Source organism: Lissotriton vulgaris, unplaced genomic scaffold, assembly GCF_964263255.1.
Source record: "Lissotriton vulgaris unplaced genomic scaffold, aLisVul1.2 SCAFFOLD_2278, whole genome shotgun sequence".
In the NCBI taxonomy this organism is placed as follows: Eukaryota; Metazoa; Chordata; class Amphibia; order Caudata; family Salamandridae; genus Lissotriton; species Lissotriton vulgaris.
Window position 1 is genome coordinate 16,637 of NW_028241342.1, and position 72,089 is coordinate 88,725.

The 72,089-nt window shown below is 44.4% G+C and overlaps 1 pseudogene; it reads right to left on the reverse strand.

Annotated features, from left to right (window-relative positions):
* Positions 1 to 13,929: 13,929 nt before the first annotated feature.
* Positions 13,930 to 55,935, reverse strand: LOC147671315 (protocadherin gamma-B1 pseudogene; annotated as a pseudogene).
* Positions 55,936 to 72,089: the final 16,154 nt, after the last annotated feature.

Below are 72,089 nucleotides of genomic sequence, written 5' to 3' on the forward strand. Positions count from 1 at the left end.
GTTGCAAAAGGGATTTCTAACTTCGGTGGTTAGCCCTCTATGGGGTAGAGGGAGGACTAAGCTGACCAGGCAAGTGGCCACCTGCCTTGTCTAAATCTGCCCATTAGAATTGGACCATAATGTCAATTTTAGGGCGATTCTTAACTTTTTAGGCATATGAGTCTCTTTTAGGACTTAGGAGTTAATAACAATATTACATAACATGTTATTTTGATCAGAGGCAATAACAAAGTGAATTTTGTGGAGACTCGATTCTGTTCTGGTTGTTGCATGTATGCTCATTCCAAAGCTCTTGTAAATCTTCAATTTTATTTCAATGAAAATGTATACCACCAGTTCTTAAAACAATAGCTTTCACTGCGGACCAGGTGGAATTTGTTATTTTTATGAACTTCCAAAATGAAGGAAGCAAGCCTGAAGAAAGCAGGCTGACAAAAGACCGTAGAACTTCCAAAATGCAAAATACCTTTCCCACAAAAATATATTTCTGTGAAAAATATAAGAAGAAAAATGTAATAGGTAGAGAGCAGGAAGTGGAGTAGCGGTACGGGTGAGATTGTTAGGATGGATTAAGTAGAAAGATAAAGATGGTTAAAGCAGGAAGGCGAGCACTGCTAGGAGTAATTAAAAGCGGGATGGTGAATCGAGTGGATTAAGGACTGACATCCTCCCTTGAAAAAACAAGAAAGAACAGGGAATTTAAGGGACACTTACAAAAAAAAAAAAAACCTCAAAACTCAGACTAACATAAAGAAACAAATATTTTTCAGGACAGGCATACACCAGGTTAATTTTGGCACTTTGGGGAAAATGATGCATAAAAAATAAATTGTTAAGAATGGTGCAACAGAAATAATTTGTCAGAACCATTTTCTTCATGTTCACTTTTCATCAAAAACACATTCAACCGGATCACAGACAAGGCATATCCAGCAACAAAAACGTCCATGATGAGAACATGGCCTTGTGCCAACTTAATTCCTGTGAGAAATTGAGACCTTCCAGGACTTCCACCTTCTATAGTGTGTCTTTTGCACCATCTACGAAACAACTAGATGACTTTTAAGTGTTGCAGCCGTGCAGTGTTACTAATTACATCACCAATCATCCATCTAATGATCTTTCCCACTGCTAGTTTCCTAAAGGGCTGTTTGATCTGGGGGCCTGAACAAAAATGAGATAAGACAGGAAGAGTCCTTGAGGTTTGCCGTCTACAGCATGTGCTAAGCAACATCTGGAGAATAACTACATGACTTTGAAGGGCTGCAATCTGCATTGTCACCAACTAGAACACTGATCAGCCATCTCGTTATCGGTCCACTACTGTTTCATCATGGACGTTTCTTGGCTACAGGAGTATAAAATGTGTGAGATAAGGCAAAAGTATTGGAGGATCACAATACACTGAACCCTACTAAAACAAAAGATCTTAGAGACTCACTAAACTGAATTCTACAGAGCTTCAGTGTTTGTTGGGTCCTTTCTTGTAATAAAACAAAAAAAACCTTGTCAGTGGTAGAATCCCTTGGATATGCTACCCACAATACTCCATAGGCTTTAATCACTCATGACAATAATACTGGTATCAGTATAATACATTGCCTAGTTAATATCGTTTGCCAAAATAGTGAGTGACATGTCATATGAGTTTGCATGGCTTTATTCTTCCATCTCGAAGATATATTTTTCATTTGCATAAGTTATAGAGTTATAAATCGAGTCTGTAACTAAAAGGTAAACAATGTAGGTTAGAGGCAATTACCATACTTCTTGGTGTATGATTTGAAAAGCTTTTCACTTAAGCGCAGTTCTGTTTAAACTTTTTAATTTTCAAATGAGTGAAGTTGGCAAAGTTGAGAACAACTACAATACGTCTCTGATCACAAGTGGGAAAATGTACCTACCGCCACGCTGGTCCCTGACCTCTACCGCTTAGCAGACAGGTACCTTTCATTGCAGAAAAGGACATACTGCAGGTAGAGGCTGAAAGTGTTCAGAGGGTATTCAGACAAAATATCGAGTCGGTAATATCGACTGACACAATTATCGAGATGGAATTATCATGACACAGAAATATTGTGAGCAAGAATATCATGGACAAGAATATCGATCTTAAGGTAAGTAATATTGATTTTTTTTAAAGAAGTCATTATTATCATTTGCAAAATTATAGCTGTTGAAAATATCGATTTTTTAATTAGTGTTATGTATTTTAGTATTTTTTAAATGTATGTGATGTAATATTTTTCTACAAGGATTGTTTATGTTTTTTAGAGTATGTGTGAACTTTTTAGTAGTTATTACATTTAATTTAATTACATTTTGCATTTTTTAGTTCCATAGTGGGTTGTGGGTTTATAGAGGAATAGGCTGGGAACTAATTTAAATATATTACATTTTTGATTGTGTTTTCGTTTAATTATATTTATTTAAATAATATTTAATAGTGTTAATTGTGCTTGTAATTTTTTGGGGGTCAATTTTATGTGTGGGTAGTGGGGTTTATAGGTGCAAATGGTTGGAAGTATTTTTCTAATTAATTAATAATTTGTTGTTAATTCATATTAATAATTTAATTGATAATGAATAATAGTAATTGTGTGATTTTTTTAGGTGTGGGTTGTGGGGCTTATAGAGGTAAGGGATGGGAAGTAATTCATTTTTGATGCATTATTAATTACTTGCTAATTAATATTAAATAATTATTTGATAATTATTTATGACAATTGTGTAATTATTTTTAGGAGCTGGTTGTGGATTTTATAGAGGTAAATGGTGGGAAGTAGTTTATTTTTAATTAAGTAATAATTAGTTGTTAATATTATTTGATTCATTCATAATTAACTATGGTAATTGTGTATTTTATTTAGCGGCAGGTTGTGGGATTAATGGGGTTAAAGTGTGGGAAGTAATTTATTTTGAATTAATATTAATTAGTTGATAACTAATATTAATTAGTTGACAATTAATTATGTTAATTGCTTAATTGCAGTTTTTTAGGTGTGGGTGTTGGGTTTATAAGTGTACAGGGGTACAGGGTGGGGAGTATTATATTTTTACTTAATTTATAGTTAGTTGATAAATACTATTAGTAATTTAATTGTAAATTAATTTTAATTGTGTAATTCGTTTTTTTTAAAGTTTTATTTTAGGTGCAGGTTGTGGGGATTATAGGGGTAAAGGGTGTGAAATAGTAATAAATATTTATTTAATGAAAAAAATAATGTTTATTAATATTATTAATACTAAATAGTTTTTTAGATGCAGGTTTGGAGTTTTGTGTTGTTATAGGATGGGAAGTACCTAACCTAAATATATGTAATGTTTAGTGTTTTCATTAATAAATACATTTAAAAAAAAAATATTTATGTGTTTGAAAATTATTTTAGTATTTTATTTATAATAATATTTGTAGGTATTTGTGAAATGTATTTAACATTATAGTATGTTTTTTCAATATTAGCTATATTTTTATTTTATTTTTTATCATGTTTATAAATATTTGTAACTTTAATTTAAAAATATTTTTATTCTGTTGAAGATATTCTGTTTGTTTTAATGTTGAAATGACTGGAGTGGGAATAGTAAATTGTACCCGTCTACTATCCAACACTTTCTCTACTGTTGCATTTATTGGAGTGGGAATAGTCAATTTTACCCCTCCACATTCCTACACTTCCCCTACTATTGTAATGACTGTAGTGGGAACAGTACATTTTACCTCTCCGCTATTTAACACTTTCCCAACTTTTGCACTTTTTGGAGGTGAGAGTACATTTTACCCCTCCACTATCCAACACATTCCCTACTGTTGCAGTTATTGGAGTGTGAATAGTAAATGTTACCCCTCTGCAATCCAACACTTTCACTACTGTTGTATTTGCCTGTAGTGGGAATAGTACATTTTATCCCCAAGCTATCCAACACTTTTCCTACATTTACACTCACTGGAGTGGGAATAGTAAGTTTTACCCCTCCGGAATCCAACACTTTCCCAACTGTTGTAGAGATGGGAGTGGGAATAGTAAATTGTATCCCTCCACTATCCAACACTTTCCCTACTATTACATCCACTGGTTTCGGTAGAGTAATGTTTACCCCTCTGCAATCTAGCACTTTCCTGACTGTTGTACTGACTGGAGTTGAAATAGTAAATGTTATGCCTCCGCTATCCAACACTTTCCCTACTGTTATACTCAGTGGATGGGAATAGTAAATTTAACCCCTCCACTATCAAAGACTTTCCCTACTGTAGTACTGTCTGAAGTGGGAATAGTTAGGGGCCGATTCCGATCTAGGTCAGACAGCACTCCGACCGAGCTGTATCCGGGGTGTTTTCTGACCGATCCGGACTCCTGCAGTCCGACCGAGCGAGTACAATGCGGCCGTATACTGTCGGGCTCGGTTCGGTCGGAATCCCATAGAAGTCAATGGAAGTCGGTCGTACGACGCATACATGGGCTCCACTTGACTGAATGTGTACGTCGTGGACAAGTGCACCCCCTAAAGTGGGTACGCCTCAGTGCCATCCGCACCGTACATGCCTGTGTTGGGGAGATGTTACAGTTGAAAGAAATATATGTGGTCCAGAGGTATAGTTCAGGATCACAGCTTTATTCTTCAGATCAGATCCATATTACAGGCCCCACCAGGAGCTGCCACATCGCTGCTCAGCCCTTCACACCAACTGATTCCTTCTTACAATCAAACCCTCTCAACATTCCGATCACATCATGTAGGCCAAGCAGTAGAGCAGGGGGCAATCATAGGGAGGGTGCATAAACACTTGCTAGATTACAACACATCCCCCCTTCATCAAAATTGTAAAAATAAAAGCATGTGAGATATAGTACATACATGCAATATGACCATCAATAAATAGATGTGCAGAGATGGACATATGCACAAAGAGAAAGGCAGCGAGCTTCAAAAATAAAATTAAGCTACAAGAATAACATCAATCTTCAATCTTCAAGAACAACGTCAAGCACCACATTCCAAATCCATCTATAAAAGATCTTACAACATTTAAATACAGGGGTCCTACGGTACATCCAGAGAAGTATAAGGAACTGCCCTTATTCCCGACAATGAGAGAACATTTACTCTCAAAACAACCACAAGGGTAAAGGCAGACACAGCCCTTCACACCAACTGATTCCTTCTTACAATCAAACCCTCTCAATATTTCGATGACATCATGTAGGCCAAGCAGTAGAGCAGGGGGCATCCATAGGGAGGGTGCATAAACACTTGCTAGATTACAACAGGAGACCCATGGGTCTCCCCTTGTGTCCAAGTCTTAGGGCTGCAGGTGACAGGGTGTCCGACGCGGACCCCCAAAGTCCAACTTCGGGAGCTATTATGAGCTGGACGGTCCGACTCGATCCGACTGTCCGAATCGAGCTTCGTACTAGCTCAGTCGTGAAACGTCTCCATTGCACGCCATGGTTTGCTTGTGACCGAGTCATACGGAACGGTTCGGACCAGGAAACAATTTGGATGGAGATTTTGCGCTTGTTCACATCATACTTCGACATCCGGACCCGTGTACGATTCGGACTGAAATTCAGCCTCCGAATTGGATCCGCTACTGCCAAACCCGATTCAGTGCCCTTCCGACGGAAAATCGGAATCGGCCCCTAAATGTTATCACTCCGCAATCCAACACTTTCCCTACTGTTCCGCTCAGTGGAGTAGGAATAGTAATTTGTATCCCTTCGCAATCCCACACTTTCTCTACTTTTGCAGTTATTGGGGTGTGACTATTAAATTGTATTTCTCTGCAATCTAAACTTTTTACTAGTGTTATATTATTTGTAGGGGAATAGTAAATTGTAGAACTTTTTAATATAGTATTTTATCTAATTTTGAATGTATTGTATTGAGAGTACTAAATTTTACTTTTATGTGGTGTAACAATTTTAATACTGTTGTGCTGTGTGAGTTGGGAGTAGTAAATGTTTTATATTATCAACATAAGAATTTGTCTATTTTTGTTTTAGTGGCAAATGTATATGTATTCATTATACATTGTAATAACTTATTTTATATTGTTTTAATTTAAATAATTATGTTTTTGTTTAGAAGAAAAATATTTATAATGTTTTATGTTTTTTTGTTTGTAAATTATTTTTATTAAATTGTTATGTTATGTTATGTTATGTTATGTTATGGTAACAAGAATTTCTATAGCGCACATACACCGAAAGGTTTCATGGCGCTTGCTTTGGGCAGTGTCAAGCCAGAGACGGATTACGCATCAGCCTGCTCAAACAACCATGTCTTGAGCGTTTTTCTGAGCCCCAGGAGGTTGTTGCAGGCCTGGATCACTAGTGGTACGGAGTTCCATAATTTAGGGGCCAGATAGGAGAACCTACACCCTTCCTGGCATTTGAGCTTGAAGGCAGGGGTAGTTAGCAGCTGTAGGTGGGCTGAACGCAGGTTGCGGGGGGCATGCCTTAATATCATGCAGCTGATGAATTTAGGGCTCCAACAATGAAGGGCCTTAAAGATTAGGCACCCCGTCTTGAAGGCTGCATGTTGGGCGATTGGGAGCCAGTGAAGTTTTGATAATAAAGGTCTGTTGTTTGTGGATTAGTCTCACAGCTTGGTTTTGCACCAGCTGGAGACCTTTAAGTAAAAACAATGGCAGGCTGAGGGAGATAGAATTAGAGAAGTCAAGATGAGAGAGTACCAGGGCAATCACTACCTGTATGAGAGCTGTGTGAGTGAGCAGGTGGGCAATCTTCCTGATTTTGCGCAACTGGAAGAAGCAGGTAGAGACCACTGTCCCTACTTTGCCTCTGGGTGAGAGATCAGCATTTATGGTGACCCCTAATCTTTTTAAGGAGGGCGACGGGGTTGGGGGAGGTCCAAGTTCAGTCGGCCAGTAGTGTGGGCCCCAGAAGATCAGGCCTATCCCGGGCAGGACTAGTTTGGTCTTGCCCGGATTAGGTTTACGATGGTTGAGGCCCATCCAATGCTGGATTTAGAGCATGGTGGCTTGGAATTCCTGGATTGAGTCAGGGGAGTTATCAATAGTAAATTGTAAATAATGTATGATATTTACTTTTTAATTGTATTTAAAGTGGTAGTTTTTTTAATATGTTATGTTTATACATATATATATATGTATATAAATATAAATATATATATTATATTATTTAAACAATTTTACATTATAATATAATTTACAAATGGAAGTTTAGTTATATTTTTAAATAGATACACATTAATATATATGCATGTGGTTTAAGTTTTTGAAATTAAGTTAATTTGTTAAGATATACATTAACAATATTTTATTTTTATTAAATTAATGTTAGCATTTACTATATTTTATTTTTAATATTTGAATCTGTTTATATTTAAAAATCGGTATTTAATACAACTATATATTAATAAATAATATATTTTTTCAATATTTTTGCACTTACTTTTTTAAGTATAGGTAGTCAATATTTTTGTTGTCAATATTTTTGCCATGATATTCTCGTAGGTCGATATTTTCCTATCTGATATTTTGTCAGTGAACCTGTTCAGAGGTATTAAAGCTTAAGAATAGTAGTAGAGAAAACTCATCTCTCTGGTGAGTCAATTCTCTGCAGCCTGGCATCACAACATTTTAAGGAGGAAAATCCAAAACCAGAGATTAAGCGGTTTATTACGAGGGCGGGAGGGTCGGCACCGCCAGCCCGGCGGTGGCGATCCACCAGCCATCGTAAACTGATTTACCCACTGCCAGGTTACAATGGCGGTGGGTAATGCAGCGGGCGGCAAGTCCGTCCGCCGCTTTTCCGCAGGTCGGCAATTGCAACGATTGCCTGCTGGGGGGAACTAGGGCACATATATGGTGGCGGTGCCTAACAGGCAGTGCCATCCATATTATGAGTTGGTTTTTAAAAGTCTTTCCATGGCGGCGATGCGGTCATGGAAAGGCTGACAAGGATTTGCTTTGGGGGCCGGTTGAGAGCCCCCGGAGGTGTGCGGGGCTGCACTAGTGTGGCACCCATGGTGCCCGCCTATCCAACATTTTTCCTACCTTTACACTCACTGGAGTGGGCATAGTAAGTTTTACCCCTCCGCAATCCAACACTTATCTAACTGTTGTACTGACGGGAGTGGGAATAGTAAATGTTATCCCTCCGCTATCCAACACTTTCCCTACTGTTCCATCCCCCCTACATTGCCCCCCTACATTGCTATGCACAAGGTGGCAGGCATTGCGCGGTGCCTGCCACGTTGTGCATGGCAATGCACAACATGGCATTTTTCCAATGCGTTGGGTGCTGCAGCCAGTAGCACCCGCTGCAATGTTAAAATGCCTGATGCAACCACAGCGGTGGCGGTCCCATCATAATTTGGATGGCGGCACTGCCGCATGGTAGGCGGGCGGTCCCGTTACAGCTAGGGTGAGTCCTCCCACCATCCTAATCACCCCCTAAGAGTCACAAAATGTAGACTTAACATGTGTGATTCTGGTAAACTTTGCAATCCATTGACAATGGTGAAGCTTCCTGGTTTTGCCTGACTGAACTGCTACACACAGAACATGCATGCTCTCCTCGACTTCATGCCCCCACTGCTTCTTCCAGGTGGAATTATTCATGTTTGAAAAGGGATGCAGCTTGTATAGTCCAAAATGGGATGGCAAAGGTCAGATCTATCAAGACATACATTGCTAAGCAAACACACATACATAGAATGAAAAACCTGGGCACACATTGAATTTCTAAACCCACAGCAACAAACGAGATTAAGGGGGTTGTTAGATGTTCTCCATAAAATGAAAGCAACATTATCAGAAAAACAACTGAAATCGGTTTTTACAAACATGATTCAATGTATTTTTTTAATTTTATATAAGTGATGTCTTGTATTTTGAAGTTATAGAAATGGCAGAGGTTCAAATATATATGTTTATTGCGCACATAGATAACTGCAGTTGGTGATCCCCCTCCAGCCAGCATACAACTGACTGCAGAGAGAGTGTAACTCTGTGACAGTACAGCAGCACCCTAGAATATGAGTGATGCAACATTCTGTGTTAAAGATACACATACACTATACACTTAGCCATCAACACATGGTGCAATATGTATTAGCGTAATACATAAATACAACACATCTTCCTCCTTTTACAAAAAAACGTAAAGATATAGAACATAAAGACCCATAAACATTGGCATAAAGCTGCCTTTTTAAAATAAACACAAAATGTACAGAGAACAAAAACAAAACATTGCAAAATCACCCTTCATCACCCTTATCCACACATCACAATCATATTCCTCCAGATTCATTGGTGGAACTCTGTGTCTCAGCATTCTACTGCCATTCATATCCTGCACATCCATCACACCATCCGTACTCTCACATTTACACCCTGAACATTCATTCCTAATATATCATTATCATCCTTCATCATGAAACTACTACACACGTTCCCTCTAAGCATGGGCGGAAAATCCGTTTCGCTCGCGGATTTTGCGGATTTTCGGTAAATTCGCAATCCGCGAGATTCGCGAATCTCCCGCAAAATCCGCAAATCCGCGAGCAGCGGATTTTGCTCGCACTGTTCGCGTGACTTCGCGGCTTCCCAGTACAACTTCGCGCCCCGCGAATAAGTGCTAAATTGCAGAAATACGATTTTAGCAAAACTGAAACTACTTACCAGGTTCAAAAGTTCAGGCTCATCATTAGTAGCCATTTCCTGTAGTGCTTCCTGAGGGGACCCTCCAGAGTTCAGTTGCCAGTTGCAACTATTATGTGACCCTGCTCTGAACCTCAGAATAGTTACACATATGCCACAAAGGTCCTGAATTACAGCTAAGGGAGACAAGCAGGAGCCAGGCTGGAAGTTCAAATCCATTAATCAGCCCCTAATTCATTATTGTCAGTTGGGGCAGGGCAGGTGTTGTAACTAATTTTGCAACAATGAAAGCACTTAGCAAGTGCAAAAGATCACTAATCAGGAAGCACTAAGGAAGCAGGTGCCAGCTAAAAAAATATTCTGTGACACATTAATCAGCCCCAAATTAATTCAGGTCACTTGAGGCAGGGAAGGTGTGCTTGCGTTGCCACAATAATGTACACTGACTGGACAACCAGAGGGTGCTGTGATGAAACAGAGGGTGGCATGGGTGGGCCAGAGGGTGGCATGAGTAGTCAGAGAGTGGCAGTGGTGACAGAGAGTGGCAGTGATGAAGAAGAGTGTCCCAAACAGGGTGGACACGTAGAAACAACAAGTTCGCGAAACTTGCGACCCGACAGGTAAGTTCGCGTTTTGCGACATTGTACAAAACCCTCGCGAACTGGCAGAAACCCACGCGAACACAAAAAAAAAAATCCGCAAATTCGCGAGAATTCGCGGATTTTGCGGATTGTGAGTTCGCAAATCCGCAAAATTCGCGAACGCGAGATTTGCAAAATTCGCCCATGCTTAGTTCCCTCTATCCTTGTAGTTACTCTCCACTGCTTCTGCACCACCACTTGAACTCCTCTCATGCAAAACTACTCTTCTCAAATTCCATCGCTCTCTATTTCACAAGATTACAAATAACCAATGCACACTTCTCACACTAAATGGACCCCGGAACTTCGTATGACCGCCTTCAATCCACCTAGGTTTGATCTTCACCAAGTCACCGGCTACTATCCTTTTGCCATTCTTCTCATTCTTCTCATTCACGCTTCCTTTGCTATTCTCTTCCTCCTTTTGACCAGCATAAGCTTTCATCCATGCAGGCAACATTTTGGTGTTTGCTCTTTGCCCACTCATCATGCTGAATTGAAATGTTCTTTATCACACCATTTTCTGTGGTACGATACACCCACACCACATCACTCACCATACCTTTGACATCACCTCTACTCTCTACTGTCATCTTAATCACCCCATTTACCATGCGGGTATCCTCTCAACAATACCGTTTGCTTGAGGGTTGTAAAATGATTTACAAAAGTTTAGAATACTGCAAAAAGACAAACAGTTTGTCATTTCACCTGAGCTTAAAGGTGTCCCATTATCAGTGATTAATTTCACTGGATAGCCGCCTTCTCTGAAAACATCCTCTAACACCCTGAAAGTGTTTCTTTTTATGATCACATGCAGAAACTTCACTACTAACAATTCTGAGCGACATCTACCTTTACAAGACCACATTTCAACTCTGTATCAACTCCCCCAAATGGTCCAATAAAATCCAAGCAAACTGTATGCCACTGTAAGCCTGGATCCATCCCCTCTACCATACATGATTGTACCCCCACTGTTAATCTTTTTTTCACCATCTCTACAATCCACACAGCTCACAACCCATTCCATAGCCTATTCATCCATTCCAAACCACTAAAAATGTTCACATAGTCGTTTCTTCATGTCTGGCCCAAATTACCCTCATGTGCCAATTTGAACAGCTCAAATTTAGACCCCTGTGCTGGAACAAACTTATCTTCTCTGGCAACAAGTTTCCCCCATACCGACAACTCATCCAAAATCTTCACATAGAATCTTACAGCCACTGGCACCGTGCTCTCATGATTACCTCCCTTCACAATCATATCCATCAGCTCCATCACTAGCCTTCATACCACTGTTCCTACCCAGTGGCTCCTTTACTCATCCCCGCCAAAAAGTCCACACTTACAAAAGCACCCCCTTTGTCAAATGCCTCAACCTTTATTTGTTCCACTTCTTGCAAAGATAAGGGCAATCTAGAGAACCCATCCACCTGTGCATTCTTCCTTCCTGAAATGTATTCAACTTTGTACTTATATTCCTGTAAGCGGGCTGCTAGCCAGGTCCTTCCTGCCCCACCTGGAGAAAGAATCTTCGACAATGGTCCGTACGTAACATGAAAGGAAACCCCCCCCCCCCACACAGATACATTCTGAAATACTCGGTTGCTCATGCAGCAGTGAATGCCTCCCTCTCTACAACTGAATATTTCCTCTCTGGCTCAGTTAAAGAGCGGGAGACAAAAGCCACCATCTTTTTGGCCTCCTTATGCACCTGCACCGGGACTGCCCTCACTCCCACTGCAGTGGCATCCACAGTCATAATGGATGTCAGCCTTGTTTCAAACCATTTGCAACACAAATTTCATTTTTTATATTTTCAAATGACTCCAGTTGATCCTTCACCCAAATATATTTACACCCTTTCCTCAACAATTTCTTGATTTGTTCTGTCATTTCTGCACCCCTCATACAAAAGCCAGAAGACAACTGACTGCAGAGAAAATCCAACTCTGTCACAGTACAGCAGCACCCTATAACATGAGTGACATAACATTCTGTGTTAAAAATACACATCATTTATACACTTAACCATCACCATATAGTGCAAGATGTATTAGTCTGATACATGAATACAACATGATGTTTGTACTAATGAAATATTAAACACATTTCCCAAATAATATGATGCATTCAGACCCAAACTTCTTTGTTGAATGCCACACATTTTACTACACATGTAAGTGCAATACAAATGTTGTGTTTTTATATTATTTAAATAATGAAGCTTGAACAATATTTGTGAGTAAATTTAAGTATATTTGTAACTGTGCTTTGGCATAAATTGGTTAATTAATTTTTGTGACTGCTCCATTACAAAAGAGTGATGAGCAGGCTTCGAAGGTTTAATTATATGTATATCAGGACTACTAATTTGTGGATGGTTTGTGGATCAAATTCCTTGAATTTTTGGAGGATTATATATTTAAAAATAAAGCACATCTCTTTGGACGATGGTCTACTGCAGATGAAGAATGTTCTCCCTTCCTTCATTTGAAAGGATGTGTGCAGTGGGCTTGCCTTATGAGAGAAATGGAATAGGTCTAGCAGTCTGCCTTCACTGTGCATGGCAAAAGGCCACCTGCAGCAGAAGATGGCCATGGAGAAGAGATTAGGCACAGGCACTGACTTAAGGGCAGGCCGTCATGACAAAAGATGGTTGTTTCTCTGCAAATGAGGTAGATGTAGTATATTATTTGAAAAACACGGGGAAATAAACATGTTCCTGCCTATTGTACACTAAAGCATGCTCAATAAAACTCAGAATTGTGCTTTAAATGCTCTTTAAATCAAAACAGAGTTACAAAAAAATGAAAGCCCTGAATTTACTCAGTTATGGAAAGGGCTACTGGAACTATGTGGCATGGGAGCATCAAATTATGCAGCAGAGTTAAGTAAATCGTGTGGCAAGAAAAGTCAATGTATGTGGCATTATGCGGCACATTTTGTGATAGTATTACTATATTATTTTGTCCTTTTTACACTTGTTAACACGGTCTGGGCATTGGTTGCACCTCATTAGTACCAGTTTAACTCAAAAACATAGCAATAAGTTACATAAAGCTGACCAGTCAACCTTTTCAAAGGACCTTACATTGCGTGGCAGCACAATCTGCTACATTTTTACTAACTTTTGAAAAGCTTGAGCTAGAATTCTTTTATGGGGGAGGGGTCTAAAATCTGCAGATTATGCAGCAGATACATTATATGGCAAATGCTGCAAATATACAATGATGTGAAAATTGCTATGGCCGCACAATCGCAAAATTCCAGTGGCTCCGGTTATGGTTCACTAATTTCATCATCAATGACACCACTGCTGACATATTGAATGACACTATTGATTAATTTCTTAATGAGATCACACGCGACCATCTAAGATTGTTAGTAAGGCAACATGTATATATTATTTTATTGTCAAAAGCTATACAATGGGTTGACAAAATGTTAATCATTCGTAAGTTCTTTGCAGTACATTTGTTTTCAGTCAGTAAATATTATAGTTTTTATGAACTACTTTCAAGAGAAAACATACATTTGCCCCAAAAGTTAAAGTTATAAATCAAACAAAAATTTCAAATTAAGTTTAGTATTTACTAGTTGAATAGAACTGGAATTACAGCTTACCGTCTCCATTTGGTTGCTACTAAGGGGCCCAGCAGGAGTATCTTGTCCTATTCCAGAGTCATCAGCAGAAACAAGGAGATCAGTTGGGACTTCTTGGCATGGCTTAAGATGAGCATACTCCTTATTCTGAGAATTCAAAGCAACTTCATAAGAGTAAGGCAATTGCAAGGTCCCGTTTTGGTAGTTGGAAATAAACCTTTGGTCTAGGTAAGTGTGGTTGGCAGTGTACAGAGACTCAACAACTTTTTCATTTTGGGCATTTCGACATTTAATAATGATCAGAAATACCACTGTAAAAAGAAATAGGAAAGAAATCAAAGATAGCGCTATCACAAGATACACTTCCAATTCCGTTTGACTGTTTGAGTCAAGAGATTTGTTAACTAATGCTGGAAGTGCCTCCTGAAGGTTTTCTGTAAAGACTACATTCACTGTAACTGTGGCTGACAAAGGTGGCTGCCCACTGTCCTTCACTGCGATGATTAATTTCTGCTTCACTTGGTCTTTTTCCTGGAATACTCTCGATGTCCTGATTTCTCCAGTGTGGAGGCCTATTTTAAAAAGGGAGGAATCCGTTGCCTGGAGGTGGTAGGAGAGCCATGCATTATGTCCAGAATCTGCATCTACAGCCACCACCTTTGTGATCAGGGAACCCGGTTCAGATGAAGGCAGAACCATTTCAAACAAGGTGGAATCATCAGACTCTGGGGCTGGGTAGAGGATTTCCGGTTGGTTATCATTCTGATCCACAATAAAAACCCTCAGGGTGACATTACTACTGAGAGGAGGAGACCCTGAGTCCTGAGCTCTTACCTGGAACTGAAACTCCCTCAGTTGTTCATAGTCATAGGAGCGCTGGGCGTAGATCACACCAGTCTGCGAGTTAATTGAGACATAGGATAACACTGGTACGCCGTTAAATATGCTGTTTATTAAAGAATATGCAATTCGAGAGTTCAGGTTCAAATCGGGGTCAGTTGCCTTTGCTTTATACAAGAAGGCTCCTGATGGGTTATTCTCTGGAACATGCACAAGGTACGATGATCCTTGGAAAACAGGGGGGTTGTCATTGATATCCGATATTGTTAAATGAATAGTTTGTCTCGTGGACAATGGCGAGGTTCCTGCATCTGTAGCTACAACAGTGATATTGTAGTTTGAGACCACCTCCCTGTCCAGGGGTGCTGCTGTTAGGAGTTTGTAATAGTTACCAGAAGACGAGATCAACTGGAAATTAAGAGCATCCTCAACATAGCACGTGACCTCGCCATTTTTTCCAGAATCTCGATCATTGACATTTATTAGAGCTATCACCGTTCCAAGCGGAGAGTCTTCTGGAACAGAACTTGAAGCGGATGTTAGGGTTATCTCGGGGGCGTTGTCGTTTTCGTCAATAATTTGAACATTCACTGTGCAGTGAGCAAAGAGTCCGCCGCCATCTTTGGCTTCAACGACCATAGTATAACTCGGAGTCTCCTCAAAATCAACAAGCCCCTTAATTGTTATTTCTCCACTGGTTGGATCTATATTAAAAATACCACGAGCATTATTTGGGATGCTGCTGAAAGAGTATGTAATCCGTGCGTTTGAGCCTTCGTCGTCATCACTTGCTTCCAGACGAACCACGGTGGAGTTGTAAGGTGCCCCTTCTCTGAGGCTGACTTTGTAGCTCTTCTGGCTAAACTGAGGTACATTGTCATTGGCATCAGACACGCGGATATTAATGCGAGCCGTACTCGATCTGGTCGGAACACCCCCGTCATAGGCTGTCAGAATTAGATGATGGCTGCTCTCCTTTTCGCGATCCAGGGGTTTCTCCAAAACCAGTTCGGCGTGTTTATTTCCGTCGGTGTTTTCGTTTTCTTCCAGGATAAAATATACATTGCTGCTCAGTTCGTAGTTCTTCAGCGCGTTCGGTCCAAGATCGGGGTCCAGTGCATTTCCCAGCGCAAACCGTGCCCCCGGCAACGTGAACTCTGAAATTTCAAGAATGATGTTATTTGTAAGGAAACTCGGAGGGTTGTCATTAATGTCCTCGACATCGACTTTCACGTGGTACACATGCAGTGGGTTTTCCACAACTATCTCGAAGCTGATGACGCAGCGTGGAGCTCCTCCGCACATCGCCTCTCGGTCAATCCTGTCATTCACTCGCAAGTTCCCGTTTGCTAAATCCACAGAAAAGTACGGATTTTTGGAACCAAAAACTTCACGGAGCTTCCGAGCGGGCAGATCTTTCACAAGCAGCCCCATATCCTGAGCAATATTCCCAACAACCGCGCCAATCTTCATTTCCTCAGCGACAGAGTAGCTGATCTGTCCCTTGGCTGCGCCATAAAGGCAGCTCAACAACAACAACAGTACCTGCCGCCTGATGCCGTCTGCCGATGCTCTTGTGCCCGGCTCTCTTGCAGCAGTCATTTCTAGACGTGAACGGCGTTCAGTGTCTGGTCCTTTGTATGCAGCCTCGTCGTAAAGGTAGTCGAACTAAAAATAATGCCACGGAAAAGAACTCAAAACAATGCAGATGGATAATCCGCAGAAAAGTCACTCTTCTCCAGCTCTATACACTGAAAACCTCGCCCTGTGATGTCTTCTTGATTGTGAGGAAGACTGCCGTCAGATTGCAGAAGTATGTGATAGCTGCACAGCATTATTGCAGGGCAACACTGCCCTCTTGTGTCCTAATTTAAGACCAGGAACAAACTATAATTTCCCTGTCGAGTTTCTTTATGACCAACTTTAAATTCTTCCCATCCCTGGCTTTGATTAAACATTTCCTTTTGTAAACACCCAATAATGAATGATATAAGAGTATATATAATACATCGATTGTATATGCTGTGTTGTACACTTGTTTGAATTCTATAGGCAATTTAAAATAAACAAATAGATATAGAAACTGGCAAACGAAATGAATCGTTACAGGTGCAATATCACGCCATTAAAAATTAGAGGTGTCTTCGCCCCTTCTGAACGGGGCAAAAACATAGGCAAGAAACAATCTGCAACCAGACTATATAACCTGATGCACGGATCAAACACGTAAATGTAAAACAAAACGTGCTGATGGATGAACAGTTTGTGGTGACCACTCACAATACGTTGAGGTCTGAGCACCCCACAAATAAATGGCGTGGTTAGCAGTATGTTTGATGTCTAATCGTGGAATGTGCATCACCCCATGATGATCGAGACCAACAAGCATGTTCCCCATACGAAAAGCGTTACCTCTGATACGTAAAGCAACTCGATTTGCCCATTTATATTCCCGAGTAGGCAAGTGCCTGAGTTTGTGGGTGAAGGGAGGAACCCGTATAAATTGCACTGAAGATGAATTTGCCCCTTTAATGCTTAGGGTAAGGAAATGATTTCGGATATCTAGTTTTCAGGGAAATGCTTTTTTTTTCTGCATCCCAAGCCATCGTTGCAGTGCTGTAAAGGAGATGCTCTGAAATGCTGGATTAAATAGACCATTAGGATTATATTCAGCATATACTGGTTAACACGTGTATTTTAAAAATCTTACATAACAGTTGGTAGGGGTAGTAAACTACATTTAAGTGCCTTAGAATATAGTCTTTCATTCAGTCACATATATCATTTTGTAGGGTCGAGCATGGGAGAGCATGTGCTAGCGCATGCATCTCGCTTGCAAGACACTATTGTACAGGGTCAGATTGGAACAAAATTAGGCCTGGGCACCGAAGGAAAAAGTGGCCCACATTTGTGAATAATGATGTTTCATGAACCGTTACTTAGTATCGGGAGTAATCGGTGATAAATTAAGCATTCTAAATTTGTGGAGTAAGTAGCACTGGCCAAGACTAGACGAACAACTAGATACACCATTATTGCACTGCAACTCACCTACAGGTCTCCTCACCTGATCTTCAGGCCTATACATTTATGTGCTTTGGGTGCCTAAATGTGTTAGTCACCCATTGGTCCCCTAGTTTGTATTCCCCAGCCCCCAAATATACCTGAATATCCTGTATTATGTCAGGCCATGAGTCAGAGAACAATGTGCATCCTATGTGTCTGGAGGCTTCTGTTCACCCTCAAGAACCAGAGGTCTTCCTCCTTTGGTTGTCACTCAGGAGTCCCTATCCAAACATCTCTTTGTGGACTACATACAACTTGTACTTGATATCTTTTGTATGTTAAGTAGAAAATTGATACGAATCTGGAAAAGCTGCAAGAATTCACTCAAAATGCCTTTCAATCTCTCTGTCTCTATATCCCTTTCTCACTTTCTGTGCTGTGCTCTCTCGTCCTCCATATCATTTTCTGCCCCTCCTAGTCCTTTCATTTTCTCTCATACTCTACTTCTTTTCCTCTCTTGGTGTCTCTCATTCTACCTATGTTCTTCGGTCTCTCACATTTCACTGGTATCTTTTCCTATATTTCTCTCTGTCCACAAATCCCCCTCTCTCTCCCACTCTTTTTCATCTGTGGGCTGTTTCTTCAGTTATTTGTATATCTCTTGTGCCTTACTTCCCTTAGTCATTTTGTATCTCTTCTTTACATACATATACATTTCATGTATATGTATTGCAAAAATTCCCTTTTTCTCCTGTCTTCTCTCTTGTCAGTCTCTTTCACAACCATCTGTCCCTTGAATTTATGTGTATAATACCTAAAGTTATATTATTATATGCCCCCTTTATTGCCTTGTTGCGTACTACTAGAACGTCCTCTTGGGCCTGAAGGCAGGGTTTAAACCAAAGGAGAACCCACAGGTGGAATTTCCTTTACCATTCCATCCATTGGATTAAGGAAATGTCTATGGTGGATTTTAATCTACATTGAGCAATAACTCCTGGAATGATAGCAACCTCTAAACTAAGCCCTAGACTGAGGGAGAGACTTAGGGTAGTGCATGTGAGGTAGTAAGCATCTTTCTTTTTTCATAGACCACAAAATGTTTCACACCCTCTACTGCATTCTGCTCCTCTCCTTCATTTCCTTTGTCATTCACTTTTATTTTTGGAGTTGTATAAAAAGCAAGCTCTACCCAATGGTATTAGAGCACTTTACATGGACACTAGAATCAGAGGATGTTGAGTCAACCCTGAGACTCAAACCTAGTTCCCAACTGATCAGCTCTGGCTGTTATGCCACATCCTGTAATAATTTCCTGTCTCCCTCTTCTCCACTTTCTCTTTCCAGCTTTCTCTCTATCTTTAACAACGTCACTCCAATGTATTCCATCATTTCTCCCTAATCTCTTCCCCATCCTCCCTTCATGTGTCTGCCTCTCTAGCGCACTTATATTACCTCCTCTACTTTTCCTTTCTTCCTCACTTGATTTCTTTTTCCTCTTCACATATTTTTGTCATTCTTCTCCTCTCAGCTGTCTCACTGCTCCTTTTGTCTATCTCCACAATGCTCTCCCCGCTCAATCCATGTTGTTACCGACCTCTCATGCCTATTTTCCCTTCTCTTTGTCATTGTCGCCCAAAATTAACGCCCCCTCATAGTTATGTAATCTGTCTCCCTGTACAGCCCCTCTCACCCCACCCCCAGGTAATATTATGGCTAGCTGTGATGCTGAAATAGAGCACAGCCACACCCAGTGGCCTCTCTGTCATGCTGAGAGACTGGGACAGAAGGAGACCCACCACACACAGGCTCTGCTCAGTTAGGCTCATTGTCCTACTGCTTAAGACAATGAGCAGGACATTATCTGCACTTAGTTGAAATGGGCTCCGATTTTCTCTCTAAGGCTGCAGCAGCCCGCAGGAAGGCACATGTGATGGTATCTCCATGTGATAAACCGGCCTACCAGCTGGCCTTGATCTCAGACCCCTCGGGCAATGCCCGATTGCCCGCTCTGCCAATCCGATGCTGCTATTGTATACAAAAAGTGCCTGGAGCTAACCATTTGTTGGCATCCCTGTCATTCTTTACAGTTTCCATAATTGTCCAATGCAGGCCAAACGTCACTTGCGATCATTTCTGTGGAGCATGGACCAAGCACTGTTTAATTCATCTTAATCGGTGCCCCTTCACTGCTCCCACCTTTATCAAGGTACTATTTAACCTCCCTCTTTCCCATGTTGCTCTGACTTCAAGACATATCGTACTGTACAGCTGCGTGTGCTGCTATTCAACATGTTTAAATAACATTGATAATGCTTCAATGAAATGACCTGGCAACCCTATGGACACCCACCCAAGAGACGAGCACAGTTGGTTGACTTCGGTCAGTCTCTTGCGCTTCCACCAGCAAAGCGGGTTTGCGATTTTTCACGGAGATATTTTCTTTCCCCAAGTGAATTACTTTGCCAATCATTTACTTTTACAAGTTGGAGTCGAGAGACCCCAGCGCGCCGATAAACTTATTGGGAACATTTTGACGCTCCTGGTTGTTGTTGCCAAGTCACTTCTGTTTTTGGGAGAATCAGTTTGTTTTCAGAATTGTATGCTTTCTCTCTTGCAGCTAAAATATTTCCAAGCTAGCAAAATCTTAGTTATGTGAAGCATTTTTGCCGATATTTAAACCTTGTTTGGAGCACTCACTGCTGTACAATTTCAACGCGCTTTATCACTAAGTATATTTTCTCTTTATTAGTTGCTCATAACTCACTTTAAATGTTTAACGTGAATCAGATACAGCCTCCTAATATTGACGGTCAAAAGGGCACTGAATAGAAGGCTGCCTCTTCATCAGTGTTGCAGTTCAGACACCTTTGAAAGAAGGTCGTGAAAACAGTGTCCAGGGTACGGTGGGCATACTGACGGGTATAGAGGAGCCAATTCACAATAAGGAAGACCGGTATCCCCTCACAATTTACACATCAGTCTCCTTGCTAGCCGTTGTGGAGAATAAAACAACTTTGCCAGCCTCTCCTACAAAACTGGAGTTTTTAGGGTAGCAAATGCTATTTTGGGGTAAGGTGCAAATTCGACTCCTAAATAAATGGCCTCAGAATGTCGGGCTCACATGTGGGTACTAAGAATCATAAGTGTGCTGTCTCTTCCTGAAATCATTATTTCCTTTGCAGTTTCCTAATGTTCCGCCTGTTCAATCAATCAATCAATCAAAATCAATTAGGAGAGTTCAAGCGTGCTACTCACGCGAGATGGTCTCAAAGCGCTGGGGGGGTGGGGAGGGGGAGGTGGAAGCAGCTACAGGTCAGCCGAAGAGCCAGGTCTTGAGGCTGAAGGTTCTTCTACTAATATTTCATTGCGTAACTCAAGAGTTTCATGCAAAACATCACATGAACTATTGGTGGAGGAGTGCCATGACAAACAAACTAGCAAAATAAACAGTGTATATTATGTCCATTACTTTTCGTTGTATGGAATAAAATGCACTCTGCTTTTTCACTCGAAGAAAAGTATGGAGTTTTCCTTTGCTGCCTGATGCTGTGAGTGCTCTAATGGTCATTGGAAAGAGGTCCTTACCTGGTTTTGTCCTCGCAGTGGAGTGGCGAGCAGGAACATTATTGAATGTGTATATATATATATATATATATATATATATATATATATATATATATATATATATATATATATATATATATATATATATATACAAATACATAAATATTGTTGTCGCGAAACACACTACTGCATAATTAATGGTTTGAAGGATTTTTTAAGGGGGGTCAGGCAGCAGGTGGAGCATGAAACAGTTTGACATCATGAAGTGAGAACTATTTTGTCCCCCCAAAAAAATGCTCTACATTTAAAAAAAGAAAAAGCACATATTGTTATGAAAGCTCCAATTATAATTCAAGTTTTACTATAATGTTTCAAATTAGCATATATACACAATGTGAAGAAATGCATGTTTTAACTGTCAGTCAGAGGCTAGGAGGTTATTTTTTTGTTTAAAGATTTTAAATCCAGTGAATCTTGTTTTTTTATCTACTCTGCAGCATGCTTGGATGTTGATGCACTTAAATATATGAAATTTATCTTGTTAAGCATATTGTGCTGGTGGATCTTGTGGAGAGAGCTTCAGCACGTAGACAGTAAACTGTAAGAAAAAATCTCAACGATACAAGGGGAGCCGCATCGCTGTTTGCTTTTGGGGGAGGACGCTGGTACCGGACTTCAAGTCCCAGGTGTCGCAAGAAGAGAACTCGCACCTGACCCTGATTGACGCGCCTACATAGCGCCTCGCCGATCCCGAGACGCGTGCGGGTGGGCGCCGTTTGAGTTCGTTCGAGAACGGCTGAGGACGAGACAAGGGCCCCCCTATTATTTACACCTTAAGGTTAGTGTACGATCCATATCCTGCCATTTGCTGTAGATCACCTAATCACTAGCCATTATTAAGCATTTAAAGGAGTAGTTGTTTTTAAGCTTCTTCGGAAATGACCACTCCTATGGCTGGGAAGGGCAGGAAATCCATTAACGGTGGGTCAATAGTGGGCACTTTGGACCAGTTTCTTACGAGAGCATCTTCTGTTCTGGCCCACGAAATAGAGCTGACAGAAGGAAGATTATCACTTGACCCTGTCTTTAACAAACGGTCATCTATGGGAAGATTGGCTCAGGCACCTTCGCCAACCCCCCAACAAAATATTGATCTCACAAGGTCAGATGGCAATGGCGAGCGTGAGGGGAACCAACCATTGCAAATTGCTGGAGGTTTGCCTTGTAACCCAGTAAGTGGAGATGCTATGCATGGTACCAGAAATGCCCCAACCTTCACAATGTACATTCTGGATTGCCGACATTAAGTAAATGTCAAATGTAAATGTCAAGGTATTTGTAGAGCGCACTGCCACCAAGCGGTTTTCTGGCGCTATTACTCATACCGCTGTGGAACCCTTCCTGGCTTTCCCTGAGAAGTTTCCACTCCTGGGCACCCCCAGTGTGAAGCCAGGCATCCTGGCGCTGTTGGGGCCGGTGTGGAGGTTAAGCAAGCTATTGCCCAGAGTTGCAGCATGGGGCCCATGATGATTAGAATGGGCACAGAGGCGAGAATTGTTAGGTCCGAGGAAATTGAGCCCAAGACCCGCCAAGGAGGGAATTGAACCCTGGTCCCGGGCCAGAACACTGCATCAGGGTCTGCCGCTCTAACCATTGAGCCACACTCCTCCTCAAAACAAGATCTGCGTGTAGTTTCAATCTGGGGACATCTGACCCGGCGGTAGGTTTAATTTCTAAAAGGAAGCATGGGGGGCCCCCCTGAAAGGAAGAAAAGCTAAAATCCAGAAACCGGATAAAGTAGGGGAAAGCACAATGCCAACAACTCCGCATAGTCCTGCTACATGCCGGCCCATCACGGAGGAGTCTACATCGATATTGAGCCCTGGTGCTGTGCTCCCTGCTGAGTTGGGATTGGACTTTTGGACCAAACTGGAACACATTTTTAAAAAGACATGTCTCCCCATTTATGACAGACTTAACTTGATAGAAAATAGACTTGCATGTCTTGAACTATTGTTTGCTTCGGCTCAGGCACTGGGTGGAAACCGGGATAAAGGGGCATTAGAAAAGCAAAAGAGATTGCCTAAGCAAACTAATGAATCTGACTTTCCCTCTGCCCCATTGCCTACAAATAATACAGTTGATATCAGTGCTCCAGTTGTAATAACACTTAATCTTTCTTCATCTCATCCTAGTGATATTGCAGCAACTAATCACATTGTGTTGAGTGGCAGGGCGGAGATAGGGGAAAGGAGCAGGACTGTAACTCAACAACTTCAAGTGAACAATAACATTCTTCATGTACCCTCAACAAAAGGGTTACTGTGTATAGATCTTCCCCCGGAATCCGTGCCGCATGTGGTGGTTCTTGCGGGGGTTCCACCTTTGAGCCAGGGTAAGAGGGAGGAGTATATGGAGCTTAAGAACAAATGTATCCGTTGGCTCAATTACAACGGGCCTTTTCCCATCATGGTATCTGCTGAAATTTTGTTCGCTAGGCGCCTGGATTGGATTGGGCCACATAAAAAGTCTATCGAGGGGACTGTGTAATAATTAATTTTAGGGACAGAAGGGTTGCTGAGCACATCTGCGAATGGGTCCCGGGATGCTCAGCTACACTGATTCAAACCCTATCTCTGACACATTTCGATCCCCCTACACTTATTGTCCCCAGAAATATGACACTAGACGGAGGGAGACAGAATTGGAGTAACTTAGGGGGAATTAGGTTGACCAATAGATACGATGTTTTGTCCGGTTTGGAAGATTGTGATTGACGACTACCTAAACACAGCCTGAGGACAAACGGAGTAGTGCCAAGGTATGGCAAGGTAGCAAGGAGGATGAATCGATTTGTTGGTAAGGCTAATATCGAGAATGCGGCATCAGATTCCCAGGTTAACAGAATCCAAGTTAATGTAGAGTGATCAGATCCGGATTCATGGGGTTGTGAGTTACAACAGATTCAATTGCTGGGAGAAATAAACCCAATCTTCGCCCTAGAGCCAAGTAATGAAAATAGACGGCCTTACTCATCTTGTTGGACTGATAATGTAGATGGCTTGCCCCATAATAATTGTTTTACATCAATGTTATCCTGGAATATAGCGGGTTTGGGATCCAAACTAGTTTCGCCCGACTGGTCTGATTTTATTGAAAAATACGACATTTGTCTCTTCCAGGAGACTTGGTTGGTGGATCCTGCTTTTCGGCTGGGCTATCTCAATGTCCAGGTCCCAGCTGTTAAAAAGTATAAAGGTCGCCCGATTGGAGGACTAGTAATTTGGGTTAGGCAGGCTCTGAGCTGCAAAGTTAAAAAACTCCTTGTATCCAACAACGATATCCTAGCAGTGAGACTTAGTTTACCATCAGGCCAATACATAGACATTTATAACATTTATGCAAGAGGACAACCAGGGGGGCACAAATAGGAGGTAATCTCAGCCTTAGACGACGACATGCCTAATAATACATTGCCACTTGTAGCGGGGGACTTCAACACAACTTTTGACCCATTAGAGCAAGAAGATCAGTGCCCCACAGAGGAGGAAGATACGAGGTGGGGTATTCCCCATCTTGAGATGCCACCTATAAAAAAATTGACAGAGGTGGCAATTCAATTGAAGGGGTTATGTATGGGGAAGCGACTGAGGGCTGCTAACAGCGGAACGCCATCTGACAGGCAGGGTGCCAGAACATATGATAATGGCCTTAGGTCTAGTCGTTTAGATTATCTGCTAGTTCATATAGAATTGTGACACTGTCTCAAGGATATGGCTGCAATGGGACGTGTAGAAAGTGATCACAAACCCCTTACTATTTAATTTGTACATGGGTAAGGTGGTACTAGCAAAACATGGTGCAATAGCACCAGACCCTATCTTAACCAATGATATGCGCCACGTCATATGGAGCAAAGTTATTGAACACCCTGAAACCCTGGTTAGCATAAACAAAGATGTAAATAATGTATTAGCAGAGTTGGCGCCCTGTACTACTAATTCAGACTTCCATTCTCTTATGATTGACACTCATATTAAACTTTTTGCTCGATTAAAAAAACATTTTTGTATGTCGGACTCAGGCAAGAGCAAAAAGAATAAGAAACTCGAAGGCTGGTATAACAAGGCATGTCGGCAAGCACAGGCTAAGCTGGCCTTAGCACTAAGAGAGAGGGACTTAAGTAACGTAAGAGAGGCACGGGACTGTTATAGGAAAACACAGAGGAGGCAAAAAAGCTAATGGATGAGTGTAAATGGCAGGAATTAAAACAAGCATGCAAGGCAAAGAACCCAAAACTGTTCTGGGATACATTTAAATGGGATAGGGGAGGATGTCCAGATCGTCCCCAGAATAATGTAGCTCAACATCTGTGGATTGACTACTTTAAGTCACAGTACGCGAGATGTGGTAGTGAAGGGAATAATGGAATATATCCACTTACATTTTATGAAGGGGTGGTCTTTACACTTGAAGAGGTTGATTAGGAGCTAGACGCAGTAATAGAGGAAAGAGCTCCGGGTATGGACTGCATTCCAGCCAATGTTTTTCAAAATGATAAGCAAACCTGGCGTTTGTATATTGCTCATCTGGCTAATGCAATCGCACACGGAGCTGCTGTCCCCTCCTCATGGAAGGGGGCAGAAATTATTCCTACGGGTCCACTCAGTCTTTCATCCATCTGAGGTCGATAAAATGAGTACCATTGAGTTGGGTAACAATAAACATCTGTTATTCAGCGCCAAGAGACCAATCCGTGAACGTGCGCTTTACAAATGTACTTGTTATGTTATGTTATGTGTATAAACAGGGAGACAAGTCGGTCGCAGGTAAGCATGGGCGAATTTTGCGGATCTCGCGTTCGCGAATTTTGCGGATTTGCGGATTCGCAATCCGCAAAATCCGCGAATTCCCGCGAATTTGCGGATTTTTTTTTTTTTGTGTTCGCCCGTGTTTCTGCCAGTTCGCGAGGGTTTTTACAATTTCGCAATTTGCGAACTTACCTGTCGGGTCGCAAGTTTTGCGAACTTGTTGTTTCTACATGTCCAGCCTATTTGGGACACTCTTCTTCATCACTGCCACTCTCTGTCACCACTGCCACTCTCTGACTACTCATGCCACCCTCTGGCCCACCCATGCCACCCTCTGTTTCATCACCACACCCTCTGGTTGTCCAGTGTACATTATTTTCGGCAAAGCAAAGCACACCTTCCCTGCCTCAAGTGACCTGAATTAATTTGGGGCTGATTAATGTGTCACAGAATATTTTTTTAGCTGGCACCTGCTTCCTTAGTGCGCCCTGATTAGTGATCTTTTGCACTTGCTAAGTGCTTTCATTGTTGCAAAATTAGTTACAACACCTGCCCTGCCCCAACTGACAATAATGAATTAGGGGCTAATTAATGTGTCACTGAAAGAATTTAAAGTTCCAGCCTGGCACCTGCTTGTCTGCTCCTTTAGCTGTAAATCAGGACCTTTGTGGCATACAGTTAAGGTCAGAGCAGGGTCACACAATAGTTGCAAGCAGGCAACCGAATTCTGGAGGGCCCCCTCAGGAAGCACTACAAAGAATCGTTACAAATCATGAGGTTGACCTTTTGCACCTGCTCATTGCTTTTGCTTTTGCTGAAATCGTTTTTCGTTTTTTTTCGCGCTATTCGCGGGGCGCGGCGTCGTGCGAAACCGACCGCGGAAGCCGCCAATTCGTGCGAATGAGCATTTTATTTTTTTGCGGCTTGTTGTTTCGCGAGTTTTTTTGCAGTATTCGCGAGCCGCTTGCAGCGCAACACGCAAATTTACCCCAAGGTCGAGTACGGGCGCGGCCATTTTGTTTGCGTGACGTATTTCCGTTTCCGCCCGCTATGTATAATCTCGCGCAGTAAGCGCATTGCGAGTAGAGGGTCGCACGAGATCGCGCGGGAAATCTAGAGGTTCGCACGAGATCACGAGGAAAATCTCGCGCGAACTTACTTTTGCGCTCGTGAACGGGCGCCGGCCATCTTGTTTTTCATTCATTTCCTGTGTCTGGGCATGGTGTTTAATCCTCTTGGTATCTTTGCCATCCTTTGCTTGTTTTCAGTTTTTTTTTTACGATTTTGCTTCTTATCTATCCCTCTCTTTTCCTAGCTGTATATTTTTGTCTTTTCTGCTATTTTTCTTTACTTTTAAACTACTTTTTTAAACTCTTTTCTTTTCTTCTTCCCTATCCTATTCTTTCTTAATTTTCTACTTCTTCCTACCTTACCTGCCCAGACCATGGTCAAGCCAGGCGCCGTGAAGCTGCCCAGGCACTTGAGGGCCGCAGCGGCGGCGGGGAGTAGTGCTGGACCCAGTGGCAGGACAGCATGCGGGAGATTGAGGGGGGAGCAGGTGACGCGACGGGAGATCTTCAGCCCGGAGGAAGTGGGCGCGCTGGTCTACTTCGTCCAGCGCCGCCTGCCCAGGACCATCGCGGGAGGCGGCAGGATCGCGGCCGGCGGGTACAACATGCGGGAGCGCCGGAAGCGGTGGGAGAAGGTGTGCTGGGCCATATCCCACCTCTACGGGGTCCAGCGCACCTACAGCCAGGTCACCCATCGCTGGACGGACCTCCTGGACCGCGAGCGCGACCTGCTGGACCAGCTCGGCTTGGAGATCCCCGGGCTTGGTGAGTAGTAGTAGCCATTTAATCACTCACTACTATGATGTTTTCTCCTGCTCTGTGTTGTTGTATTGCAAATATTTGTTTTTTACATGGAGCAAGCCAATAATGCCGCTGATGACGATTACATTGTAGTTAAATTATATTTCAAAATCTTCTGTGCATTTCAGGTGCACTGCTCTCCTTCTCAGTGGCGTTGCTACTATGCTTATTTGTTTTCTATTTCGTGGTCTCATTGGCCTGAGTAACTATTATGTATGAGTGTACTTTACAGAACTGCGTAATGCTAGACACTAGGGGGCAGATTACATTTACAAGCCCCTTGCGCCACGTTTACGTTGCCTTGCGTGACGCAACAGCGGCGTAAACGTGCCGCATCCCTGCGAGTCATTTACAGCATGACGCATCTAGGGAGATGCGTCATGTTATAAAGCCATGGGCCTGCACCACAATGGGTGCGTTCCTAGTACGCAGGGTGGGCGCCGCGGTCCAGCGGCTGTGCGCCTCGCAAAATTGCCTGCGTGAAATGTACAAGATTTAACGCAGGCACTTCTGCGACGCTGCTACGTCAATTCAATTCCTTATGTCTGCTCGAAGCAGGCGAAAGGACTGACACAGCATGTTAAGTATTGGGTGGCCCTGAGCATTACTGGAGTTGCATTGCGTTGGCGACGTGACTCCAGCGATGCGCCGCTCTTACGTGACGAGATGCCTCACGCAAGTGCCTACCCTTGCGCCAGGGCGCGCCGCATTGTAAATGAGGCACATCTGCCGTGTCGCAAGGGTAGTTTTGCGTGACGCATTTGATCTGGCGCATCTCTGGAGATGCGCCAGAACGCGTAAGTAAGTATGCCCCTAAGGGGCAGAATTGCAATTACCGTCGCATCCCTGCAAAGTAGCAGGGATGCGCCATTAATTGTGCGGCCCGCTACCACCACCAAACATGGTGCGCCGTATTTGCAATGCGGCGCACCATGGGCCCAAAACGTCACCGAAGCTTTACTGCTGGAGTTGCGTCGCAACGATGGCGCAGCTCCATCAATGCTCTGGGGTACCCTATCTCCCCAATGCTGGGTCAAGCCATACGTCTGCTTCAAGCAGGTGCAGGGTTTGTGTGACGCATCATTGTCCTAAAGGTGACTGATTGATATTTTGTAGATTTCCCTCAGCCACTATTAGGATGTGTTCCAGCGCAGGAATGCCCTCCCTTGCGCCGGAACGCCCCCTGATGGCGCAGGGCTTTATAACGGGATGCATCTCCCAAATGCGTCACGTTGTTATAATATTATACGCCGCACCATGGCGCCCTTTTTTGTTTAGCTGCTGCGTCACAAAAGTCACGCAAGAACGGCGCAAAAGAGCCGCAAGGGCTTAAATCTGCCCCTTCCTTTGTAACCCTGACAATAAGAAAAATAGTGGCGGTGGATTGATAGTTTGACTATTTAAATGACTGGTAATGTAGCAGGCAACTGTTAGTGTTGTCACTGATCTGACTGAAATCACAATGGAGTTTGTCTGTCACTTTGCGTCTTGCCTGCGGACTGCTGCCTGCCAGTCCTAGGTGAACGTTTCAGTACTTTGTTTAGTGAGTTACGTGACTTTCGAAGTCACAGGTCCGCAAATAAATGAAAAGTAACCATAATCAATATAATTTCGCAGAAATATTTTGTTATTGTTCTTTTGAAATGTTTGATTTGGTTGACATTGACAAGCAACAATCATCCATGTTTTCTGTTCTTTCTTTCATGTTGTACGTCAGCTCCCCCCAGGGGCGAGAGGAGGACACAGGAGCAGCAGGCGGCGGATGCTGTTCAACAGGGCCAGGATCGGGCAGGCGAGGGCTCCTCTGCTGGCCCCAGTAAGTTTTCATTTTAGACTAGTACCTATTTTTCCTAGCGTTCCTCATTTGACTTTTTTCAAAATTGTCTTTGCTCTTCTTGTAGACTGTATCTAAATTCTTATCCTGCCTCTACTATGACTCCCTGTGGTATTACTAGATTATTCTTATTAGTCTGTCTGTGTAGCTAACTAAGATTGCACGGTTGGCGAAACTCCCATGATTCTAGTCAGCAATAGCTCTATCAACTTAGTGCAGTCCTCTGGGATTGTCCATAATGTCTTTGGAAGTGTTCTATCTGGACTCATGCTTGCAAAAATTGCAAAACCTTTCACTCAGTCACTCTAGTCTGGACCAAAAAACACAGATTGTATTTAAGTTTAAAAGCTTTATTAAAAGTAAACACATTTATTAAAATGAAGTCATAATAAAACTAAACGTTTAACTGATAATGGAAAAGTGGTTAGTGCTGACGATTAATTGAAGACATTTCTTGTGGTCGAGCCGAGCTCTCACCTGGTTTCAACTTGATCTTGTTGTTAGAAGTCCATCTTCTGTCTGTGTGGAGAAAAATGGTGCGTGTTAAAAAAACAGCCTTCATCACTTGTGCCAAAAAGTGCAGCTAGACAACCTTCCCTGGAAAAAGGGACATTTTTTTTAACTTTAACGTAGACAGTCACAAATTACATTGTTTTCACATGTCTTCATTCCTAGACCAAATACTAGTGACTAGTGAGTGCTTTATTCTAACATTCTTAAATGTACTTTGTAGGTGGAACATCTGGTGGCGGGGCCAGTGTGGAGGTGGTGGTGCTCGACACGGAGGCGGAGGGCGATTCTTCAGGGGAGGAGGCGGCGGCGGCAGCTGTGAGAGTTGAGACGGTGGTGATGGCGGCCAGAGGTAAGCTCTTATATATTCCTTACTTATTGAGATTGAAGACTAGCTGGGAAGGCAAGAATATGAGATGCATGGCTGGGTGAATGATGAAGCAATGATGGGTGGAAGGACAACAGCCTGGGTGGGTGACACAGAAACTGTATGTGTCCATATACCTGGATCATGCTACTATCTGACTCTTAGATAGCATATGTGTATCTAGAGCAGGGGTACTCCTAGTACGGCCCGCGGGCGGCCCGGCAAGCCTTCGTTGGCGGTGCGCAGACCTTGCAGACAATCACTGCTCCCCCGGCCCCCACAGAGCAGAGGCTTTTTTGTATTTCACCTGTTAGCGCCCCTGCATCTCCACTCTGACAATCACTGCTCCCCCGGCCCCCACAGAGCAGAGTGGAGATGCAAGGCCACAAAGAGGTGAAATAGAACAAAGCCTCTGCTCTGTGGGGCTGGGCAAGCAGTGATTGTCAGGGTGGAGAAGCAGGGGCGCTAAAACAAACAAAGCCTCAATAATATGTTAATGGTCTTTTAAAGACCTGTTAAGTACTTTGGTGTTGTTGTCTGTGTGTGCGCGTTGAGGAAGCGGTCTCAACCCGGGCTGAAGGCTGACACAGATAGACACACACACAGTGAGATGACAGAGGGGGAGGGAGAGGGAGGGCAGGAGGGAGAGAGAGATGGAGGGAGGGCAGGAGGGAGAGCAGGAGGGAGAGAGATGTATGTAAATGCTGGGTCTGGTGGCTCAGTGGATGAGGGCATCTGCTGCAGGGACCTGTGTGCAACCTCATGGTCACAAGTTATCGTTTTGCTTTAGCCCCGCCCCCTCTGACTCCGCCCCCACCAGTGCGGCCCTCGGCCCCAAACTACACTGTAAATGTAGCCCCTGAGAGAAAGTTTGTGAGTACCCATGATCTAGAGAGAGTAGACGGTCAGTGGATGAACTAAGTGAAACTTTGAAGAGCATGTAACACTGCACCCGCACGTCCGTTCCAGTGTAGGAAAGGCAAGGAAAAGAACTTTTAATTTTGTCCAAATACTACCATAAATAGTAGCAGTAGTTTGTATTGCAAGCACTGCATAGATCCGGTTATTATGGTGGCCACTCCCTACCTCTCTTAATAAGTTTAGTAGTACTCAGTCATTCATGTGTGGATGTATCACTGGTCACTCAATAAAAAGCAAAGCACCTAAAGTCATCCCATATATAAGCAAAAACATCCCATGTGAAGTGATAGATAATCAGATTATTTATCTTCTTCAATTTTCCATTTCTAGTACTCATTTCCACTGTAGGGTGAAAGTTAAATTAATTAAGCAGTAGCCCTTGAGTTGTAACAGACTATTCTCAGTGCCACCCGTAATAGAAAAGTAAGAGATTCACCACCTGCATGTACTGGACGGGTACAGTAACGCAACGGCAACGCAAGTCTAGGTCACTCCTCATGGCGTGCGTCTCTTTTTCTCGGGTGCAAGTTTACCGCGCTGGCATTATGCCGGCTTGCAGAAAATAACGTACCAATTTTCCAAAACAAGAGATAAGAAGAAGAATAAGACTGGTGTACTTTCATAGTCGACTCCAATGGAAGTCCACAGTGCTCGTAGAATTTGTTCCTTAAACTCCCACTAATGTTAGAGCAAGGATGAAGAAGTGTGAGGTTAGATAGATACTGGCCTCAATAGTTATGTAATGCGCTTGCAAGTTGCTAGTTGTACTGCAACACAAATTTCTGCTGAATGATTGAGTTAATCTAAAAGAGCATTGGTTACAGACTATGTCTTTCTTTCTTCATATAGGTTCTCCTTCCAAACGGACAAGGAGGAAGGAGCTGGCTAGAGCGGCCCGGCAACGGAGGATCGAGGCCACTGTTGCGGAATATCGGCGGCTGGTGGCCCTGGAGGACGTGGAAAGTGTGCAGTCGACAACTACAACAACGTCGTCTGCATCGGCCTCCGTGGCCCCACGGGCTGCCACCCAGCACAGTGGTCCACCCAGACTGAGCCGGGCTGCCAAAGGCAAACGCCACCACCGAGCAGCAAGGCCAACAGCTGCCTCTCACAGGCATTGCACCTGCAAGGCAGTGAAGGCACGCCTGCGCCGCACCACCCTGATGGTGTCCCGCCTTCAGCAGGAGCTCGCCTTGCTCCGCGAGGAGCATGATGCCCTGGCCCAAAAAGTTAACAGCATCCACCCATAGTGTCCCTTGCCCCTTTTTTAGAGACTTTTGGGGGGTGGGAATTGGGAGTTGGGTTTTTGGGGACTTTTGAAGGACAATCGTTGGGGTTAGGGAGGGTCTTGCGGGAGATTATTTTGTTAGGGATATAAATATACTTTTTCAAACTTTATCTGAGCATACCTGTTTTTTACTGCTTGCCTGGTGGGTGGGGGTTTAACGTTGACTGTTTTCCTGAAAGTTTAGTTCCATTTTCTTCCTTTAAGTGTAAATGCCCAAATGTTTTCAACACTAAGTGCCTCTCACAGACTCAGTGAAGTGAATCCAAGAGTCCTAGGACTTTAGTAGTAGTACCTTCAGTCTCTCGTCTCTCGTACTAATACTCCATTATACCCCCAAACCACCAAACGCTTATCTTACCTGTAATTTGTGTTTGAAAGTAGGGCTAGACCCAGGGCTGGCTCCACGGGAAACACCGAATAACGTTGGCAATCTTGGTCGGATAAAATTTCCTCATAGCGGTGGTACTATTGTTGTGACACAGTGGCAGTTGCATGCCTATGAAAAAAAAGAAAATGAAATCTGGTTTGTCCTCCTGAGCAATTCAACGGTACAACTGAGAATATAGCATGTGACAGAAGTACAGTAGAGCAGTGCCACATTGTAGCCTAACAAATGGTAAAGTATAACTACTAATTCGGTTGAAGTTCTTTCACATTAGCAATGGTTCTTTGTCAAGCAGAGTAAGAATATATCATCGACAACTGTGGAAAGAAAGAATGCGACAGTACAGGGCCTGTGTGGAATTATTGATAACGATATTCAACATAAGGTCTCTGTAGCCAGATACCCGAGAACCTTGCTGGTCACTATAAATCCATTCACAACAACACTCAATGGGGTTGGTCTGGAAGGTGTCCGGTTTACTCCCCGTGATCCAGTCGATGCAAATATGGTTCCACCTCCAAATGTCACCAACACCCAGAAGTGTAAACACAGGGTGTTCGAGGCATTAGGCGGGGGAGAAAAATAACAAACTAAAATAAAAAATGTGGGATGGGTAAAGGTAGGGTCAGCAGGGAAAGGATACCTGTAACAGAAGACAAGACAGGCATCAGTGAAGTGCTGTCCTAACATACAAGGGTACTCTCATATAGTCTCACTAAATAGTCTGCAAGTCTCCCGCCTACTCATGGGAAATGTAGTTTCATAGTACGGTAGGCGCTTAGGGGCTGCGTAACCTGACAGAAGGTATAGTAGATAGAAAAGGAGAAATTGCTTTTTTTCTAGGTGTCCCCTCACTCACCAGGGTTGCCCCTTGGTGACATGCTTCATCATTGGGGCCATCCCAGTCCTCTACGGCCTGGGGCGTGCTGCGACTTGCGAATTACGTAGGAGCACTTAGAAATGACTATGTGTGGTGCAGATGTGATAGTGGAGTGGACTAAGTGATGTGTTAAGGGATCAATGTAGAAGCAGAGAGAGAGCCAAGAAATGCAGTCACAGTCAGAGAAAAAGGCAAGGGATACTGTATCTATGTGGTTGTAGTGGTCCTGTTGGAAGTGGTAAGTAAGTTGCCCGCAGAAAAAAAATCCTCCTATTAGCGGCACTCCTCCATTGCAGCCGACGCTTCGTCCATCGATGTTGGTCACCAGAAGACACCCTGTCCACTGCCTGCCTGATGCTGAATTGTGGCTCGCTACTGTGAAGCCTGACTCCATCCTTTTTTCCCCATTGCAGAGACTGAAACCCGGCCTGTAATTATTCAACGAAAAACAGGAAGTGATATAATATTACAACACCACTGATAAATAAATATAAGGTATGTAGGCTGTGGAGTGCAAAAAGTCACAATTTGTTTTTCCTAGTAGACAGTACAATGTTTTTGAAAGTGCGTACTCTGAGTCACCTTTTGAAGGATAAATAAGTATGGGCAAATTAATGTAGCGGATCTTGCCCCTCAAGCTAGGTGTACTGTAAACTGTGTTTTAGAACAAAATTAGATCTTCCTAGCAGTGCTCCCACCCAGACCCTTACTAAAGCCAGTCGCAAAAATGTAGAAGACCCCCAATCAAATCTCAAAAAACGAGGCCTAGCAGAAAACTGGTGACAAAACTTACTTTGAAAGTAAAAGTAGGCCGAAGTACCCTAATTACCCATTACCCACCGTGGATTGCATTCAAACCACTTGCAAGCAACCAAGCAAAAGTAGCCATAGCCAGCATCGCTCCAAGACTCGAAATCCCCCCCACTCAAACACATGCAATAGAAATACTGCTAACCCTAACGAACCCTAAGTTAAGAATATTGGCAAAGGCTTTCTTTAACTATGCCAAATCCCCCCTTTCCCACCATGGATTTTCTTCAAATGACTTGCAACCAAAATTACACATTCTCACGAGTGCTCTAAGACCCCAGAACTCAGTTTGAAAAATCTAGAACACCCCGAAACACATGCAATCCTGCTGCTAGGGCTAACCCTAACGAACCCTAAGTTACAAAAAGTGCCAAAACTAAAGGCTTTTCCGCGCGGATTTTGTCCCAACCACTTCTACCCGGTATTAGACCTTCCCAGGAATGCCCCAAGACCCGGCAACCCACCCGCCAAGAAGCGTAACACCCCCAAACAGGCCAAAAGCAAAATCTCATACTTGCAATATTTCTGGGCCTTCGGTCCAAACGCGCTGCATAGCTAGGCCATAAGTCGGGGTTGGCACGACGGATTTCCTGAAAAGCAAATGCAATCAAGATTAGAGTGTCCCAGCAGTGCTCCCAGACCACGAAACTCACCCACAAACACCAGGAAGCCCCCCAAACAGGCCCCCGAAAACGCTACATAGAGCAAAATGTCAGAAATAGCCAAAAAAAAAATCGGCCTGGATTTTGTCCCAACCACTTCTACCCGGTATTAGACCTTCCCACGAATGCCCCAAGACCCGGCAACCCACCCGCCAAGAAGCATAACACCCCCAAACAGGCCAAAAGCAAAATCTCATACTTGCAATATTTCTGGGCCTTCGGTCCAAACGCGCTGCGTAGCTAGGCCATAAGTCGGGGTTGGCACGACGGATTTCCTGAAAAGCAAATGCAATCAAGATTAGAGTGTCCCAGCAGTGCTCCCAGACCACGAAACTCACCCACAAACACCAGGAAGCCCCCCAAACAGGCCCCCGAAAACGCTACATAGAGCAAAATGTCAGAAATAGCCAAAAAAAAAATCGGCCTGGATTTTGTCCCAACCACTTCTACCCGGTATTAGACCTTCCCAGGAATGCCCCAAGACCCGGCAACCCACCCGCCAAGAAGCGTAACACCCCCAAACAGGCCAAAAGCAAAATCTCATACTTGCAATATTTCTGGGCCTTCGGTCCAAACGCGCTGCGTAGCTAGGCCATAAGTCGGGGTTGGCACGACGGATTTCCTGAAAAGCAAATGCAATCAAGATTAGAGTGTCCCAGCAGTGCTCCCAGACCACGAAACTCACCCGCAAACACCAGGAAGCCCCCCAAACAGGCCCCCGAAAACGCTACATAGAGCAAAATGTCAGAAATAGCCAAAAAAAAATCGGCCTGGATTTTGTCCCAACCACTTCTACCCGGTATTAGACCTTCCCAGGAATGCCCCAAGACCCGTCAACCCACCCGCCAAGAAGCATAACACCCCCAAACAGGCCAAAAGCAAAATCTCATACTTGCAATATTTCTGGGCCTTCGGTCCAAACGCGCTGCGTAGCTAGGCCATAAGTCGGGGTTGGCACGACGGATTTCCTGAAAAGCAAATGCAATCAAGATTAGAGTGTCCCAGCAATGCTCTCAGACCACGAAACTCACCCACAAACAGACGGAACCCCCCCTAAGAGCACCTCAAAGGCAAGCAAGTCATCAAAAACACAAAAAATTTTCCGCCTCGGATTTGGTCCAAACCACTTTTAGTGCTTCCCAGCAATGGCCCCAGACCCGTCAACTCACCTGCAAAGAGGTAGAACAACACCCCCACAAGTGCTGAGTCTTTCTTCATTGGGCGTAAACCAGCCCTCTGCTTTGATGGAAATAGGAGTCTGGAGGAGGAGGATAGAGGAGCATGTTCTTCTGAACTTGTGAACCTGAGGAATGCAGACTGCGGCACCTTCAAATAAATTAGCAAACAAGTGAAGACAGTTCTGCTGATGGGCTTGTTTTTGTGATTATCTGATTAAAGTTTGAATTATATTAACTGTGCACAACAAAGAAAGACAGACACACAGGAATAAAAGTGAATAAGGATGAAAAAGAAAGTTATTGATTCGTTGTCTCATTTTCAGGGCTCGAAGTCGGTATCACGGTCCAGGAATAAGAATAAGGCTTCGTCATCATACTCTGCGAATTCAGCCAGGGTGAGGTCAGTGCCACCTGACAGAGTAGAAATTCCCTCATCTATGTTGCTGGCCACCTCCTCTTCATCCGGCACGCTCTCTCGTACTCTTATATCTGGTGGTATGAGGTGCTGATTCATCTTGATCATTGTTAACCTCTTCACATTTTTAGGCAAGAGGGGGCTCCGTTTGGGAGTTACAATCCCACCAGCCGCACTGAAAACCCGTTCAGAAGACACACTTGCGAGTGGGCAAGACAAGTAGTTTAAAGCCAGGTTGGTGAGCTGTGGCCACAATTCTTTTTTCCCATGCCAATACGCCAATGGGTCAGAATTAACATAGACCTCTGTGGAGTCATTCAGATAGTCCTTCACCATCGACTCAAGGTCCTCCTCCAAGGTTCCTCCACTTTGCGTAGCTCTTGCTGTGCCTCTGACCTTTTGAGAACCAAACCCACGCAGAGCTAGCCAATCCTCTTCAGCCTCCAATGTTTCTGTTGTCTTTCGTGCAGATGATCCGGTTGCCGGTGTCTTTAACGGCTGAGAGGTCACTTGTGCCACAGCCACAGGTGCAGAAGTGGATTGTTTTGACTGGGGATGGCCTGCTGATGTACTGCCATTTCCTTCAATTTCCAGCCGTTCTGTTTCAAACTTCTTGGCTGACAAGGCTAGCCAACGTTTGTACTTTGTAACATCTTCATCACCAAAAGGAAAGAATGCTCTGCCTGCCAGCGCCTTTTTGTAGCGTGGATCCAGAATAGTAGCACAAATGTAATGCTGTTCTGAGTGGATCTTTTTAAGACGTTCATCACCTTGTAGGAGCTCTAATAATTGCTCAGCCAGAAGCAAAGAGTCTTTCTTTTTGTCATCTTTTCCAAACACAGAACACACCTCCTTCAGTTGGTCCTCCAGCATGTACAACAATGGGATAGCTTTTCCCAAATTAGAGTCCTCCTTGCTGACTGCACGCGTGAAGACCTCAAAAGGACGAAGCATGCGTGTTAGGCTTTCAACTATGTTCCATTGCGGCCCACCCATCCTCAGCTCCTCTATACCCTCTTTCAAGAAATATTGATCGAGTTGCGTATACTGCTCATACAGACGCTCAAGCATGTAGAAGGTTGAGTTCCAACGTGTTACCACCTCCTGGATGAGTGCTTTCACTGGCATTTGACATTGATATAGCATGCTCCTCAGCTGCTTCCGGGCCTTAAAAGAATGCCTGAAATGCTTGCAAATTTTTCGGCAGTTCTCCAATACACTGTACGCTGCACTGCGTTTATTACCCAAGAATTTTTGGACAACCAGGTTTATACAGTGCGCCAAACACGGCACTCTGAAATAGTAACCGTCCCTCATGGCCTTAACTATATTGGAGCCATTGTCCGTGGAAACATAACCAACCTTGCGTTTTAGTGGGGACAGACAGTTAAGGACCTTTGTGTTAAAGACATCCAAAATGTTTTCTGCTGTGTGACGTTTCTCCAAACCAAACATGGCTAGGGTTGCATGTTTCCGAGCACCTTTAAAAACAATGTTAGTGTCAACACCTGAGTTTAGCTTTGCTTTAGCCCCTGAAAAAGAGACCCAGTGTGCAGTGATGCACATGTAATCAGCGCCTGCGCCACTGGTCCACATGTCTGTTGTCAGATGTATAGTGTGAACAGCACTCTTCTGCAAAGCTGCCCCAATCACCTTCAGAACATCTTCATGTAGTGCTGGAACCGCAACTCGGGCAAAATAGAACCGGCTAGGAACCTTCCATTTAGGGCAGAGCGCTGTCACTAATTCTAGAAAACCAACCCCTTCTACAAAAGAAAAAGGGAGAAGGTCCAGAGCTAGCATTTTAGCCAGCTTAGTGTTATACAGACGGGTCATTGGGTGGTTGCGTTCATATTGCGCTTCTGTAAACAACATCTTTTTAATGTTGCCCTGGACCAATGATTTACGGGATGATGATGATCTCTTCGACCCAGTTACGCTCGCTGATGAACTTTTCCGCGTTGATGTCTCACTCTCTCCCACACTCTTAGTGTGGCTCCCATGGGGTGTGCTGCTGACATGGGAACTGGGTGTAAGTGAAGTGTTTGAATCGTCTTCTTCTACCTCCTCGTCATCAGCAGATGACAAATCAACGTTTTCATTACGTGCAATTCCGGCTTTCTTGACCGCCTCTAGGTGCGGAAACCATTGGACAGCGTGCCTTCTCTCAAGATGACCTCTCTGGCCTCCGGTACCATAGTTAGAACCAAGCTTACCACGACTAAATCGAAGCTTACAAAGGCTACAAATGGCTATGTTTTCCTTTTTTGGGCAAACACTAAAGAAGTCCCAAACTGGAGACTTGAAATGTCTTCGGGGGCCGGAGGAGGCGGCGATACTGGTGGTGGTGGTCCTGCTGCTAATGACAGATGAAGTGGAGGATGTGGATTGCCGAACTTCAGTACGTTTTGCACTTTCACCACCACGAATTGAGGTCGAGGACGAGGTGGGTACCTTCTTGCGAAGAAATATGGAAGCGGTAGGTTTTGGTGTACTACTTAACTCCAAATCTAATGATTCCATTTCCATTGCCTCCTCGCCGACATCATCATCACGCTCAGCAGCTTCTCGGGATAGGGTCAAAATGTCTCTTTGCTGCATGCCCGGTGGGGCTGCAGTGACCTTTGTGATGACTGGCTCGTCGTCATCGTGAGAGGCTTCATCACCAGCAGTATCTGTCACTTCTTGTTGAGCCTCATCACACTCCATAGGTTTGAGTTTTTGGACGACCTTCCTTTTACGCTTAGGTACCGGTGTCAGATCATGGTGTGCCTCTGCCTCACTGTCAGACCGCAGTTGTGGTTCCCAAGACAGATCACTTGCACCAGAACGAGGTGGGCTTGAAGAAGATGTAGACACCCCCCTTGATCTTTTCCTTGCTAGGGATGTGGAAGACAATGAATGATCATCAGGAGGAGTGGCTTCCAATGATACCTCAGCTTCATTGTCGATTTCCAAATGTGCCCCTACTTCGGGAGGAACAACTATTGTGGGCACTTGTGAACCTCCATGCACCTTTGCTTGCGCATCTCCTTTTGCTGCCTCTCCTTCCACATGTACTTGGGCGTGTACTTGCACATGGTGTTGTTGTTGCGGCTGTGGTTGTTCAACACTTGTTAGATGAGTTACAACAACCTGTGTTGATTCAGGGACATTGCTGCTACTTTCTTGCGATGAGCCAACATCACTGGTCGATGGTGATTGGAGAAGTACACTGACTGCCTCTGAAGCACTCAAGGGCTTTGACTTAAGTTGGCGTGGTGGTGGAGGCACTGAACCCAATGGAGCAGGGGTGCTGCTCTCAGCTTGGTCCCCAGCAGATCCTGCTGCTGCAGGCGTACTTTTTTTTTTGCTCCCAAAAAAAGTGGCGGGTGGCACACCAGCCTCCTTGGTAATTTGCTTCTTCTGCTCCTTACTAGCAACTTTCTTGCTAGAGGAGCTACGGAGAACTTTCTTTGGGGGCGGGGCCATCTTCTTCAGAGCAGGTCAGACAGCAGGCCGCAGTTGCACGAATTGTAGAGTTGTCTGAGGCCAGACGTGACGTCGCGTGACGTTATGCTGCACACACACACCGCTGCAGGACTTCTTCCTGGCACTGGTGGTTCTCTTGAGTCTTGTGCACCTAAAAAAAATGGAAGACAGAGGAACATCAGTTCAGTTATAGAGCACAAAAAAATCGAAAAACACTGCAAAATCAGCACAATCCCAATCCATCCATGCCCTCCATAATGTTTAAATTCAAGACAACCCACAGAAAGACTAGGCCCATGCAAGACTCACTACCCCTGGGCATAAATAAAGGTTGAAAAGTAGGCAAAATGGTTGGAGGCCTAACAACAAAGCCTGCATTTAAAATGGCCACTTGCCTGCCAGCACATGGCCAGTGCCTGTAGCTGCACTCAAAATGGCCACCAGCCACATGGCATGTCCCTCCCCATGAACACCCCCAAAAATCGAAAAACACTGCAAAATCAGCACAATCCCATTCCATCCATGGCCTCCATGATGTTTAAATTCAAGACAGCCCACAGAAAGACTAGGCCCATGCTAGACTCAAATACCCCTGGTGAAAAGGCCACAAGTACAGGCCCAAAAATCGAAAAACACTGCAAAATCAGCACAATCCCATTCCATCCATGGCCTCCATGATGTTTAAATTCAAGACAGCCCACAGAAAGACTAGGCCCATGCTAGACTCAAATACCCCTGGTGAAAAGGCCACAAGTACAGGCCCAGAAATCGAAAAACACTGCAAAATCAGCACAATCCCATTCCATCCATGGCCTCCATGATGTTTAAATTCAAGACAGCCCACAGAAAGACTAGGCCCATGCTAGACTCAAATACCCCTGGTGAAAAGGCCACAAGTACAGGCCCAAAAATCGAAAAACACTGCAAAATCAGCACAATCCCATTCAATCCATGGCCTCCATGATGTTTAAATTCAAGACAACCCACAGAAAGACTAGGCCCATGCAAGACTCACTACCCCTGGGCATAAATAAAGGTTGAAAAGTAGGCAAAATGGTTGGAGGCCTAACAACAAAGCCTGCATTCAAAATGGCCACTTGCCTGCCAGCACATGGCCAGTGCCTGTAGCTGCACTCAAAATGGCCACCAGCCACATGGCATGTCCCTCCCCATGAACACCCCCAAAAATCGAAAAACACTGCAAAATCAGCACAATCCCATTCCATCCATGGCCTCCATGATGTTTAAATTCAAGACAGCCCACAGAAAGACTAGGCCCATGCTAGACTCAAATACCCCTGGTGAAAAGGCCACAAGTACAGGCCCAAAAATCGAAAAACACTGCAAAATCAGCACAATCCCATTCCATCCATGGCCTCCATGATGTTTAAATTCAAGACAGCCCACAGAAAGACTAGGCCCATGCTAGACTCAAATACCCCTGGTGAAAAGGCCACAAGTACAGGCCCAAAAATCGAAAAACACTGCAAAATCAGCACAATCCCATTCAATCCATGGCCTCCATGATGTTTAAATTCAAGACAACCCACAGAAATACTAGGCCCATGCAAGACTCACTGCCCCTGGGCATAAATAAAGGTTGAAAAGTAGGCAAAATGGTTGGAGGCCTAACAACAAAGCCTGCATTCAAAATGGCCACTTGCCTGCCAGCACATGGCCAGTGCCTGTAGCTGCACTCAAAATGGCCACCAGCCACATGGCATGTCCCTCCCCATGAACACACCCAAAAATCGAAAAACACTGCAAAATCAGCACAATCCCATTCAATCCATGGCCTCCATGATGTTTAAATTCAAGACAACCCACAGAAATACTAGGCCCATGCAAGACTCACTACCCCTGGGCATAAATAAAGGTTGAAAAGTAGGCAAAATGGTTGGAGGCCTAACAACAAAGCCTGCATTCAAAATGGCCACTTGCCTGCCAGCACATGGCCAGTGCCTGTAGCTGCACTCAAAATGGCCACCAGCCACATGGCATGTCCCTCCCCATGAACACACCCAAAAATCGAAAAACACTGCAAAATCAGCACAATCCTATTCAATCCATGGCCTCCATGATGTTTAAATTCAAGACAACCCACAGAAATACTAGGCCCATGCAAGACTCACTACCCCTGGGCATAAATAAAGGTTGAAAAGTAGGCAAAATGGTTGGAGGCCTAACAACAAAGCCTGCATTCAAAATGGCCACTTGCCTGCCAGCACATGGCCAGTGCCTGTAGCTGCACTCAAAATGGCCACCAGCCACATGGCATGTCCCTCCCCATGAACACCCCCAAAAATCGAAAAACACTGCAAAATCAGCACAATCCCATTCCATCCATGGCCTCCATGATGTTTAAATTCAAGACAGCCCACAGAAAGACTAGGCCCATGCTAGACTCAAATACCCCTGGTGAAAAGGCCACAAGTACAGGCCCAAAAATCGAAAAACACTGCAAAATCAGCACAATCCCATTCCATCCATGGCCTCCATGATGTTTAAATTCAAGACAGCCCACAGAAAGACTAGGCCCATGCACCACTCACTACCCCTGGTCAAGGCCCCAACAACAGGTCAAAAATCGAAAAACACAAAATTTTACAAAAAAAAAAAATCGAAAAACACAGAAAAATCAGCACAATCCCAATTCATCTATGGCCTCCATGATGTTTAAGTTCAAGACAACCCACAGAAAGAATCAGTCCACCCACCACTGAGTACCCCTGGGCAAAAGGCCCCAAAACAGCCCAAAAATCGAAAATCCCAAAATTTTAGTTGCAGCAACTGTAATGCCCCAAACAAACTTACTTGTAAAATTTCTAATCCAACAGTGATCCAAAGAAAGTCAAAAAGGCCTCAAATCCAAAGATCCAGCAGCATCCACAAAAAGTAATCCTTCCAGGTCCACATCCAAATGAAAAGTGACCAGGAGATGGACAAAGCACTGGGAGGAGCCTGCTGAACAGGAACAGGAAGTTGAAGACTATGGGGCACTTCCTTCCTCCCACCCCCCTGCCCCCTCCCCAAAATGGACTCCTCGCTAAAAAAGTGCAGGCAAATGTCAAACTAAGGAGTTATTCACATAAAAATCATCATTTCTAGAAGGTTTATGCTGCTTGCTGGTGGATTTCTTGTGCAGAATTGCAAATTTATATTTTCGCTCGCCGCATCTCAAATCTCGCAATTGCGAAGTACCGCGAGACGTGATCTCGCCGTACTCGCGTTGACAAACTATCGCTGGCAAGCCGCGATGACGTAATCGCGCTCGCAAATTCCCGCGGGATCACACAGCAAGATCCAAAATGGCGCAGCACTCGCAAACTATCGAAAAAAACAACTCGGCAAACGATGATAAACGCCGCGCGCCGCAAAAATTGTATCACCAACGCCGCGCGCCGCCAAAAAAATCCGCTGCGTGCGAATTTGCGGATTTTGCGGGAAATCCGCAAATCTCGCGGATTGCGGATTTCCCGAAAATCCGCAAAATCCGCGAGCGGAACGGATTTTCCGCCCACGCTTAGTCGCAGGTAACTATAGGCCTATTAGCCTAATCGACTTGATGCAGTAGGTCATGGGTAGATTAGTTCTGAGCAAGGTTCAGACATGGATGGAGGAATCTAACATTTTGACTCCACTGCTGGCCGGTTTTCGTCCTTTAACAAGCACGACTGACCAATTATTCAATTTTAGTACACTTTATTGGAGGACAGTGGTTCTGGGAAAAGGGGCACTGTACCCTGTGTTCATTGATTTGAGGGCAGCTTTCGACCTAGTACCGCGTAGCAAATTATGGCGAGTCTTGGAGGAGAGGGGGATGGCTCCGGAGCTGCTGTCACTGATCGTCCGCTTACATGAGGATAACTTTGCCCGGGTCCGGTGGGGTCACAGGTTGAGGTGACGGAAGCCCTTCCCCTTTATAGGGGAGTGAGGCAGGAATGCGTTTTGGCACCTACCCTGTTTTCGCTCTTCATCAACGGGGTGGTGGATCATCTTTCCCTGGCCCCCACGGATGCGCCGACGCTGGCAGGTATTCATATTTCAATCCTCATGTTTGCGGACAATACTTTGATTATCTGCAAAACACCAAGCGGTCTCCAGAGGGCCCTACAAAGGTTTGAAGAATTCTGCCTTGTACGTGGCCTAGAAATAAACACTGCAAAGACGAAATTTATGTCCTTTAATGAACATAGATCCTTTAGAGGTAGCGTGTATATGAACAAACTTCTCCCGGAGCAGGTTAAGGCCTTTACTTACTTAGGTGTTACCTTACAGAAGGATATGCGCTGGATAAGCCAACTCGATCAAGGCTGCCCTAAAACTCCAATACCACAACGATGAGATGGGACCCAGGGGAATGTTTATAGACCAAGCTCTGGGAACATCCCCAAGAGATACATGACAACAAAAGAGGGTCTAGGAAAAAAACAATGGGTTTGTGGTATATGGAACCAAACGACAGTCACCCTTACCACTGAACTGTAGAGAAGAAGTATTCAATGACACCCTGATGGATGGTCAAAGATACCCATCAGTCACCATTCGGAACCGCCCTTCATCATTTGGGTTTCTTTCAAAACCATCTACCCAGGTATGTCATTCTCAAACAGAAGGAGACCAAGATGTTAATGGAACCCTTCAGTTGAAAAAACAGGTAGTATGGAGTACCACTTCTCAAAATTAGTAAGTGGAAAAGTGTAAGATGACTGATGGAGTGCAGTGCAAAAAACTAGGTGAATGAAATAAAATGAAAAGGTGTGTTTAAAATTGGATGAGGGACTACAGAACAGAATTTATTCGGGTGATACTCACTCCGCCAAAATTAAAAAATTTGTTAAGACAGTTTAAGAAATGAGCTGTCTAGAAATGGAACCAGGTCAACATGTTTCAGCAATTAATGGACAAGTGTGTCCTTGCTTTCTTCAGGACCTTTACAACAAATTAATGCTACTGCGTGACAAAGAAATAATAAGTGATAATAAGAAACACAGTTCACAGACAAGTACTGATTTCACCTGCAATCTTTAGGTGAAGAGTCTTGTCTTGTTCCTTACAGATTGTGTCGTTCACTGGGAAGAGGTCAGAACAAGAAGGTTTAAGTGTCAGAAAAACTGGAATAACACACAAACACACAAACACACACAAGGCAGCTAGGTCCAATAATTATAAACCTATAGCTGAGTCAGATTATAAGGATTGACTATAGACACTCATATACGTAGTGTAGTTGATTTAACAGTATTAGGATATATACATTATATGCCCAAATGAGAGTGACTCTTACCGTAACTTGTAAGAAGTGAAGACCTCACCCCACCTGGCAGTTGGCTCAGGAGTGGAGTGAAGCACTGCTCTAAAAGGACAAGTGAACAACAATTTAGGAACTTGTCTCTCCTCAGTAGACAGGCCACCAGTTAACGAAAATCCCCATTGTGACAAATAGAGAAACACTGAATCAGCCGTCCATTACAAAATGTGAACTGTACAGGATCTCGTTACTTGTCTCAGCGTGATACCTGTTATAGATGTAATTAAAAGATGGACCACGGTATCTCATCGTTGAGCCCACTTCGATGAGTGTCAAGTTTCAGGACCCATTTCTGCTCTTTTAAAAGAAGAAATTTTGCCACGTCCGTGATGTGAGAGGGAATGAACGAATATGCTACTTACCAGTATGCATCTGTTCTTGGCATGTAGGGCTGCTGACATTCATATCTGTGCATAGATCGCCGCCTAGTGTTGGGTCCGGATGATTGCACATTGTTGTCCTGGAAGAGTCTTCGAAGTATCACAAGATAGGTAGCTCCTCCCCTGGACTACAGTGCGCATGGGCATCGACTCCATCCTCAGATTGTTTTTAGCCATTGTGGCCAAGATGGAGTGGAACTCAGTGAATGATGACCATGCTAGAAGTATGTGTAAATTCTGCAGCTGCTACAGGCGCCGGGGAGGAGGGCGGGCGATATGAATGTCAGCAGCCCTACATGCCAAGAACAGATGCATACTGGTAAGTAGCATATTCGGTTCAAGGCATGTGGGCTGCTGAATTCATATCTGTGCATAGAATACATAGCAGTCCCTCCATTAACGGCGGACGCCCGTGCCAGCTGCAGCAGTCTGGAAAAGTGTTTTTAGAACAGCCTGCCCTACAGCTGCCTGCTGTTTGGAGTGCACATCAACACAATAATGCTTGGTAAATGTGTGTGTGGTAGACCATGTGGCTGCTCTACATATGTCTTCCAAAGGAATATTTCCAAGGAATGCCATGGAGGCCCCCAACTTTCTGGTGGAGTGGGCCCTCGGTGGAATGGTGAGAGTACGCTTGGCTTACAGATAGCAGATCTGGATACATTTAACGATCCACCTAGCAATACCAGCCTTGGAAATGGGGTTGCCTTTGTGGTGTGGTGCAAAGGCAACAAAGAGTTGTTTAGTCTTCCTAAAATCCTTGGTCCTATCGATGTAATACAGCAGGGCCCTCTTGACGTCAAGGGTGTGGAGCATTCTCTCCGCCAATGACTCAGGATTTTGGAATTGAGACACAACTTTTTGAAGGAATTTAGGGTTAGTGCGAAGCACTACCCTGTTAGAATGAATTTGAATAAATGGCTCTTGGATAGTCAGTGCTTGCAGTTCACTAACTCGCCGCAGTGATGTAATCGCTATGAGGAAAGCCACTTTCCACGTCAAGAATTGAATCTCGCAGGAATGCAGTGGTTCAAAGGGAGGACCCATCAGCCGGGTGAGGACCACATTGAGGTTCCACTCCGGAGCTGTTGGAGTCCGCGGAGGAATGACTCGTTTGAGTCCTTCTAGAAAGGCCTTAATGGCAGGCACTCTGAAGAGTGAGAGGTGCTGCCTGTTCTGGAGATAAGCAGCCATTGCAGACAGATGTATGCGAATGGAAGCATAGGCCAGATTGCATTTGTACAGATGGAAAAGGTAACAGATGATATTTTGAATAGACGCATCTAGCGGGTTAATGTTGTGTTCTGCACAATAAATGACAAACCGCTTCCATTTCGCCGCATAGCATGCTCTGGTGGTGGGCTTCCTTGCCTCCCGAATGATGTCCATACAGTAAGAAGGCAAGTGCAGGTAGCCAAACTCTAGGAGTTCAGGAGCCAGATTGCCAGGTTGAGCTGTTGCGGATCTGGATGCTGAATGTCGCTATGGCTCTGCGTCAGAAGGCTGGGTGTGAGGCGTAGCCTCTGATGCGGTACCACGGACAGTTCTAGAAACGTGGTGTACCATGGTTGGCGAGCCCACTTTGGAGCAACCAGGATGAGAGTCATCGAGTGCTGCCTGAGTTTGCGTGCCATCAGCGGTATCATTGGTGCTGGGGGAAAAGCGTACGCAAATTTGCCTGACCAGTTCATCCATATCGCATTGCCCTGCGACTGTGGGTGTGGGAACCTGGCGGCGAAGCTTTGGCATTTTGCGTTCTCCCTTGTGGCAAATAGGTCTATCTCTGGATGACCCCACCTTTGGAAGTACGGTTGGAGTACTGATGGATGTATCTTCCACTCGTGCATCTGGTGACTGTGCCTGCTGAGCAGGTCCGCCATCTGATTGTCCTTGCCCGGGAGGTGTTCCGCCATGAGGAAGATGTTCCTCTGAATGGCCCACTTCCACATGCCCTGAGCCAGATGAGACAGCTGCGGAGAGTGTGTGCCTCCCTGCTTTTGAATGTAGTACATGGCTGTCATGTTGTCCGTCCGGATCAACACGACCTTGTTGCACAGATGTACTTTGAAGGCTTTGAGCGCCATGAAGATTGCCATCAGTTCGAGAACATTGATGTGCATCTTCCGTTGCTGATGCGTCCATAGTCCCTGCACTGTGTAATGGAGTACATGAGCTCCCCATCGCTGGAGATAGGCGTCCGTCGTCAGGATGATCTGTGGCACAGGCTCCTGGAACGGTCGGCCCTTGCAAAGGTTTCGTGGATTCCACCAATGCAGAGAGTTGTATGCCCGACCGCTCACCAACACTAGGTCTTTTAACTGCCCATGAGCCTGAGTCCACTGACGTGCTAAGCACTCCTGAAGCGGGCGCATATGTAGTCTCGCGTGCGGGACTATGGAAATGCAGGAGGCCATCATGCCTATCAAATGCATGAACACTCTTGCTGGAAGCGAATGTTGAGGTCTGAATTTTTGTATCAGCGATTGAATGCAGCTGACTCTCACTGAATTCGGCTGTGCTGTGGCCGCCAGAGTATTTATAGTCTCACCCAGGTACTGCCGTATGTGGGCGGGCTGGAGGTGGGATTTTGGGTAATTCAGTGAGAATCCCAGATCGTGCAGGAGGTGAATGGTGTGGGACATGTGGGCGGCACACTGCTGGGCTGACTTTGCCTGGATGAGCCAGTCGTCCAGATAAGGGTAGATGTGGATGTTCCGTCTCCTGAGATGCGCCGCCACTGTCGCCAGGCACTTCGTGAACACCCTGGGTGCCGTGGTGACACCGAAAGGTAAAACCTTGAACTGGTAGTGCTGGTTTTGGATGGTAAACCAGAGTTCTTTCCTGTGTGAAGGGTGCAGTGGAATGTGAAAGTACGCATCCTTTAGGTCTAAAGTTGCGAGGAAATCCCCCTGACTGAGCAACGGGAGCACTTGCTGCAGGGTCAGCATATGGAAGTGCTCCGACAGGATATAATGGTTGAGTGGCCTGAGGTCCAGGATGGGCCGCAGGGACCTGTCCTTCTTTGGTATTAAGAAGTACAGGGAGTAGACCCCTGTACCTCTTTTTTGCATAGGCACGAGCTCTATTGCTCCTTTTTGCAGCATAACGATGACTTCCTGCTGCAATAAGTGCAAATGCTCGGCCGACATAGCACGGTTTCTTGGGGGCATGTTGGGTGGAGTGGATGTTAACTCCAGACAATAACCGTATTGAATACGTTTCCTGACCCACCTGTCTGTGGTGATGGACTTCAAGACCGGCAGGAACTGCTGGAGTCTCCCCCCGACCGGTGTTGTGTGGTCGGGGGGCAGTGACAAGGTGTCACTGTTTGCTGGTGGCAGAGGATCTGGAGCTGTTGTTTCCACGACCTCTGCCCTTGGCGCTGTTGCCACGATATCCACCTCGACTCTTGTTGGTGTATGTGGATTGAGTGTTGCTTTTGTAGTACTGCGTGGACTGGGAGAGCTGGCCCCTTAAAACACCCCTAGTTTTTGAGCGACAAAAGGACCCACCCCGAAACTGCTGGGACTGTAAGGCACCCATGGATTTCGCAGTCTCCGTATCCTTCTTAATTTTTTCTAGGGTGGTGTCAACCTCCGGGCCAAACAGGTGATCTGGGTTGACGGTTTGGTTAAGGATGGTGGTTTGGATCTCTGGCCTAAATCCAGAGATTCTCAGCCAGGCATGTCTCCGCAGCATAACACTAGTGTTTATAGCCCTGTCGGCGGTATCAGCCGCGTCCAGAGCACACTTAATAGAAGCGTTGGAGATTAGCTTCCCTTCTTGAATCAACATCTCAGCCCCCTCCTTGTATTCATCAGGCAGGTGTTGCAACAGGGTCTCCAGTGTGTCGTAGTGTGCCCTGTCATAGCACGCCAGAAGGGCTTGTGTGTTAGAAATACGCCAGATGTTGGCTGCCTGTGCTGCTACCCTCTTCCCTGAGGCCTCAAAGACCTTGGATTCTTTGTCTGGGGAGGAGCATCACCCGTAGTCTGAGAATTAGCCCTCTTCCGGGCGTTCGAGACAACAAGGGAGTCTAGAGGCAACTGTCCTTTGATGTAGGTAGGATCAGTGGGTGCCGACTTGTACTTCTTGTCAACCCTAGGGTTTATCACCCTTGCCCTGGTAGGTTCTTTAAAGATCTCAGCAGCATGCTTTAAAACACCTTTCAGCATAGGCTGAGTCTTAACAGTCTTTTCTGATTCCGAGAAGGTTTCAAACAGGAAGTCGACATCCACAGGGTCAGCGTGGAGTGGGAGGTTGTGATTGTTTGCTGCCCGTTCAATGAGGGCATTAAAAGCTGCAGAGTCTTCTGTAGGAGACGTTTTTGCAGAAAACAGTTGAGGGTCTTGTCCTGATTAAGGGTCCCCTGGGTCACCACCAGCGGCCCAGGGTTCGTTGGTATCCTCAGGGTCTGTGTAGACGGGATAACTGTACTCGTCCTCATCATCCCCCTCACCAGCGTCCACATCGGAGTAAGTGGGCGAGACATTGTGAGTTTGTGGGGAAAGCGGTTCCACCAGAACAGGAGTGGAAGCAGAGTCTCTTTTCTTCTTGAGAGGGATCTTGTAAGACTCCATTGGGCGTTCAGGGGCGATTTTCCGCTTGTGGAGGGAAAGCCTGCCCGTTTCGGCATCGATGAAGTGTTCCTGATGCTCTTCCACTGAAGGTCCCCGAGGATGTGGGCCGGGGACCACCGCCGACGACTTCGGCGCAAGGAGACCTTCTGGGGAACGCTGGCGACTGCCTTAGGAGCGAAAGCCTTCGGCGCCGTTTTTGGTGGCAACGTGAAATGGATGGCCGTGGACGCCTTCAATGGTTTCTCCACCGGTTTCGTCGGTGCAGGATCCTTCGGACCGGCCGATGCGGTTCCGTCCCTGATGCGCTGCAGGGAGTCCGTCACCTTCTTGGTGAACGCGGCGGATGGGCGCGCCGGTTCAGTGGAATCCCTCGAGGCCACACCTGGAGTCGACTCTCGGGGCGTTGTGCCCTTGGCCTTGTCCTGTTGACGCGGAGTCGCAGGAACCTTCGGGTCATCCAGTCGTTTTTTCGGGTCACCGAGGGCCTTCTTCGGATCGCCGATAGCTTTCTTTGGGTCGCTGAGGCTTTTGCCGACGTCGACCGTCTTCGGCGCCTACGCGCTCGACTCGACCATCTTGACTTTAGTCTTTGGCGTGGTAGACTTTGTCTCGACGCCCTTGACTTGAGCCTTCGGCGTCTTCTTTTTTTTTTTTTTTGTCCTCATATATGCCACCAGAATATATATGCTCTAGATGGGTCTCGCTGTTGCCTCTTATACTGTAGTTTTTCGAGTCCGCCATGGAAAACAGTATCATAGCAGACAGGAGTTCCCAGAGGTAGGCTGCTTTCATTATCCTACTCCTCCAGGCCTGTTTTGGGCACCCCAGGCCTGGTGGAGGACAGGACCGACACAACCTCTGGCATAATCACAGGACTGCTCACCTATTTATCCAGACCATCAGTTTAGACCAGACATTCTGCGAATTCTCGCAACGGCCAGCCAGATCCATTTTACACACCTCCATTAAATACTTCAAACATACTGCAAATCTAGGGGGAGCCGCTGACTTCCACTCCATGCAGATTTGTCTCCTTGCAATAACTATTGTGTAAAAAATAAATTGAGTATCCAAATTCTTGATATTGTATTCTTTCGGTAAATCAAAGAAGACTAATCTGCGAGAACATGTAATAATTATGGAAAGTACATCTCCCAAAAAATCCAGTATCGCTTTCCAGTAGTTTTGAATGGCTGGACATTCCAGAAAAATGTGGATATCATCAGCGGCGTTATAATTACAACGGGGACAATAATAGTTGTTTAGTGTTATCTTATGCAGTTTAGCCGGAGTCCAATAGACTCTATGAGCCGTAAACAGGTGGTTGCGCCTTAAATTAGCAGGTTTAATTAGCCTCTGTGAGAGGGAAAAAGAGTCTAACCATGCCTTGCAGACTTCTTCAGGGGGCTCAGCTATACCATTTCCCCATAACTTTATTATCTCCATGTACAGTTTACTCTCCTCTTCTTTGATCATTAAATTGTACCAAAATGATAACTCTTTTACCCATTTCCCCCTTCTGCCGATTGCATCAAGAATATCTGTATCTTCCTCCCTTTGCATGTTTTGACTGGACCACCAGGCAGACAACTGGTAGTACTTAAACCTAGTCAACTGTCCTTCTGTAAACTGTACCAACGTGTTCCAACTCATTAGGCCCGAATCTACCCAGAGATCTCCCCATTTTTTAAAGCCAGCTGTTTTCAAGGGTCGTGACAGTTGATCCTGGAGGCATTGAGGTGTACCAGGAGAGTCCCATATCGGGGAGTGTGTGTGGTAATAGGGAATGTTGAATGTCTTCCTCATGAACCCCCAATTTTTTAATGCAGTCTGCAAAATTTTAAGGCGAATTTTTAAAAAAAAATTCTGGTCTCCAAACTTGAAAATAAAGTAATCATGGTCATAAAGTAAATCAGTTAACAATGCTTGAAACAGGCGGCCCTGTGATGATGCGTCCAGCTTGTTTGCAAGAAGCCTAAAATCCTTAAAATGAAATGCATGACAGTATGACAAAAGGTCAGGGAGGGCAAGCCCTCCTGTCTTTAAACCCCTCCTCAGCTTCTTCCATGCAATTCTTGTTGACTTGCAGGCCCATACAAAGGATCCAATTTTACCCTGTAAAGTGTTAATGTCTTTCAGTGAAAATGATATGGGGATGTAGTTAAATAAAAAGGTTAATTTAGGAAGAATTGTCATTTTAATAAGGTTGACCCGACCGTAAATGTTTAAAGGCAAGTTCCCCCATCTTGTTAAAGTTTTATTAATATCTTTAACCACCTTTTGCCAACTAAGTGACGTAGTATCTTTTAAAGATTGAGTTAAGTGGATTCCCAGGTACCTCATGTTCTGTTTGCCTCCAACTATGTGTGTGTTGTTGTTCCACCCCATGATCTCTGTTTTATCCTTATTAATCTGGTACCCGGACAGTTTCCCAAATTCCTCAGATAGAAAAAATAACCTTGGAATTGCTGCCGAGTGGTCAGAAGTATATAAAAGAAGATCGTCAGCGTACAACGCCACCTTCAAAAGCAAATTTCCAAGCTGAAATGGTTGAATGATGTTGTCCTCTCTAATCCCACAAACAAAGGGCTCCATGTAAACATCAAACAAAAGGGGGGACAGAGGACATCCTTGCCTAGTGCCTCGAGATATGTCAAACCACTCAGATAAAATTCCATTAACTAAAACCTTAGCCTTTGGGCAATGGTATAAGGATCTGACCGCCTCTATAAAAATTTCGGGGAACCCGAAAGCCGCCATTGTAGCCCATAGATACTTCCAATTGACCTGATCGAAGGCCTTAGCCGCATCTATGGCTACCAGCGCCAGTGGGAGATTTTTAGCAATGGCATAATCTACAGCCCCTATTGCTTGAAACGTTAGTTCGTTTAACTGTCTCCCTGGGATAAAGCCTCTCTGGTCAGAGTGAATTATGGATTTTATAACCTTTGATAATCTAGTGGCTATAATACCAGAGTAGATCTTCATATCCGAGTTCAGTAATGAAATAGGTCTATAGGACTCTATTCTTTTCAAGTCTTTATTTGGCTTGGGTATAAGCGTAATGATGGCTTCTCCCCATGAAGAAGGTATAGAATAGCCTTGGGTCAATAAAAGATTAAAGAGTTCCCTTAATGGAGTTATTAATTGATCTTTATTGTCCGAATAGATCTCCACTGGCAACCCATCAGAACCTGCAGCTTTCCCCCTTTTCATTTTCTTCAGTTGACCTAAAATTTCCCCATCTGTTATCTCACTTTCCAAGTATGCTTTTTCTGATTCGGACATTTGCGGCAGATGTTTTGTGCTCAACCAGGATTCTAAATCCGCCCCGTGGGATCTTTATCTTCCGTGTAGAGACTCCTCATAAAGGACCTGGCTTCTTCTCTTATCTCTACGTCTGTTTCTATCAAATCTCCTGACTGTCTATGTACCAGGGCTTTAATGTTATTTCTCGTTCTCTCTTCTCTAGCTTTCCAGGCAAGGAGAGCTCCACACTTCTATCCGTACTCAAAATTTTTTAATCTGCTGGACTCCCATTTTTCTTTAAGAATTCTTTCATCAGAAATTTTTAACTGGAGCTGCAAATCAACAAGTTCCTTCTCTAACACATGTATTTCTCTGGAGTTTGTTAGAATTGCATTCTGTAATTCGAGATCCTTTCTGGTTATTGCTGCTAAGTCTTCCTTTCTTTTTATTTTTATAGTTTTTCTCTTATGATAGATTGAAGAAGTTAAAACACCCCTCAAGTAGTCCTTGTAAGTTTCCCATACTATCTGGGAAGAGGAAGATCCTGAATTTATTAGAAAGAATTCTGATGTTTTATCTTTAACTACTACTTTTATCTGATTATCTAATAGAAATGATCTTTCCAGTGTCCACCTAGGTTTTAATAAAGTTATATTCAGTTTAATTTCCAATTCAAGTACAGCATGGTCCGATAATCCTGAGGGCGTAAAAGAGAGATAGCTGATGTCTTTGGGAAGGTGTTGGTCAACTAAGAAGTGGTCTATTCTGGAGTAGTTCTTATATTTTTTACTGTAAAAAGTAAAACCTGGCTGAGATCTATACTTTTTTCTCCAGACATCTACTAGGGTAAAGTCTTTCATTAAAGTATCCAGGAAGGCAAGCGATTTTAAGGGAGCATGGTATTTGGCCCTAGAAGTTCTATCTAATTTTTGGTCGAAGACCAGATTAAAATCCCCACCAAGAATTAGAGGACCAGTTGTCGTAAATAAAGCTAGTTCTAATTTGGAGAGCGGAACCGGATTGTCCTCGTTAGGACCATAGTACACTGCAAATGTATATGGGGTAGTTTGAATGTATACTTGTGCGACTAGCCACCTACCCGATTGATCCGTCTCAAAGCTTCTCAAGCTTATCCCGCTGTTTGCTCGAATTATAATAGAAACTCCCCTAGTAACACCCAATTGCCTGGAACCGATTATATCCTGAACCCACCTACACTTTTTAAAAAGAGAATCACATACTGCTGCCTCCAAATGTGTTTCTTGTAGCATTATAATTTGGGCCTCCGAATTTCTTAAGAATTCACATATCCTATTCTGTTTTATTTTTCCCCCTATACCATTGATATTCCATGACAGAACCTTAAGCTTATATGGATTGGTCATAATTCCAATGTACGCTCATACCCATCCATTCCGTTATACATCAAACCGTTATTTATATATGAGGATTTTTATTTTTTTTATTTTCCCCCCTGACTTCCCCCACCCATTGAACACCTCCCCCCTGAGGAACCCCCTTAACATACCTGGCGATGACTTCGCCTTTCGGAGCAACCGAGTGGTGCCCTTGACCGGTTTACTGTATTCTAGCGAGACAAATTAAATTACAAATAAATCTTCATGTCCCCCATTCTTATCATACAGCCTACTTATAGAATCCTTTGCTTTTTCAGATTCCCCCAACACCATTCCCCAGGTTACTGTATTCGAGCGAGACCAATTAAATTATAAATAAATCTTCGTGTCCCCTGTTTATCATATAGCCAACTTATACAATCCATTGTGTTTTTTTTAATTTTATTTATTTATTTATTTATTTTTTCAGATTCTCCCCCCACCATTCCCTTTTTCTTTTTATTTATTTATTTATTTATTTTATTTTTTATTTTTTTTCATTTCCTTTATCCCTTTTTTTTTTTTTATTTATTTTTTTATTTCCTTCCTTTTATTATTTCTTCCTTAGAGTACCCAGTTTATCTATCTGGTCCTATTCTTCCTGCTCACTTCTTTTTCGGTCTAAAAGATTGTCAACCTCTTCTGGCTGTGTGAAACTGTATGTCTTGTTTTTCCACATAATCCTGAGCATAGCTGGAAATCTCATCTGGACATGTGCTCCCAATGACCTTAAGTCCGGCATTCTGGAGCCCAGCTCCCATTGTCTTTGCGCGGTTTTTGCACCAATGTCCGACCTGATAAGGTAAGGACTGGACTTATAACGTAGATCTGTTTTTGTAAGGGATCGCCCTAGGATGAGCTCTTTTACGCTGTATGTCTTAAAGTTTATAAGTATTCTCCTAGGAGTTTTCCTGTCAGTACGCCTCTTGTAGGGGTCTCTATGTACCCCCTGGATTTCTTCCTCCAAATTTATATCCGGGCGATCATTTAAAACACCGTCCCTCAAGAGTTTACAGACAAATCCCTTTAAGTCCTCCAATTCTTCCCCTTCAGGTATTTTCAAGATCCTTAGGTTATTCCTCCTGGCATGGGTCTCCATCCGTTCAATGTCCATAACCAATGATCTATTCTGGGCTTTAAGATGTTCTATGTCTTTTTTATTTTCGTGTACTGTTTTGTCCAAAGCAGCCGTTTCTATTTCAAGTCTCCCTGTACGCAAAGTGACCTCCTCTAACTTAGATTCCAGCACATCGAATCTGTCCTGTATTGTTTTTTGATTGGCTTCCGATATCTCGAATTTCGCCATCATGTCACCTCTCAGGGATCGAAAAAGGTCCCCTAGTCGGTCACTTTCCTGCTCGCTTGAGTCTGATTGGTTATCTTTAATTGCATGCAGTCTCCCAGTCTCCTCTACTGCCTCCTTAGAGCTATTTTGTACAAGTTTAACTGCTGCAGCCTGACTCTTGGGTCTGGTGTCTTGGTTTCCTCGCATTTTATCTATTGAGGGGGCTTTAATTGAATTAGCCGAGGTTTCTGTTAGGTTTTCAGCCTCATCCGCATTTTCCATATTGTCTAAGTTTTCTAAGACCCCGTATCTGTTTGTTAAAGGAGTAGAGCCGATATTGCCCTCCAACTGCACTGCGGAACGCTTAGCCTGATCCAGGACCTTGAAAAAAGATTTTAGGGATGGAGTACTTTTTACCACTTAGCACTCATGGGATACACCTTTGAGCTTTTTGACTGAGATAGTCTTTTTCTTTTTACTTTTGCAGGGGGTTAATGGCATAGGTCTCTCTCTCTCTTCAATTTGTAAAGCCCCTTTCTCTTTTAACCCTACCCTGGATCTAAGCTGATACCTATTTCTTCTTACTGGAAGGGTGTGCCCCTGTTTTACTGAGATTGAGCCTATCTCAAAATTGGCTCGCTCTATAGTCTTAAATGTAACTGCCTCTGTTGATTCTATCCCACCTAACTCGGGAACTTTCAACAGGACCGGCTCTTGCGCTATAACTTCAGTAGCTTCAGTGACTTCAGTGGTCCTAAAATATTCTGGAAGACCCAGCTGCGTTTGATCCATGCAACCCCCCCTCCCAGTAATAAGCCCTCAAGTCTCTTCCACTCTACTTCCCCTCTCCCCGGACTTTGCTGCAAGAGGGTAAAGTTTTTTTCTCTCGATGTCTGTTTTAATAGGATATTGTTCAAGTGATTGTATTACTAGGCTTCCGAGTTTAATTTTGAACAGAGCAGAGCGAAATCTGCTCCATAGACATCGTCGGCGTTCTTCCAGCATAAATGTAATTATATGTGTGCACTAAGTGTAAGTGTGCACTAGTCCGTGATCTAATCTGACCAGCCAAAAGACAAAAAAAAAAACAAGAAGGTGGTCTGTAGATTTCTGTTTTCTATCTTCTAATACTCCTTTTCTTTTCTTTTTCCCCTTTCCTCTTTTCTTTCTATCACTTCTTCTTCTCCATGCAATAGTAAGGTAAAAATGCGCAGAGGCTGCTTCTGTCAACTTTTGTCAAAACCCCCCCCCTGAGTATATCCTTACCGCTGATTACTGCTTTCCACTTTCGCCACAATGTCGATTAGAGGCTTTTGAGCGTTTTAAGCGTTTTAAGCGCTTTAAAAGATGAGCTGCAACCTATAGACCCAGCATACGTCTTGGTAATCCACCTCCGTCTCCGTCTGTGCACGTCCGGTAGAGGCGTCTCCTCTCACGGCAAGCCGCGCTGATCCAACCCGGTCCCGGTCCTGGAAGCCCGGCGGGTCCTAACGCCGCCTGCCGCAGTACTTCCTGGGTGGCCGTGGTTCCTCGGAAAAAAAAGAAGCAGAGGAGCCGGCTTAAAATTGCCGTCGAAGGTTGCGGGGAGAAAAAACGCATTAATCGCTCACCATGACGCGGGGAGACTAACAACCTCTCGCTATCCTGCTGCACTCATTTCGGCCATCCAGACACCACGGTGCTGCCGCGACCGGCTCTCAGCCCGCCACCATGTTCCTCGTGGGCGTCTCCGGTCTGGGAGCCCTTGACTTGAGCCTTCGGCTCGACGACCACCTTCGGCGTCTTCTGCGCCGAGGGCTCCGAGGCCTTGGAGCCGACCAAAGCGATGCGCACTTTCGGTTTCGAGGACGGCACCTGCACAGGGTCTGGAGTCGAGACCGTAGGTTTCGCTTTTGGTTTCGATTTTCCAGGGTTTGGCTCGGCAGCCATGTCCGTGGCCGAACCCGAAGGCAGGGCCGTAGAACCCATAGTAAGATCTTGGGTAAGGCCCGAAGGCGATCCCTCGACCTGAGCCTCATGAATGGGGACGGCCCCAGAGTCCGTTTGAGGAAGCTCCTCATCCGAGCTGTCCTCCATGGCCCCGAGGGCCCCGTCGTCGTCTCCTACCTCTTGGACGACTTCTTCGGCCTCGAACATCTCTGCATCCGCGTCGTAGTCGTAGTCGACGTCCGACGCAGGGTTCGACTCAGAAATGTCCTGGATAGATTTGTCCTCTCATCCAGCAAAGACATCACCTTCAGCCACGCCACAGAACTCCACTGGACAGACCACAGATGCATCCACTTCACCTTCAGAAGAACGACGATCCACCACCACCAGCAACAGTTTGCCCGAAGAAGCTGGAACAAGATCACAGCCGACCAGCTTGCCGCTTCCCTGAGCCAGCACCCTCCCGCCAGCTCAGCGAACCCCAGCCAGGCCGCCGACAACCTCACGAAGTGGATCAGCAACTGCGCAGACGAACTCGCCCCTCTGAGGATCCCGCCCAGCAGACCCAGCAGTAAGAGAGCCCCATGGTTCACCGATGAACTCAAGAGCTCCAAGAAGAACTGCTGAGCCCTCGAGAAAACCTGGAGAAAGGAACCCACGCCGGACAACAGGACCACCCTCAAGCTCGCCACCCGGAAACACCACCAACTGATCCGCACCGCCAAGAAAACGGCTTTCAAGAACCGACTGGACAACAACGCACACAACTGCAAGGAACTCTTCAACATCGTGAAAGAGCTCTCCAACCCCAACGCCGGAAACAACGACATCACCCCATCGCAAGACCTCTGCAACTCCCTCGCCTCCTACTTCCACAACAAGATCGCGGACATACACAACAGCTTCAGCACTCAACCGACGCACGCCACAACCGCAGTAACGCCACCCACCACCACCCTCCGCGCCTGGACCCCGGTCAACACCGAAGACACCGTCCGCATGATGAACTCCGTCAACTCCGGATCTCCGACCGACCCCTGCCCTCACCACGTCTTCAACAAAGCCGACGCTGTCATTGCACCCCACCTGCGGGACATGATCAACACCTCATTCGACACCGCCACCTTCCCCGAGAGCTGGAAGCACGCCGAACTCAACGCTCTACTCAAGAAACCTACAGCAGACCTCACCGAACTCAAGAATTACCGCCCCATCTCTCTACTCCCGTTCCCAGCCAAAGTCATCGAGAAGACCGTCAACAAACAGCTGGCAGCCTTCCTCGAGACGAATGGATCCCTCGACCCATCGCAGTCCGGATTCCGTGCCAACCACAGCATGGAGACCGCCCTCATCGCCGCCACCGACGACATCCGAGCCCTGATGGACAACGGAGAAACAGCGGCCCTCATCCTCCTAGACCTCTCCGCGGCTTTCGACACGGTCTGCCACCGCACCCTAGTGCAGCGCCTCAGCAATGTCGGAATCCAGGAGAAGGCACTGGAATGGATCGTCTCCTTCCTCGACGGAAGAACACAGAGAGTCCGCCTACCACCGTACAAGTCAGAGGCCACCGAAGTCATCTGCGGCGTCCCTCAAGGATCCTCGCTGAGCCCTACTCTCTTCAACGTCTACATGAGCCCCCTCGCGGCCATCGCACGCCAACACAACCTCAACATAATCTCCTATGCCGACGACACCCAGCTGATCCTCTCCCTGACCAACGACCCCGCCGCCGCCAGAGCCAACCTGCACGAAGGGATGAAAGAGGTAGCCGAGTGGATGACGACGAGCCGCCTGAAACTGAACTCAGATAAGACGGAGGTCCTCATCCTGGGCTCCTCGCCCTCCGCCTGGGACGACTCCTGGTGGCCCCCCGCCCTGGGCACCGCACCCAAACCGACGAACCACGCACGCAACCTGGGCTTCATCCTGGACTCCTCCCTCTCCATGACCAGGCAAGTCAACGCCGTTTCCTCGTCGTGCTTCAACATCCTGCGCATGCTTCGGAAGATCTTCTGGTGGATCCCCACGGAGACCAGGAAGACCGTCACCCAGGCCCTCGTCACCAGCCGACTGAACTACGGCAACGCACTCTACGCCGGAACCACCGCCAAGAACCAGAAGAGACTCCAGCGCATCCAGAACGCCTCAGCCAGACTCATCCTCGACGTCCCGCGACACAGCCACATCTCCGAACACCTAAGAGACCTGCACTGGCTCCCGGTCAACAAGAGAATCACCGTCCGCCTCCTTACCCACGCTCACAAAGCTCTCCACGATCAAGGCCCGAGCTACCTCAACGACCGCATCAACTTCTACGCTCCCAAACGCCACCTCCGATCTGCCAGCCACGCCCTCGCCGCCGTCCCACGCATCCGTAGAGCCACCACAGGAGGAAGGTCCTTCTCCTACCTGGCCACCAAGACCTGGAACTCCCTCCCGGCCGACCTGCGCCTGACCCAAGACCACCTCTCCTTCAGGAAGAAGCTCAAGACCTGGCTGTTCGAGCAGTAGCGGCACCCCCCCGCCCCCCAAGCGCCTTGAGACCCTACGGGTAGGTAGTGCGCTCTACAAATGTCTTGATTGATTGATTGATTGACATCCCCCGCATAGAAGATGTCCACAGGCGCCGGTGCAGCATGCTGGGCCTCCTGGCATGCAGCTCGTCGAAGCTTAAGCGTCTTCTTGGACCTGAAGCGTGAACAAGCCATACACTTGGCTTCATCGTGGTCCGGTGACAGACACTTGTTGCACACCGGGTGGACGTCGATGTGGGGATACTTAGAGTTGCAGACCGGACATCTCTTGAATGGACTCCGGTCCATGATGTAAGGTCGATAGGTCTGAAGCGTCGACTGGGCCTTCCGCGCCGAGAGCACGCGGGTGTCGAGAATCCGGCTCGGAATCGAGCAGGAAGAAAACTAAGCCCGAACGCAAGACTATACCGACGTAATAACTAAAGACCTTTTGGTCTCAAGATAGTTTTATCGATTCCACCTAGAGGGAACCCAAAGACATCCAAACCCAATGGCGGAAAAAAACAATCTGAGGATGGAGTCGATGCCCATGCGCACTGTAGTCCAGGGGAGGAGCTACCTATCTCGTAATACTTCGAAGACTCTTCCAGGACCCAACACTAGGCGGCGATCTATGCACAGATATGAATTCAGCAGCCCACATACCTCGAACCGGTTGTTCTAACACAGTCCATAAAAATGCAGTAGACGTCTACTACATCTATAACAGGTATCATTTTCTGGACACTTCCATGTCTAGGAACAGCCCCTGCTGCTGTCGTGAAGCCTACTGCCATGTAATGAGAATAGGTACTCACATTCACATCTGTATATACATGTCTGACCCAGCAGTGATTAGCCTATTTTCCCCTGTACCTGCTGCAATATGGCCCCTTTCTACATCTAGATGCACCATACATTGACACGCATACCTCTCTATCAGCCTGATTCATCAAGCCGAAATGGGCTCGCAAAGGGCCAGATTCTGAGAATCTGGCCCTTTGCGAGCTCTATTTTTGCATTTGGGATTCATCATCCCAAATGCAAAAATCGGTAATAGCGATTTCGCTATTTTGCGATGAATTACATTTAAGGAATCTCAATTTGAGATTCCTTAAATGCAATTCATCATCCATTTAAAAATTGCGAATTCGCAATTTCGGCCCGCTATTTACTGCGAGGTCAAACCTCGTGGTAAATAGCGAAAACTTAGAAAAATGCTTTTAAAAGCATTTTTCTAAGTTGCATGTTGCACACACACATGTCCTTTGGACATGTGTGTGCGCAACACCTGTTCGTATTTACTTTTAAGGGGTGCTACAGGGTGTCCTTTGGACACCCCTGGCACCCTTTAAATCGCTATCTTATTTGCGATTAGCAAATTGCTAATCGCAAATAAGGAATACTCCCCATTCATTCCTATGGGCCTTTTGGCCCATAGGAATGAATGGGGAGTTATTCCTTATTTGCGATTAGCAATTTGCTAATCGCAAATAAGGAATATGTAGGAATCGCTTTTGTTTTTGCGATTCCTACATGAATGCCGTTTTGCGAGTCTGGAATAGCGATTCCTTATGATTCGCTATTTCAAACTCGCAAAAGGGCACTATGATGAATCAGGCTGTATATGACTACTGGAGAGGCGATGATTGAGTCTGCATTTTGCGAATTGAATCTACTTTGTGAGGCACTCGCAAACTATCGATAATTTGGGGGTTGCTCAAATACAATCGTTTGCCAAAGAGCCCGCCCACGATGGCTCGCCTTTCCCTTACAAGTGGCTCGTCAACAAACAGCGGCTATCTAGGTTTTTGAACATTTCTAATGACAGACGTCTTTGCGTTTCCCATGTCAGGCAACGAACGGCATATTGTTACGGTGAACCGCGTAATGTTACGAACGCTATTTCTTGCCATAAAGCCTGTTCACGCAAGTTCGCGTTTTGTTTATCAACAACCACCGGTCAACGAAGAAACTGTATTTAACCAATGGCAGGCGTCTTTACTTCTCTTTGGCGCAGGGAACGCATCGCAGAGCGTATTAAACAATCATGTGGTTCCCTCAACCAATCAGCATGGTCCTTATAACATGGCGCAACACTATCCGCCGGTGCCTCCCCAGTCGGTTCAGACGCCGGCTCAGAAGTACCGACGGATAGGTAAGCACGCCACGGCTATCTTTTACTTCTCACTCTGACGCTGCTTCGGCATTCTTTAAGCATTCAGCACTATGGTGTCTCGCTTGACGGACACTCGGTCCTGTTATACATCTGCACATGTCTCTACACGCTAAAGCTTTAATTAACATTGAGACACTTTTAATACTAACGCTGAGACAAGTAACGAGATCCTGTACAGTTCAAATTTTGTAATGGACCACTGATTCAGTGTTTCTCTATTTGTCACAATGGGGATTTTCGTTAACTGGTGGCCTGTCTACTGAGGAGAGACAAGTTCCTAAATTGTTGTTCACTTGTCCCTTTAGAGCGGTGCTTCACTCTACTCCTGAGCCAACTGCCAGGTGGGGTGAGGTCTTCACTTCTTACAAGTTACGGTAAGAGTCACTCTCATTTGGTCATATAATGTATATATCCTAATACTGTTAAATCAACTACACTACGTATATGAGTGTCTATAGTCAATCCTTATAATCTGACTCAGCTGTAGGTTTATAATTACTGGACCTAGCTGCCTTGTGTGTGTTTGTGTGTTTGTGTGTGATTCCAGTTTTTCTGACACTTAACCCTTCTTGTTCTGACCTCTTCCCAGTGAACGACACAACCTGTAAGGAACAAGACAAGACTCTTTACCTAGAGATTGCAGGTGAAATCAGTACTTGTCTGTGAACTGTGTTTCTTATTATCACTTATTATTTCTTTGTCACGCAGTAGCATTAATTTGTTGTAAAGGTCCTGAAGAAAGCAAGGACACACTTGTCTGTTAATTGCTGAAACATGTTGACCTGGTTCCATTTCTAGACAGCTCATTTCTTAAACTGTCTTAACAAATTTTTTATTTTGGCGGAGTGAGTATCACCCGAATAAATTCTGTTCTGTACTCCCTCATCCAATTTTAAACACAACTTTTTATTTTATTTATTCACCTAGTTTTTTGCACTGCACTCCAGCAGTCATCTTACACTTTTCCACTTACTAATTTTGAGAAGTGGTACACCATACTACCTGTTTTTTCACCTGAAGGGTTCCATCAACTTCTTGGTCTCCTTCTGTTTGAGAATGACATACCTGGGTAGATGGTTTTGAAAGAAACCCAAATAATGAAGGGCGGTTCCGAATGGTGACTGATGGGTATCTTTGACCATTCATCAGGGTGTCATTGAATACTTTTTCTCTACAGGTCAGTGGTAAGGGTGACTGTCGTTTGGTTCCACACACCACAAACCCATTGTTTTTTTCCTAGACCCTCTGGTACTCTTTTGTTGTCATGCCCTACAACTCCAACAGCAAGCAGGGATTCTTTTTTCTAAATTTAAATCCTCACTAACAAAACCGATTAGCCCTGTACTAGAAATTTATGGTACGAAGGTATTAAGTTTGGCTCTATATGGTGCCGAGCTGTGGGGGTTTGAAAATTTAAAAGACTTGAGCCTGGGGGAGAACGTGTTTTTTCGCAAAGTTACTGGTGTCCCACAAAGTACCCCACTGAGAGCTCTTCTTTTGGATCGAGGCAGGAAATCAGTGGAAGATTTGGCCAAACTTTGCCCTCTATGTTTTTAGTGTAGAATATGGTGTACAGAGGAACTATCACATTATGCTCAGGGCCTAATGAACATTATTAAAGTAGATTTGTTCCACAAAATTAAATGGCTGAAAGATATTAGATCTCTGTTAGTGAGATTGGGCATGGTTGAATTAAGCGACGATCCTTTTAATGCTGACTTTCCTTCAAAAAAGATCTTGAAGGAAAGATATTGGGAAAAGGTCCTCTCATCAACCTGTTCTAAAGGGCTCTCTACCCATCTCACTGGACGTTTTTTGGAATTTAAGTCCTGGCCCGCGCTAGAGAAGTATTGGGATCTTATTGAAAAACCCTATGACCGAAAATTGTATTTTCAGCTCAGGGTGGGCACCTTACCAACAAGGTTGTTTACTGGTAAATGGGCTGGAGCTATTACTGATAAATGCCCCAGGTGTTTGGATCAGCAGGAATCAGTTTGTCATATTCTGTTTTTCTGCCCGTCATATGCCTAACCACGTTGCAAGTGGATAAAGCCCATTTGTAATTCAATGGGCATTAGAAGACATGTGGAGGCTATGAGAATTTTATGTTCTGATCCTACCCCGCCAATAGCTATAGCCATGGCGAAGTTTTTGAATTGGGCATGGTCTATTTGATCGAAAATGCTACTTCAGAACAGCTAGTAGTCAGCTTTTTCCATCATCCTTCAATACTACGATGTACATTTGTGATAGTGGCCATATATATTCTGTGCCATAAAGGGTATATGAGTTTTCCTTTGTAATGGCAGACTTAGAAATACAATATAATATTGATAATGAATTATTGAAATGCGATATTAATGATTTTTAATGAAAGTAATATTATTTTTAATGTTTACAATGTATTCGATAGTTACCTGTGGAATTTAATTACTTCTTAAATTATTTATTCAAAATGCCTAAACATGGGAGTTTTTAAATTGTAATTAATTATGATGATTATTTTTTATTGTTGTGCTTTTATGACCTAACTGTCAAATAAAGTTTACATGATGATGATGATGATAGCTCCAATTATAATTCAAGTTTTACTATAATGTTTCAAATTAGCATATATACACAATGTGAAGAAATGCATGTTTTACCTGTCTGTCAGAGGCTAGGGGCTATTTTTTTGTTTAAAGATTTTAAATCGAGTGAATCTGGTTTCTTATCTACTCTGCAGCATGCTTGGATGTTGATGCACTTTGCTAGAATGGAAAAGTCGGCTGCAGACAAATTCTCATGCCAAAAACTCACAATACACATTGGAGAAATATAGTAAAAATTAAACATGAAATGAAACATCTCCTCAACTGTCGGCCCACTGAGTATCTGCTGCATCTTAATACAACAAATGGGAGAGGCATTATCATGAAAACACAAGATCATTGGGTACAAATCACAGAAATAATATACGAAAACAATGACAGAAATGTCGAGTCTTTCACTTTTGAGTTTAGTAGATTATTTTATTCTTTATACAACATAACACACCCATGTGGGTTTCTTCAGGGCAAAGGCATAAAAAAACGTATATTCGACGATTTGTAGTCCATATGGTGTAGGTTCAGATCAAAAGCGGCATTTTCTCAATAAAGTATACAATTTGCCCAAAGTACAAGTGCCCTCATTCCATATGCAAAGGTCCTCACTCACTGACCCATTCTGGGATCAAACTGCATTCGATGTTACGTGCTCAATTGCCAGCCTCCTTTCACGACCATCCGCTACAAACGTCTCACTTCTCAGGTCTCCCATTTGTTGTATTGCTATGTTATGTTTGAAACCATTGTTGGTGGCTGGTTTCGAGAGGTAGGCATTGGTGGTTAGATAGCACACAGCATAAGATGTGTAGTTTGTGCAGCAAGATATACCCTGTCGCCATTTGTTGTATGAAGTAAATCTGCTGCATCTTGTCAAGCAGTGCACCCTTAGCTGAGGTTTATACAATGTAATGCTCCTTAGACTTTGAGTAATGTCCTGAAACAACCTAGTGCATGGCCAGTTTCTTAATGGCACATTTTTATTTTATTTCTAGTTTGTAGAATCTGCACACTGAGGTGCAGCTGTCAAGTGCCCATTGTATGTACTCTGGCCCCTAACATATGTAGAAATTAGCTTTGTGTAATCCTCGATTGATGTATTTCAATCTTCTATAAGGCCAGAGTGTATAGTATGGAAACTGCACCTGTGGCATGGAAAGTTAAAGCGTCACCTGTGGAGTGCAGCACTTATTGTGCCATCCACTGGTATAACTGGAAAACATGGTTTCAGCACTACCATTGTATTGTGACTCATGCAGTTTAAACCTGCAGTGCGACCTGTTATAATACCCCTTTTTACAGGTAAAAATCTCCATTTTAAAAGGAGTAAGTCAACCATATTCAGGCTTTGTAGCCCCTAAGGTGGGGTATATGACACTTAAAAGTGGGACATGTAAAAAATATATGTTAACGTATCCCTACTGTAACAAGGCCCAACAAGCTATTCCACAGTAGCAGGCCTAGCAGTCCTATGTAGAAAACCAGAGTGCAGATTAAAATGCTAATTCAGCTAACTCAGGAAAAAGACCAGCTGGAAAAATAATTAATTCACTATTTTAATAGTTGGTAAAAATCCAACTCAATGATGAAATCTGATTTTTAATAAATATTTAAGGAAAAATATTTTTTAGAAAGTTACTGTTTACCTGCCTGAGCTTTCTGAGTCTAATTTGCATTAGCTCTCTTTCCGCTCCAAGCCAGTGCCCTTTCTGAAAAAAGTGTTAAATTCCTCTGCGGTGCAAATAATAGGCTGACCTAGATGAGCTGAGATGACTCTTCCGAGCACAATAAAATATGTAGGGTGGAGGCTGCGTCCCTCCAGTTGACACCCAAGGGCCAACTCTTGCATGACAGGTATGTCAGAAGGATATGAACATGTTTTGTACCCATCAAAAGGCACAAACAGGATGCTAGAACAATTATTGAGTATCACCTGTCCGGTTGCCTAATGACCCTGCTTCTGACTTACCATACACCTGTCTCTGGATTTGTTTTGGGTGCAGTGCATGCTTCAAGCTGGATTTTAGTGTTAGATGTGGATGGGCACTAGTAATACCATAGTACACTCCCCCAAACACTGACCCCGCCTTCCTCAATACACTGATGGACTTGTAAAGGGATACAGGCAGACTGAACTTGATGGATGTGGCCACAGTGACCTGCAAGAAAGACCCACGGCGGTTGTCCCCCATTATACTTGAAGTCCATGGACAGAAAGACCTTCAAGGATCATAAGGTTAATCCCTTGGTTGGCTCCAGCACTGTAAAAAATATGAAGAGAACATTCCTGTAAAGATTTCCAGCTGACCAGTGGTAGATGGACCTGGAATGAACTTAGGTGTTGCTCTCTGTCTGACACTTTGTGAGTCTCCTAGTGGTCCACTTGGTTAACTGGGGGCCTTGGCAGTATACTCCTGTGGCAGTTTGGGCACCAAATGAAGTTTGTAAATGTTTTCAAAAGTTATTGCTCCAGAGCTTCAAGACAGCTGACTAAGAAAAGTGTCCAAAAGGCAGTTCCATGGCATTGGATTTAATTTCAGGTTTTCCAGTGTAAAAAATAGGGGTGTGTGGGCTTGGCATCATTTAATTCAGTGGAATTACACTGAAATTCTGTGGAACTCTGCTGTGGAGTGGGCATTTGGCACTATTATGTTAGCGCAAAATGTGACCCTGTGTCCAAAAATGGATGCAAGGATGCATTTTGCGCTAAGAAAATAATGCTGCCAAATGCGACTCAGCGCCCTTACATACACAGCAGTGATTACTGCAGAATATGTAAAGGTGCCGCTGCCAGAAAGTATGCCCTGATGGCATACTCCTCAGCACCCTAACATACTCCACAGTAATTACAGTGATTCTTAAACATAGAGGGACTGCTCTATCTTCCAGCCCTTTTAGTAAAAAATAAATGACTTCAGATTAATTCCGTCAGCAGAGCAGCAGAATTTATAAGTAATTCTGCATTACAAGAGTAATGAGGAATGATCAAACGCCTCTGATTCCGCTGGTGGAATTAATTATTCCACCCAGGCATATGAAGAAGAGTTTTTCTGCAGAAAAACATAGTTCCATTTTAGATTGGGACTTAGAAACTTTTTCAAATGTCCCTTCTTCCAGGCCCGAGCTGGGACAATTTATTTGGTGGATCAAGCCAGAGATCCATCAGGGTCAACTTCAAATTGTACCTAGGCCCTAGTCTACCGTGACCCTAAACTCCCATTGTGCTGCTTCTTATCATTACTTTCACTTAAAAAGTTAAAAATTCATGAATCTGGTTCCCTTTGTTGAATTGTTGTTGTTTTGGAATCAGTTTGTTTATACATTATTTCTCTCTTTATAAATTGGAATGGGATTCTCATTGTGTTGCGTTTTTAACTTTTTAACAGTTTTTGTACTTCTAAATGCTTTACAAATTTTGGTAAGGTACGCCTGTCTGCTTTGTCCTACTGCTATCAGGGGTTGAGCTCAGGTTTAAATTACTGAAACCTTTCACTGGACCTAACAAGATAGTAACTGTAATACTTGTGGCAGACAGAAATCCACCCATACTAATAAACCACTTATTTCTCGATGCCCAAGCAAAGGCTGCACAACTACGTATAGAACCCATAATTAATTAGTCAGATAAATGCTCACTCTTACATTTTAAATTCCTTGATGGGGTCTTAGACTTTAGAAGAGATACTAATATTTAGCGATGTTTATCACACAACAAGCAATGGTTCCAAACTTGTGAATAATTCTCCATAATGTGTGGCAAGTATATAATTCTCGTGAATTATAGGTTTATCAAATTTAAATACTGTGTAGGAGTCAGAAGGATTTGCATCTGATCATGTCCTGGGCCACTGAAACTATGCAACTCCATGACTGCTGAATTTTACGCATACTTATGAATGCCTGCTATTGCCACATATTTTACCAGCTGTTTAATGATTTTCAGATTTTACCTAAAAAACAGCTCAATCTGATAAAACATTCCGAAAATAAATGTAATGCTTATGGCACATCACAGTCCAGATAATTTACAAAGTTTACATGGTCACCTTTCAGTTGCTGATTCAAGTATAAAACTGTTATTAAAACAGACATATTAAAATGTAATATAAATAGGGTGCAAAAAAACTGGCTCTTTGTCAGGACTGCAGTAATTGCAAGACAACATTCAACACATCCCAAACATTTCTCACTATAAGATCAGATGAACTGAATCTCAAAGTATGTCCTAACTATGCCAGGGCAAAATTAAATTCACACCGTTGTAATTCATGTAATTTCAGGAAGTTTGTGTTCTGCAAGTTACCCAAAATTTCTGTAATAACACCACATCACTTAGTCCTGCATCATTCATGGAAAGATTATAGTGCAGGAACTTCAAGAATTACCAGACACAAGTGGTTGTTGTTCACGGCACCTGTATTTTTGGCACTATTCTTTAGCACAAAATGCTTCCTACGTGCGGATGCACATATAGTGCTAAATGCCAGACTTGCATTTTGCATAATTAAGCATAATTTTGAGAATATCTTCTGACATTTTACATAATTACACAGATGTAAATCGTGCATATTTTACACGAGTGCTAGTCCAAACAGGGCACTTATATTTTAGATAAGTAATACGAGTTACTGCAATGCATGATTATCTCCTATGGATGGGTACCTATTTTGTTTGTCTTTCTTGTTGCTGCTGTGCATCCATTTTTTCCTCCTGCCATGGAAACTGAACAGAGGGGCGCCGCCTTCCCTGGTCTCTAAGCTCTGCCGGCCAGGGAAACAGTAATGGGCTGGCTCCACTCTCCGCATATGGTGGCCATCTTGGAGTGGTAACTTTACCTTGATTTCACACACATGGTTCATGAAATCTCTTCTTAACATCACTCATGCTCTACTGTTAAGGAATTCCCTTCGACCAATATGATGATTATATCCTTTTAAGTGGACCACCAGGATATAGAACACTCATGGACTCTGACATGTCCTTCAATGACTTGTGCGAAATGATTGACGCTCACTACCTATTGTAATCAAATAAAACTCACCACTGAGGGGGCCTTGCTTAGTTTGTCCCATTACCACATAGTTCAGAGGTGGTATTTTCCTTAAGAACATGCGTGAAATGCCCACATGATCTGTCTACCATATAAAGAAGGATGTAAACCCATTCCCATGAACTACCTTTAAATTATTGAAGCCCAACCTCCTGTCTTTTAGTACTAGATAGTCTAGATCTCATGGGTCTTGGTCTTCCTAAAGGAACCTGAAGATGCGTTGCTAGCAACTGTATTTCAATGGCACACCCCAACTTCACCCCATGAATCTCTTCATCTGCTATCACACTGATCTCCTTCGACACACAACCCTGACCTCTGCCCAGACTCTTAGCATTCTGATGCCTCCTATGGTTGGAGCAGACACCTGTCCAGTCTCTTGGCTTACCTACGCCTCCTTAGTTCGGAGACAAGACGTGTGTGGATATGGATCCTAAACCTTTGAACCTCATCTCTCCCAACCTGGAGCCAGCTGGCCATAATGCTTTCTGAATCATATACTCCCCTAACCAATCATAAAATGCTGCAAAAAACCTCAAACACAGACTACTTAAAACCCATCTGAAACACTTATCTCAGACCTCTTCTTCTCCAGCAGAAAGGGGGTTACCATAAATGATCTCATCTTTACACTAAACGTCATGCTCAATGGCGGAAGGCCATGTAGTCTTTGCTCAAGATCTCCACTTCCCTGAAAACTCCTCATGGTCTTAGAATGATGGTTGCGCCCTCCTCAGCTTACAGAGCTGAAGCCACCATCTCCCTTTACAAAAACGGAACCATCCTTATACAAGCTTCAGATCGCAATCTAGAGGTATTTGACAACTTTTCCCCCACCATCTTGAATACAGTGGCCAACTTTATCTTCTCCCCCCTCAGAGGAGCTGGCCCCGCAGTGGGCCCC